This window comes from Pyrus communis, chromosome 10 (genome assembly GCF_041283825.1).
Source record: "Pyrus communis isolate YQ-2024b chromosome 10, ASM4128382v1, whole genome shotgun sequence".
Classification (NCBI taxonomy): Eukaryota; Viridiplantae; Streptophyta; class Magnoliopsida; order Rosales; family Rosaceae; genus Pyrus; species Pyrus communis.
In genome coordinates this window covers 4,332,632-4,400,101 of record NC_142574.1, presented here as the reverse complement: position 1 = coordinate 4,400,101, position 67,470 = coordinate 4,332,632, and the positions used below count along the sequence as shown (strand labels likewise).

The following is a 67,470-nucleotide window of genomic DNA, read 5'->3' as shown; positions in this document are numbered from 1 at the left end:
GAAAGGGTTGCTGCGGTGGGTGTTGTCGTCCTCACCAGTCATTTTCCCATTCCCCTCATATGATATTTTCTATCTCTAATGTCCTAGGAAAAGAGGTCCTAAAACCCCACATTAGATGTTCAATCTATTCGAAGATTCTTCAAACCTCTCCATTTCAGCAGCAAAACCACAAAACCCCATCGCTCAAGCACTCACTGTGAAGTCAAAATTCACAAAACTACAAACCCTTGTAAAACAATTCCTTCTCTAATGGTTTCATAGCATATGCACCGGGAGGCATCTTTGGCTTTCCATTGACAAATTTTCTGTGCAACTCTGGTTTCATGCCCATCAATTCTAGGTCCAACCTTGCATTCAAGTTATCCTTGTTTTTCCCAACAATACCCAACAGAGTTGCAACCAAACTTTCAGTGAGATTTTTTTCAATGTGCATGACATCAAGGCAGTGTCGAAGGACAAGATGTTCCCAATACGGCAACTTGAAGAAAATACTATGTTTCTTCCATGCCCAACTGTTGGTCTAAGTGGTGGTCTTTTTTCTCCAACCTCTTTCCGTGGGGTCTTACCATTTTTGAACCGTAAAATGGACAACCTCCGACGACATTCACATCCGGTCAAGGGGGAAGGTGCTTGCTCTCTTTCATCAGAAAGATTAAAGGTTTTCCTCTATCGACGAAAAACATGTGACATGGGCAAGAAACAACGGTGACCCATATAACAATATTTCCTACCCTTTTTTAGATATGTCGACTTAGTCTTGTAGTTGCAATGAGGACATGCTAATTTCCCATGTGTGCTCCAACCAGAGAAGTTCCTATAGGCGGGGAAGTCGCTAATAGTCCACAAAATAGATGCTCGTAAGGTGAAGGTCTCTTGCCTAAACGTATCATAAGTGGGAACCCCTGAGGTCCACAATACCTTTAGCTCGTCTATTAATGGTTCAAGCTATACGTCAATATCATTTCCCGGAGATTCTTTTCCCAGTATTAAAAAAGCCATCAATATGAACGGTGCTTTCGTACACAACTAAGGTGGTAAATTGTATACAACCAACAATAGTGGCCAGGTGCTATAGTTGGTGCTACATTTTCCGAAGGGGTTGAATCCGTCACTTGCCAACCCAAGATGTACATTGCGCATTTCCCCACCAAGTGTTGGAAATTTCAAATCTAATTGCTTCCATGCAAAGGAATCAGTTGGATGTCTTAAGAAGCCATCCTTAGGGCGAAAAAGCCCATGCCAACACATATCTTCACTGGTGTGCCGAGACATTTAAAGCCTTTGTAAGCGAGGTGTAATAGGAAAATATGTTAGCACCTTCCGAGGTATTATCTTTTTACTACTTGGCACTGTCTCATCAACCTCGGTTGTATATTTGGACACACCACATGTATGGAAAACATCTAAACCGCTGTTATGTTTCCAATACAACATAAAATCATTTTCATATGCATGGATCTTTTGGTGAGGCAACATGAAATTTTTCAGCAATCCTTTTGTACTCATCACGTTCTTTGGTAAAGAATGACCATTTGGGAGTATATGTTTCAAAACCTGAAGATTAGCTTGCACTGCACTTTCGCTACACTCATATAAGCACTTGTTTTGAAATACTCGTATTAGGAAGTCCATTTTCTTCATACCACAACTCGGATATAATTCCGTGTTGGCGTCTTACACCATGGCTTCAAACTTACGTGCATATGCAGGTATTGAAGCTTCCTGCCTACTGTGATTATTAATAGGCATGCCACCCATTACATTGGGACCAAAGAAAATATCTTCAAGCAAAGGGCCTAGTTCACAATGAGAATTATTAACAGCATCACTTGGTTGTGCAGCTTGGCTACTTGGAAGAGGGTCACCAAATGTCTCTCCATGCCATACCCATGAGCCTTCCAAGTATGAACGGTTCATACCTTTAACAATTAGATGCGCTTTGACTTCATTGTTACTCAACCAGAACCTATTCAAGCATTTAGCACATGGACATTTGATGTTGCCATCATGAGAAGAAACTTGCAATGAGTTTGAGATAAATTTTGCTAGCCTTGTTCTGTAATCCTCTGTAAACGGATTCAAAGTGGCCCAACTTTTGTCCACCATGACTGAATATAAGCAATAGTTTCCAGAATTGGAACAATAAGGTGCCTAAAAATGAATGAACCCACCATCTCTCTCTCCCCCCTTATAATTGCGCACCTAAACCCTATGGAAAATGCAATAGTCAGAAAAGGAATTGAATGGCAAATCCAACAATGAGATAAGGAATTGTAACCTATATTCATATTAGAGATAAGCATAAATATTGGAAAAGATTTATAAGATCTTCGAAAAGTGTAGAGAAATGAGTATCTATGCATGCATAGCACATTTTATTGAAATGGTTGAAGAACCATTTTAATGAAAACAGAAAGGAATATGCAATTTTTAACACCCCAACCACCATTATCACTTTTATACCTTATTGTGGTTTCATAAGCTTCTCATTTTCTTAGTATGAAGCTCTCTTTGTGGGCCAAAATTATAATAATAATAACAATACTAATTCAAACAGTAATGGAGATTACCAAGGAAATAAGTTTTAGGTTCTGAATGATTTACTGATTCCCATCCATTTGGTGTGAAGACTTTCTTTGTTTCATGTTTGGTGATGCACAAACTTTCACAAATGGTGGTTTGACAACCGACCTTGCTCCTAACAAACTGCAAGAGCAGAAATTACATCATATGAAAATAGTTAAAAATTATTCTTTCATCGTAAGTCATAAGACTCGAAACTTTCTATCAAAATAATTTAGAACCTCAAATAGAGAACAAAACTTCTATATTGACAATAACAACCCCGAACAATGAACGAAGCATCGAACTGAAATCAAATCATGTCATACCTTTTCAAATGATGCCCCTATCAGAACATCAAATAATGTACCTAAGAATGGACTGAAAAGTGGCAATGAGAAGAAAACCAAGCAATAAATAGAAGTAAATACTTCATGATAAAAATTGGGTTCCGATGTACGACAAAAAATTGTAGTGCTTAGACTACTGTCGCAGGTGAGAGTAGCAAAAGGGAGACCCCAACATTCATTGATAAAGAGAATGTGTTTGTGCCAATAAAAGCCTCCTTGAAGTTAGAGAGAGAAATGAAGTACTACTCTACCACTCTTTGATTATTCCTTCTAGATGTTATTAGATCATCTATGTCATCTATGGAGGAATATACCATATCGGTTTGCACCCCCCCCCCCCCGGCGCAACTGGTAAAAAAAAACAATGCAAGCTCAAGCGAAGGATGTCTGCATCTGCTAGACAAATAAGTCAATGCCTACAAGCAGTTAGTAGGCAAACCTGGAATATGAAGACTCAGACTGTCAAACAGAACCATTAAATATGCTTACTTCAACCTTAAGCTGGTTCTTCACATATAAGATGGTAGTAATACCTTTTCATGGAACACGAACACACTGAAAAAAATCTATCCAAAATTAGAGTGTGTTGTTTTTAGCATGTGCTTCTAAAATTTTTCAATATGATTGTCGGACCGCCATGTGATATTATGTTTATATCTCATATAAATAATACATATCTAATTAATGTATATCAACTGTCATTCACTCATAATGCATAACTATGTGACTAAAGAAAAACAGAGCTCTTTAGCAAAGACGTGTCGAGCACCCCATGGGATTATGGAATGTTAATCCATCACTCTTGGAAAGCGGTGGAAAAGCTCTAATGAGGGAAAATCGCATAGTTATATCTATTGACAAGACAAAATGAATGCACGTAGGTAAACAGCAGGGAGTTGTCCAACAAAGGTAATGTCGCTTCCTCGTCCACTAATAATAACATTGTTTTGAAGGTGTAGACCACATAACGAAGCATGAAATCTAGCTTAACTATTAGTTCTCATGCATATCAACTAAAAAGCATACCAAAACTTAAAAACAAACAAAATATCATATGCAAGTTCATTCATAGCCATGTTTCAATAAGCCAGACTTTCTCTACCAAAGTCCTTTTTTGTGTTTATGGTGTTTACAGAACATACACACAAAATGCGATATCCTTATAGCATAAGCTTAACCAATAATGGAGCTTTACATAGATATTTCTACTTATATCCCTTTTCTTTCAGTTTCTACAAGCTATAAGGATAGTAGTTTGTAAAAAAAAAAACGTAGTTGCGATTTGCCTAACTCGTGCTTTTGTTGAAACAGTAAACGAATTCATATATTTATATAACAAGAAATGAACACCTAGCTTATATCTGCAAGAACAATAATAAGCTTAAACCTTGTATGGTTTCCAGTTTGATCCAACTTCTAAAAACTCCAAAGATTTGAAGACTTAATAAACAAATTGAAAAGTTTGATCTTAAAAATGCTGAATATTAAATATAAGAAACACAAAATTACCTGTTTTTACTCCCTAAAAGCAATTCAATGTGTTGCAGCCCCAAGTTGATTGTACGAAACCCAACTAAAAATAAATAATGAACCGAAGAGCTTAATATGATGAGAATTTGAAGCAGATAACCAACATCGTGGGAGTGGAGCTTCCGCTGCCCACGCCCGTCGCCAACTAAACGAGGCCGCTTATAGTCTTAACCGCTACGCCTTGTCCACATCCTGCGAACGCGACTAGTTCGCGGAACCGCCCGACTTCATCACCGATGCAATAATGGCTGAGATATGCGATTAGGGTCCAGGGCTCTATCCTTCTATGGGTTTTGGCCTCTCTGTCTCCCTTTTGTATTTGACTTGCATCTGTAGGTCCTGAGAAGCAATATATATCCCAGCTTTGAAAACAAAAATATTAACCAGCACCACTCAGGCGCCAACAAAATAAATAATGAAATAAAAAAGTAGAAGAAAAGTAATTTTAAGAAATAAAGTTAGGTAACAGACACCAATATTGGTGGCTGATTTTTTAAGACCATTGATATCAGTGGCATCCCACTGCAAAGCCACCAAAAAATATTAAGAGTAGCAACTTTATATCTATGGCCACCAATTGCAAGGGATGGGCAAAAAATGGTGTGTAATGAGCATAATTCTAGTAGTGCAAATATGTTGTCAATAAAGATCATCTTTTTATCAGCAAAACAATTGATTAGAAATCTAAATGATCATGCCTTAGCAGACAGAACAGTCAAAACTCCCAGGTAGAAGAAGCTCTAAACTAGCTAACATAATATCTTCTAAAACATCACTACATAAATCATTGTTATTCTTATCTAGTGTCTCAGTATAGAGAGATTTTACTACATATTCTAACAAAGAATGATGCAAAGAGATTACATTTGATAGACTACATACGTGCCCACCTTCTAATAAAAGACACACACCGATATAAGTAGGTCGAGTGATGTTAGAACATGTCCATCTATTTTAGGAGGTCAAGGGCAAGCGCAGTGAAATTACCCTTACTGTTCTCTCTAAACAATAATTACATTTGTGCAAGTACACTCATTTGAAAAGAGGAAGGGTAAGGGTGATTACTATTCACAAATATATTTTCATTTTGTATGCCTTGTAAGTGTGCACTTAGCAAGTTTGTTTTTTGAAAATAAAACTCCATGTTTAACTCTGATAATTTAATTTTAAATACAAAGCAAAACATAGCATTACAAACAAGCATAATAATTAGGCATAAAAAGTGAAGGAAAAAGATGGTTGAACTTTGGGAGTTTGCTTAAATGTGTTGTTAAACAAAATTTTGTGTTTTTATTTTGCAATTTTTCATAATTCGTTGGATTGTTTTACCTTTAGATTAATCATGGTTGTTGATTTCCAAGATGTGGCACAACCTATAATTTTCAATTTTTTTAATGTTGGAAATAAGATTGTTGGAAATCTAATGGCTAAAGGCGAGGCTTTTGCCTCATTGGATTACGCGTGGTGGATCCATGCTGACATCAGCTTCAATTTCCTACAGGCAAAAGTTTATGCTTTGTAAGACCCCATATTTTAAAAATAAATATTTGTTATTATTATTATATACCACGTGCCTAGCTCCTATCAGTACTAGTCTTAATTATCTTGGAGAGAGAAATGGGTGATTAGTAAGCACTCTAGTGTGCTGATTTTGTAAGGCTATTTACTTGGACGTGTCATCCTTTACACACATACAATTGACACCTTGCATAACTAGTGACTAAGATCTTGATGCTAGATTAGGTGTCGCAAAGAAAGTATCACCTTCATACATACGTAGGAGTTTATGGATAGGACTTCATATATTTCATTGTATATTTTCCTTGGACCTCAAGTCTTGGAGCCGTTCTATTTCCCTATAAATAGGAGCAAAGGCTCCATTCTTTTGAAACCACAGAAGCATGCAATGCATGCATTACGTAGATATGATGTATATAGCATATATCTATGTATATATATGTATGTACGTGTGTGGGTATATATATTATATATGTATAGAGAGAGATAGCGAGCTAGGGTTTGAGGTTTGTGGAGAGGTTAGTTGGGTTGTCTTGCCAAAGCTCAGATTTATTGAGGTGAGTGTTTTATGTAATGTGTTTAAAATATTCTTATTTTCTGATAAATGAAAACCATGAGATATCATGGGTTTTGAGCTATTTTTAAATATCTCTCTATTTCAAGTCAAGCATGTTGGATTTTGTGAAGTACTTTCAGAGTTATTGTATATATCTAATCAGTGAACTGTTTGAGATGTTAATGGAGCATGAGAACTTTGGTGTTGTATTAATCTGAGGGGTAAATGTGAACTACACACGGGGACATTAGGGCAGATGTCCATTAGGGATCACGTGGTGGGTTACAATTTATGAAGGATATAATGAACACGTGAAGGGATGATGTGATATGACTTTATGTATATAATGATTTGATATTATTATCCTATTTTATAGTGTGATTAAAATGGCAAGCTTGACTGGCATATTATATATTCTACTCACTAAGCGACGGTGGTTATTGCTCACCCCTCACCTATTATTTTACAGATGAGTTATTTGGCAAGACAGGTGTTAGAAGAGCTGAGGTTGTGATTGAGGAGAAATTTAAGGATTTTAATTTATTACTTTTGTACACCTTGTAAGCATTTTGGAGTTATTTTTAATAAGAGGAGTTCATTTTCCAACCCGTGTCAATTTTCCTCTTATTTATTTAGCTTTTAACTCACGTTTCGAATTCAGGTTTGAGTTTCTATTACCGACCAGGGTTCGGGGCATGTCATGCTTGAACAGGAAGGTAGCCTAATGGGCTACTGCCCTTGCTCCAATTGTCCGTACGCACAAGGTCAAGCTTGAACAAACTGGGATGTTGCCCTTACTTTAATTGTCTCAATGACTTTGAAACGGTGGAGATCAGAGGCGAACCTACTTAAGGGCAAAGGAGGTCAGCTGATCTTCCAAACTTCGTTGAATCTCCATGGATGACTTAGGTGCTGCCCTTTTGAAGGTTGGAGTTGCCTTCATATATGTCCTCCAACTGCTTCATAAAATGCCTTAGAGAGGAGCTTGGACTACTGGGTTGCAAGGCATGCTTAAATTTGGGCATATCACAGAGGATGTTTTGCGCACAGCAATTATGCTACTTGCCGCACCTTTCAACTCCTATTATTAGTATTTTATACTTCTTTATAATTATAGTTGGTCGAAAGTTTTCGTTTACAGTCTAGTCCTAATATTGTTTGCCTCTGACTTGTTTGTTGGTTGTGATTACAATTGTGGGATGAAAATAAGAATGAAGTAAAAGACTATCCAAAAATGCAAAGTAAATGAAATGGTAATCTCAAAGAATGAACAAAGCATCTCATTCTTGAAAAAACATATTAACGAGATGCAATGATATCAATCAATTTGTTAGTGTGTTCAAGATAAGTGTGTTCCTTAATTAAGCATTTGTATGGGAGCAGTTTTGGAACATGTAGTTACCCATGCAATTGAGGCCTTAACAGGTGTGCAATATGCCTCTGCAAATGACTTCAAGTCTTCTAAGAGTTGATGAAATGGTAATTTGCATGCTATTTTTGTCTAAAAGATTTTGTGCGATGCGTGCTCTCTTTTTACTAAACCCCTTCTCTCGGTTCCCCACCCCCGCTCCGTAAAATTCACCAAAAATAAGTCATCTAACTAAAAAGTATGAAATTTTCTAGATTTAAAGTAGACACCTAAAACAAAGTTATGTTAAAATTTCAAGGATTTTCGAGTTCGAGAAGTATAGGAAAATGGAAATCTAAAACAGGCATGCTGTTGTTTTTTCTTAAAAAAATAAAAAAAATAAAAAAAATAAAAAAATAAAAAAAAATAAAAAAAATAAAAAAATAAAAAAAAACAATTTTAGCAGCACCAAGTCACTTTGAAAATAAAGCTGATTATGTTCCAAAGGGTAAAAATCTGAAATTTTCAAAATGCAACCTAGGTAGTAGATAAACACCCACAATTTTAAACATAACCAAGTTCATAGTGGTTCTCCAAAGGCAATTCATTAAGCCTTTCAGATTATAATGAGTTCATAAAAGACCTTGAAGGCTTCTTACAAGAAAAACATATTCAGGTCATTTGATGAAAATGTACATGAGCATAAATTATACAAGCCAAAAGACAAGTAATTATATATACATGGTTTTCATTGCCCAAGTAGGTAGAGACACTAACCCATTGTGGCCTACGCCTTCTTAGTCTACAATGCAACAAAAAGATCATTTACAGACTAAGACTAACTATACAAATACTTTGGCAGCTCACCCAAAAGATATACATCTGGACTCCCTTCTACTAGTCCAGACTAGAGCTGCAACTCGAAATTCAGCTAGTCAACCCTAAACCGCCTGAAAACACATTTATAGAAAAACGGGTGAGCATAAATTAAAGATCAAATGTGAATGAAGAAGATGGCTAAACTTTATCAGTTTGTTTTAGTATGTTTAATTTTAAGTGTGTTCTAGAAAAAAAAATTGTATCTTTTAGGAATTTTTTGCATTTTTTTTAAATTTTTTGCCTTGAATTAATTATGGCCGTTAGTTTTTAAAAAATTTCTAAATCAAATACACCTCATTATGCAACGTAGCACAACTTATAATTTTTCATTTTTTTTTTTTTTTAACGTGGAAAATCCAGTGGCCTCACATTCGCCTCCTTGGCGGCTGGTGCATGAGGCTGAATGCTATGTGAACATGTAGGGGATGTGTTTTCCCAAGAAGTTCAGTGGCTGTTGATTCTATAGCCGATTTTGATACGATCGTTTTGGCTTATTCTCCTGAGGAGCTTTTCCTAGTCAACTCACATTGTCACACAGACTAATAGGAGTTAAAGTTAAAAGTTAGGATGACGTTCCAACATAGAGAAATGGGTGCAAACGATGTCAGTGGGATTACATTTGTTTATTGCGGGAAATGAAATTTCAAGAATCCAATTAGTTCGTACGCATTCCCATTCAAAAGGCTTTAGGTACATATATGGGAAAATGATTTATCGCTGGATTCTTTTTTAAGGGATTCAAATTATTTTGTTAAGTACTATTTATATTTTATTTTAAATTTTAAATTTTAAATGATTTTTTTACCGCACTACGTACGATAAACAGTCACGATCACAGTATCTTCTAGATCTCTAGGAAAATGATCTGGCAAGGATCCAGTGAGGATCCTTTTCCACATATATGGTTCACCAAACAAAAGAGAGGTTTTATAGAGATAAGGACTGCATTATTTTTGTTAAATTAAGTGTTGATTGTATGCATCACTTGTTACATGTGATGATACAATAAATGTAATATAAAAGTATAGTCTCCTTAGCATTACTCAAACTGAAAACAAATTGGAAAATCATAGTATAGTTGGAATTTAGCGTCTCAAAAACCAAGCAAAACATTGTATTACAAACAAGCATAATTAATTAAAGGTAAAAAATGAATAAAGAATAAGGTTGAACTTTGTCAGTTTGTTTGAGTGTTAATGTGTTACTAAACAAAATTTTGTATTTTTTTTTTTTGTTTTTGACACTTTGTGGAATTTTTACCTTTGGATTAATCTTGGTCGTTGATTTTCAAAAAAATTTAAATTAGATGCACCAGATTGTGCGACGTGGCATAAACTGTAATTTTCAAGTTTTTTATTGTTGAAAATCCAATGGTCTAGATGAGAAGACCATTAGAAATCTAACGGCTGAATTCAAGGGTTTTGCCTCAGTGGATTGCACGTTGCCATTAGAAATCCAACGGTCATCAGCTTAAATTTTTTTTAATAGAGGGATAAAGACAAAAATGAAAGTATGAGAGGAAGCAAGGAAAAGGAAAGAGAACAGAAGAAGAGAAAATTTTACTCTGCTTTTCTATGGTAGGTTCTAACACGGTCATTTTATCTATTTCGCCAGAGAACCTTCTCGAGTAAATTCACATAGAGAGACTTAAAGCTGGAGTTATAGTTTAAAGGGAAGATGACGTCCCTACATAGAGAAATGGGTGCAAATGATGTCACTTTGACTTGTGTGGGGTTACATTCTGGAAGGGATAGGTCCCTTGAACGAAATATAAACTTAGGTTTACATTTAATTTATGCAAAAGTGTATTGCGTGCATTTTGAACTAATTTGAAGTATTTTCGCAAGTGTTCTTCAAACTATGAAAGCCTACTCTCCAGAATATTATTTTAAGGTTTTGTTTTATTCCGAGAAATGAAATTTCAAGCATATTCACATTCAAAAGGTTTTAGCCATATATGTGGTTCACCAAACAAAAGAGAGGTTTCATAGAAATATGGATTGCATCATTCTCGTTCAAGTTCAATGTTTGAAATATTAAGCTTGGGACATGAAGAATCTTTTACCTACTGGTGGGCATCCAGACGGCAGAAACTCCCAAGGCCAAGGGGTAATTTAGATTTGGAATTATAGACGCGCACAGATGCCGATGCATGATTGTGCTTGATTTTTTGGGCCATATTTCGTGTCATATTCTTTTACTTGGCTGTGGTGGGAGGCTTGTTGTGCTGCCTTCAGTGGCTTTGTCTGCCGAGTCAAAGTCTCAAACTGGACGCGATTTTGGATTTCTTTAAACCCCAGGCCAAATGCATTCCTACATTTTTTTTCTAATTTTCTCATCAATTATTCATCCATGCATATACTCTTCCCATCTCTCCTCCACTTGGAAATATAAAACAAAATAAAGAATTTTTTCACTATCACTGTATATTTTATTCAGTATTTTCACCATTTATCGGTTAAAAATGACACCATGTTTTTGGAATGTACTTAGCTTCATAATGGACTAACAATAATGTGGTTCAAATTCGTATTTAGCGAGAATCGAAACTAACACCTCTCACTTATAAGTGAAGATGAATACCACTAGACCGTAGTACTAAGTAGCAGTTGCATATCGTACTATTAGATAATGAATGTATTATATAACATATCCATAGGCAGTCCCCTCAAATTTTGGTTTTCCTATATCTAGTAGTAGTATGATTATTGCATAGAAAAATGTTGGGGAGCTAATTGCAGACATGTAAGTATCTCATTTGTGGCAGAAATTTTTATGCTTACACTAATATTTTAGAGAAAGGGTAATGCTAAAAAGACCACATTTTGTAGATCGAGTAATGCTAACGAGACCATATATATAAACATGATGTGGTTGTCAATGATTATTTTGTTACTAAGTGCTTGATTAATGAACTTATTTCTATTAGTAACATATCACATGATTTAAATGTTCCTCTGACATTTTCCTTTGTAGACGATAATATACCATCTATCGAATAGATATAGGGTCTTCAATACAAGTGTATCTCATCTCTATTAGAGCAATAATTTAAATATGATTTACATAATATGGTCTTCCAAAAATTAATCTGTTGCATATACATGTAGGTTAACAACTAATTAATATATATTTTATTGTTGCAGGATAACAGATTTGACACCTAGGTCAGCGTTGGCCAAACTTATTCAAAAACCACCAGCTTGTGGGGGTAAAGTCATAAGCTATCATGCTCTATAAAATATCAACTCCTTTTTTCATATTTCTCCACAACCCTCAAACAATTAACTTTCCTCTCCCTCACGTCCTTCCTCCAGGATATACAAATCAAAGACCAGAATTCTCAGCTTCTTTCTCTCTCCCTCCACCAATGGCACCTACCGTGACTTCAGTGGATGCATCTGAACCCAAGGTAGCAAGCATCAAAACCTTAGCCGACTCAGATGCTCTCACTTCTGTACCTTCCGAGTACGCCTACATCATGGATCCCAACGATAAGGGAGATGCAAATGACCCTGAGCACTCAATCCCCATCATTGATTTTGCTTTTCTCACCTCTGCCTCCCCAGATGAACGGGCACAAATGATCCAGAAGCTAGGAAAAGCTTGCCAAGAATGGGGCTTCTTTCAGGTATATTCACAATTGTTATTAATTATGTATGCTTGAATATGTATAAAATTAACTAATATTTTATTAGTTTGATAACCATCTCGTTTCAAAATTTTATTTTTAAAAAATAATATAAATTGAAAACCGAAATAGTTATAAGTGTTCAAATTTTAACTTAAAAAATGAAACATGAATTAATATTTTCATGTGCTTGATGCCTTTTAGGTCATCAACCACGGTGTACCAGAGAGCCTGATGAAAGAAATGATCGACGCGTGCCGAAGATTTTTTGAGCTGCCGGAAGAGGAGAAGAAGGAGTTCCATACAAAGAACCTGTTGGACCCAATCAAGTGCGGCACCAGCTTCAACGTCGCAATTGACAAAGTTCGTCTCTGGAGGGATTATCTCAAGGTCATCGCACACCCCAAATTCAACTCACTCTACAAACCTGCTGGGTACAGTGAAGTTTCATTGGAGTTCAGCAAAAGAACCCGTGCAGTGGCAACCGAAATATTGAATGGGATATCGGAGAGTTTGGGACTGGAGGCCGATTACATTACCAAGGTCATGAACTGGGATCGGGGCTGCCAAATTCTTGCAGCGAACTACTACCCGGCTTGTCCACAGCCCGACCTGGCAATCGGTATTCCTCCACATACAGATCATGGACTAGTGACGCTCCTGATTCAGAATGATATGTGTGGACTTGAAGTCAAGCACAATGATCAGTGGGTCTTGGTGAATGCCGCTCCGGGCGCCTTTATTGTTAACGTTGGTGATCAAATGCAAATTCTAACAAACGACAAGTACAAGAGCATATGGCATCGAGCAACTGTGAACAACACAGCTACTAGGATATCGATTGCCGTACCACATGGACCGGCACTCGACACGTCCGCTGTACCGATCCCGAGTTGCTAGAAAAGGAAGGCGAAAAAGCGAAGTACATTGGAATGACGTATGAGAAATTCATGGAACTTCAGGCAAGCCCCGCTGCCTACATGATGCCTTGCTTGGATCACCTGCGGGTCAAGGACAATTGAAGAAAATACATGCATGGCGGCCACTTGCCGGCGTTTCTCTGTTTTCTTTGTGTAGAATAATATATGCTCTTGTAAGAGCTTTGATTCTCTATCAGAGTAGCTTGCAGAGTTGTTGTCCAATGTTTCTTGCTGTACGGGTGTTGACCCTAAAAATTATAAAACCTACGTGGCGCGCAGGCCGAGTAACTAATAAGCTAACTACGTCCTTCGGTCGAATGCGGGGCGTGCCAACTCGTCGGCCGAGCCTGGCCGAGGAGTAAAATTTGTTGATGTAGCTTTGAGCGCGTCGCTGACTTCTTTATCTTGCGATTGCGATCGAGGAAGGAACACTCTCGGTCTCTGGGTTCTACAGCCTGAAGACAAGGCTGCTAATTCTGCGGAGTTCACAAATCGTCCGAGCCCGATTCGGTCACTGTGATTATATTCGTGAGAGTATAAGCACGTCGAATCGAGACCAAACTGTATGGGCACAGGTACTCGAACGTGATGTATGTCTTGATGGTAAACGTAGTTCGGCCGTCGGAATGCCGAACCCTGAAACTCACTTGTGAGTATCCAATCATAAAACCACTCGGCGACCAGTACGCCAAGCAATGTAATTCGTAACACCTAACTATGCCGAGAAGGCTAGCAAGGTGACCTCTGCCAACAAAGGTTCGAAAACCTTTCTCGACCGAGACTTGGATAGATAATCGGTCGACCTCGACGCAGTGCTGTTTATCCAAACTGAAGATGCTTCTCGGTCGGCTGATTCTGCGGCAGCAGTGCTGTTTATCCAAACTGAAGGTGCTCGCCGGGCGCTTCCACAGTGCTGTTTATCCAAACTGAAGGTGTGTCGGCAGGAAAAGAAAAGGAAAAAATCTCAAGGTGTTGAGAGGTTTTGCGCAGGGCAATTGTATGCTGATCTGAAGGTCCTTTTCTGTTGCATGATTTCTTGTATTTATAGTCCCCCATTCCTTGAAAACCAATTCTGATTTGGATTGGGAGTCCTTGCCCCATTTCGCCTCTAACTCGAACAAACCTATTCCTACTGGGATTCTGAATTTTCCTTCTTTTCGAGACTCCATTCCTTGTCGGTCGAGACTCCTGGTCGCACTAGGACTTCCTCGACCTCTCCTATTCATCCGGACCTCTTAGGATAAGATTTGGCCGACCCTGCCAGCTGATCCGGGATTTATTATTCGGCCCATAGTATCTATCATCACCTTGGGCCGAGCACATCCTGCTGCTCGGCCCAGCAATAATATTTTGGGCCTAAACATTGCCCCCTCGCTTCTGAGGTCGCCGACCGTTAACTCTTGGTCGGGCCTCGACCTTGAAGAAGCGAAAACGTTTATTGCTTTTTTGGACTTTACTTCCTTAATGACCGTTATTCTTGTGCATTTATGAGGCATGATTGCACTTTCCTCGTTGCCCCCAACGCGTGGCCACGTGTCGATTCTCCGCCGCTCTTAAAACTTTCAATTGTGGGCCTCGAAACCGTGCACTAACTGGAACGTCTTATCTTCATTAATGCCTTAAAACTGGCGTCGCACGCAATCGTGCATCCTGGATTTTCGACTCCTCGATCCCCTCTTCGCAGGTTCCCAAAATATCCGAAATGATTGAGCCTTTCCCGGTTAAATTTCCCCCCAATTTGAACCAGTACTTTTCGAATCCCATACGTTTGATATTCATCCTGAAAGGCCTATAAATACCCACATTTCTGCCATTCACATCTTACGCTTTCATAAATTCCAAAATCCCAAATTTATCATCCCTGTTCGCTCAATCAAAAATCCTTTCAGTTCTTCCTTCTGCGATTTCCTCTCCAGTTTTCCTCTGCAATCTCTTATTTTTCAAACTATCTCCTACCATCTTTCCAAATGGCCTCCTTTATCTCGAAGCTTTCTGACAAGATCAATAAATGTAAAGATTTCATCGATCGGAGTGCCGTTAAGACGCTGCGATTCGAAAATGATATGGCCACCACCCACCAGAGTCTGGGTCCCCTTTTCAGAGACGCAGTGCCGTCGTCTGTCACTGACCTGCTCAAGGAGCAGTGTTTAACACCCCTGCTGCAGGGGTTCGACTGGTCGAAGTGGACCCTGGCGCGGCCTCAGGGAGCCTAGCCCTCGACCACCACGGCTTGGGCTGCTTGGGTCGACCGAATGAGCACATTCTTCTCCAAGGAGTGGAAGAATCTCGGCATCTACGATGCCATTATTCTGTCAACCATGGAGATTGCCATGGATAAGGAGCTGCTTATGGCGGCCCTGAGCTTATGGTGTTCGGCCACCAACACCATGGTCCTGCCCTTCGGCCCTCTCGGCCCCACCATCCTCGACGTCTCGGCCATCCTTGGGACTTCTCCGACTGGCATTCCTATTGACGCTGCCCTTTCCGGATACCCTTCTGCTCTCGACTTGAAGGCACTATTCGACGAAAGGGCCGTCGAAACGCTAAGCCGGGGCGATCAGGAGCCCTCAAGGGAAGAAGTTCAGAAGCTCCACAAGAACTTCTTCAATTACAACACTCTCATCCTTCATTTCGCCGGCCGAGGCGAGGAAGGCCTTAGGAAGGGAGAGCACGAGGCCTTCCTCTTCTACTGGTACAACAAATTCATTTGTTGTACCAGGTCGAACAAATGCCTGGTGGAGAACATGTCGGTGGCTCAGGCACTGGCTAATGGTCGCTCGCTGGCGCTCAGTCCAGCCATACTCGCCAACCTCTACCGTTGCCTGGCCGAGGCGACCATTGGCAAGATCGACCCGCACCAGAACGGACCCCTCTGGGTGTTTCAACTCTGGTTGCAGGTTTACTTCTCTACTCTTCGACCGGAGGTTCCTGCCTTCCAGCGAACGGCCGCCCTCGGCCTTCCACTGGCTTCTCGACCGGCGCCACCTCACCGAGCCGACGAGGTTTTCAAACACTTTCTCGGCCTCGACGTCCTCTCGGACGACGAGTTCCTGGTATGCCGGCGCCAGGAGTACCCATCCTCGCTCAGGCTCCCTTCGGCAGCATGGGCCGAGTCCGAGGATGCGGGCATCCGTCATTGCTGGGGGTCGTTTGTCCTGGCTCGCGACCTTCCTCTTGGTTGCGATGCCCGCCGAGCTAGCTAGGAGGTCTACCATCCTCATTTCGTCGCCCGGCAGCTCGGCTATCTTCAAGGCTGCCATGTTCCCCTGCTCGCCTGTCGGTCTCTCCTGAGTCGGGGGCGTCTTACCGGTTCCTCCGAAAGGGAATGTAAGACGTCGGACCAGGAGTTCCAGGAGAAGTGCAGGAAATTTCGGCTTCGGCCGACGATTCCTGAATCTCTGGGAACCGATACCTTCGGGGACTGGTGGGAGGAGTATACCGACGACTTCTTTGGCGCCCCGGCCGAAGATCTGGTGAGGAAGATCTTCGGCGACCGTCCCCGGTCAACATCCTCGACTCAACCCAAGGAGTCGGCCCAAGGTAGTCTTTCCGTTTCTTTCCTCTTTTTTGTTTTATTTATTATTTCTGTTATTAATTACTTTGCTCTTCAGGGGGTCGTGGGTCGAGGACGGTCGAAGTGGTCGCCGCGGTGGCAAGGACGAAGAAGCTGGTGCCCAAGAAGAGGACCCTTGTCACCGAGCGGACGGTCCCTTCCAAGCGCCCCCGCTGAGAGGCCGAGCCGGCGGAGGAGGCCCCTCGCCCTTCTAAACGCGTCAAGAAATTGGCGAAGAAGGGCGACCGGGAAATTCATGTCGTCCCAAGTGACACTACTGGGACGCCTGCACCTGCCGGCTCTCTATCTGTGCCGGCTGCCGCGGCATCCCCAACCTCGAATCCTCCAGCCGTCTCCCCGGCCGATCCAATCGTCGCACCCGCTCCAGCTTCGGAGCCGGTCGTGGTACCTGAAGTGGGGAAGTCGGCTGCGCCTGCCGAAGCACCCTCGTCTCCAACAGTCGTTTTGGAGGTATAATTCTGCTTCCACTTGTTTCTTTAGGTTTCTGGTTGTAATGCTAAATGTTCTCTTTTTGTTCAGGATGTCGAGAGCGAGAGTAACGAAGTCCCGCTGCAACGCCGTCGTCGACCAGTCAACTCTCCTCCCGTCCATCCTCCTCCGGTCGTCGAGGCGACCGTTCGACCACGTCCTACTGCGGCGGATCGTGGCAAGAGACCCATGGTCGATCCTGAGGCCACGGCCGAGTCGCCGATCCACCCGCAGGACGAAGACCCTCCCATTCCTCCACAGGAAGTCTCTTCGGCCTTTGTAAGTCTCGCTTTTTGTTGTGTTGATTTTTTGTGCGGCACATGTTTTTTAAAAGACTATTAAATGTCAGGTGCCCGAACATTCATTTCACCGGCAATTTTATGCACCGAGGGGAGTTGTCTATATTTCCTAGCCGCCGTCGTGGCCATCAAATGTAGATGACTTCCATCGGCCGCGTGAATTGCGTAGCGGTCTAAGGCACTGGGCTCGTCCATTGAGTTCCCTGGGTTCGAGCAATGACCCAGAGGGCATGGCCGAAGTCTCCTCTCGGCAGGTTTAAAACAATCCCCTTTTTCTTTATGCGCTATATCACGACGTCTTACTTTTCTTCACAAAGTTCTCTTTTTATGTGCAGCCGTCGTGGGAAGTGGAGCTCGATGCTCTTCTTCAGAGCACGACCGGTGAGGCCGGCTCTTCTGTTGCTCCGGCCGAATCGGCAGGAGCCACGCCCGCCGAAGTCTTCATGAAGCTGCACGAAGTCTTGTCTCTGATTGCCTCCCAAGCTCTCCGATGCAAGGGCCTTGACTCTGTTGGAGAGTGTCTCAATGACCTCGCTAGCGGTGGTTACCTGAGCCCGGAGGGTATCTCGTTCCTCACCGATCTCCTGGAGCGGACTCGGCAACACTTTCTCATCTTCGAGCGAGCCTTACAAGCCGAGGACGATTTGAAGGTGGCCAAGGTCGCGCATGAGGCTGGCCGAGTAGAGATGGAGGCAATCAAGGCGAAGAAAGAAAAGCTAACCGAGTTTGATCATCAGATCTCTAACCTCCAACGTCAAATTTCTGACCTTCAACGGCAAAGGTCGGCTGCTGCTTCCGAGCTGGAGAAAGACTTTGAGGCCAACAAGGCTCGGCTGATGGCCTTTGCTGCCGGCGCACGGCGTATCCAGCAACTGCAGTGCAACAAGAAGACACGGCAGGCTGAGATAATTTTGAGCGAAGCGAAGTGGCTGGAGCTAAAAGCTGCTCTTGAGACTTTCCTCCCCTCGACCCCTTAGGAATTCAATCATTGTATTTGTATTTGTTCTTGTAATGATTTTGTCATTAATACAATGGTCGTTTTGCTATTAATACCATAGTCATCTTGCTATCAATACAATGGTCTTACTCTTGCATTTCCCATGTGATTGGATAGTACTTCTTTAAAAACTTTCCATTAATCGGCAATTTGTGAACTGAACCCGTCCGATCTCTTAGATGATATGCCCCCTTGCCGAGGACTTTGTGAACGATGAATGGCCCTTCCCAATTTGGCGACCACTTACCAAATCTGGGGTCTTTAATCCCAACGGGCAACACAGTTTGCCAAACCAAATCTCCTTCGCCGAACGTTTTTTGTCTTCCACGCTGATTATACGCTCGCTTGGCAATTTTCTTTTGTGCTACTAACAAGTTAACTGCATCGATTCGACTTTCTTCTAAGTCTTCTAACTCTTGTCGCATCGCTTAACTATATTCAATACTGTACAAATCACTCTGCTCGATTACTCGCAACGAACTTATACTCAATTCGACCGGTAACATGGCGTCGTGTCCATAAGTTAACGCGTAAGGAGTGGTTCCAGTGGCCGACCGAGGTGAAGTTCGGTATGCCCATAATGCTTCACTTAACTTCAAATGCCACAAACCAGGTTTCTCTTTTACCATTTTTTCAAGGATGCCGATCAACACTTTGTTGCTTGCCTCGGCCTGTCCGTTTGCCTGTGGGTAGTACGGCGTAGATTGCTCGAGTCGGATATTCAAACTTGCCGCGTATTCCCTAAACCTATCGGCCGTAAATATAGTGCCATTATCAGTTATGATCGTTTCTGGCACGCCGAATCTGGTCACAATATTCTCCTCTACGAAGTTGCATACCTCTTTAGCCGTTAATTCGGCGTATGACCTTGCCTCGACCCACTTAGTGAAATAGTCAGTTGCTACAATTATCCATGCGTGTTTCGCTGCCCCCGATGATGGCGTGATTTTGCCAATTACATCCATTGCCCAACCCCTGAACGGCCACGGTTTAGTAACCGAGTGTAGCAATTCGGCCGGGGCTCTCTACACGGGTCCATGAATCTGGCATGATACGCATCTCCGCGTATATTCGATGCAATCCTTTAATATATTGGGCCAAAAATAACCGTGTCGTCGGAGCAACCAGCGCATCTTTCGTCCAGATTGGTGTGCTCCGCAAATTCCTTCATGTACCTCGGCCATTACTTGGGCAGCCTCGTGTAGGCCGAGGCACAATAGTAGTAAACCATCTTCGCCCTTGCGATATAATTCATTTTGATACGACACGTAATTCGTCGCGAGCACCTTCGTTCTTCGGTCGTGTTTCCAATTGGGGTTATTGAGGTACCGTAACATCGTCTTTCTCCAATCATCCGGTTCTACTTCGACGGCACATACTTCTATGGGATCTCCTCGTTCTAATAGGGATGGGAGCGACATCACCCTTGTACGTATTACGTGCGCGCGTTGGAGAGTTTGCTGATTAATCAAAACGGGGTACGAGCGTTGACCCGTGTTCGCAATTCCCACAATTCAACTTAGTTTGCCCCCCATGAGTTATGCTCCGGAGACGATCTGGGCGAGTTCGTCGGCATCAGTATTGTGGATACGTGAAATGTGTTCAAATGTGATTTGGTCGAACGACTCGGCCAGGTAAGTGGCGACCATGTGATAGGGAGCTAAAGTACAACTCATGCAACGAAACACGCCGTTCAGTTGGTTAATCACAAGTTCGGAATCACCAAGGACGAGAACGCGGGGGGCCCGCAGATCGTGTAAAACATGGAGGCCGATAATGAGGGCTTCATACTCGGCCTGATTATTGGTGCAGCTGAAATCTAACTTGAGAGAAAAATACCATCGGCAGTGGTCAGGCGACTGAATTGCGATACCGACACCTGCCGAGGTCGAAGTAGTGGAACCATCAAAATGCATAGTCCAATGGTTATCGCGTGTGGTGACGAAACCGATGTCGACGTCGCCTCCCTCAAAACCATAAGGGGATGGGTGTTGTGCCAGGAAGTCGGCGAGGGCTTGCCCCTTGACGGCCTTTTGGGGTACATACTGAAGGCTGAACTCGGATAAGGCGAGTGTCCATTTCCCGATTCGGCCTTTGACAATAGGCCGAGTCAGCATGTAATGAATTACGTCGGTTTGGGCGATGACCTGCGTAATTGTGAGGAGCATGTAATGCCGAAGCTTGGATGCAGCAAAAAACAACGCTAAGCAAAGTTTTTCGACAGGGGAATAGTTAAGCTCTGGTGAATTCAGGTTTCGGCTAAGGTAAAAGATAGCTTGTTCGCGTCCGACGTTATTATCTTGTGCAAGAAGGCATCCAATGGATTCAGCAGCTGCCGAAATGTACAATTTAAGGGGTTTGTTGCGACAAGGTGGAACGAGCACCGGTGGGGTGGAAAGGGCCACCTTGATTTGCGTAAATGCAGCTTGATGCTCTTCGCGCCATTCAAATCGGTCGGTCTCCTTCAGTTTAAGGAGTGTAGAGAATGCTTTCATCTTACCGGCCGAATTGGCGATGAAACGATGGAGGAAATTTATCTGCCCGAGTAACAACTGGAGCTGTTTCTTTGTCGTCGGAGGTGGGGCGCTAATGATGGCGCGGGCTTTATTTTCATCGACCTCGATGCCGCGATGGTGCACCAAAAATCCTAGGAAATTACCGGCCGAAACATCGAAAGCACATTTGGCCGGGTTCATCTTGAGGTTGTTCTTGCGCATGCGAATGACCGCTTGCCTCAGGTCGTCCAGATGTGTTTGACGACGTTTGGATTTTACGACCACATCATCGATATAAACTTCGACGATTGTACCGATTAAGTCGTGGAAGATCATATTCATGGCTCGTTGGTATATGGCGCCGACATTCTTGAGGCCGAAAGGCATGACTACCCATTCGTAAGTACCAAGTGCCCCCGGGCAACGGAAAGCCGTCTTGTGGACGTCAGCTTCGGCGATGAAAATCTGGTTGTAACCCGCATGACCGTCCATAAAAGATAGCAGTTCATGATTAGCTGCGGCATCAATTAATAAATCTGAGATCGGCATCGTATATTCGTCCTTGGGAGTAGCCAGATTTAGATTACGGAAATCGATGCAAATGCGAAGTGCACCGTTTTTCTTTAACACGGGGACGATATTGGCCAACCATTCGACATACCGTGCGGTCCTAATAAATCCGGCTTTTAGAAGCCGAACTAATTCTTCCTTAATGCCAAGTTGTACTTCGTTCGAAAATCGGCGAGGAGGCTGTCGAAAAGGCCGACACCCCTCCTTGATGCGTAGTTTATGCTCTACAAGGTTTCGGTCAAGGCCTGGCATTTCATGATAACTCCACGCAAAGCAATCTTTAAATTCGTAGAGTAGCTTACGGAGTTCGACCTTCATGGATGGTGGGAGTAACGCACTAATAAACAATGTGTGAGGATCCTCGGCCGTGCCTACGTTAACTTCCTCTAACGGGTCCTTGACTTGAGGTCGATGGTTTTCGAGTTCGGCCGGCGCAGCCTGAACTTTATCGAAAGATAGAACGGGGCCGTTATCTGCTTCGACCAGAAATTCGATTAAATTGACGCCAGAATGTGGTTGCTTGGTAATGGCGTACCAATGGGCCAGCAGACGTTCCATTGTAGATGAAACCGCGGCCTGACGCCGTTCTTGCGTGGTGTGCTCAATCATCGGCATTGATGACCAAGTTCGCCAAGCCAAGTCTCGCCGAATCCTGTTGGACAGTCTCGGCGCCGACCTCAATCACTTTTTGTACTGAAATTCTCGTCGGCCGTCCATCCTCGTTAAGGCCTTGGAGGGTGATGTAGCCCACGTGATCATCATAATAGCGAGCCTGAATCATGTTGGTTTCAAATGGTTGGTTATCGGTTGGGTGAACTACGACCGATTTGCCATCCCAAAAGATGAGGACTTGGTATAATGATGAAGGAATGCAACTGGTTTGGTGGATCCAGTCGCAGCCAAGTAATGCGTTATAATCCGTCTTGGAATCAATGACAAAGAATGTCGTCATGTCTTGACGACCGACAATGCTAACTTCCAACGGGAGCACCCCTTTGGTCTGAGATTTGTCACCAACAAAGCTGCTCATAGTGATCCCTGACGGAATGAGTTCATTATCAGAACGGCGTAAAGCTTTCATGACGGATATTGGCATAATGTTGACTGTGGCTCCACAGTCGACAAATACTTTAGAAATGGGAAATCCTTCGATGTGAGCCGTGACGTACAACGGCTTCAGGTGTTGGAGATTAACCGAGGAGGAGCGGGGAAATAACTCGGCCAAAGCTGCCTTGAGGTTATCTCCGCTTTGGTTTTCTCGGTCGTCGTCGTTTGCGACGAAGTCTACTTGTGTGGCTTCCTCGGCAACTACGTCCCCGTCCAAGAAACTTGACTAGTGGGTACTCGGTTGGAATTCAGCTGGTAGAACGTGTACCATACTAATCTCCATATGTTCGAGGACCGAGGGGCCCATTGGGTCATGGTCGCTGTCTTCCGGAGAACTATCCTCTGTAGCAGTCGTCAGAAAATCCTCGATCAAACTTTTGAGTTCCTCGGTAAGAGCCGGTATCCGAGACGTGGGAACCAAATCGAGTGCGGGTGAGCCATTTCCTTCGACGATGTGGACTGCCAAAGATTTACGTTGGTCCTTTGTTACACGGGCTCGTTCTTCATATGCAATACGGGCGTTCCTCGTCTCTAGATAGGTATCCAATCGTGCTATCCGTTTTTCCTCGTCGGCTGTGAGGCCAAAGAGCGATACAGCCGAGAAGACTTCGAAATGATAGCGTAAATGCTGAAGGTCTTCGAGCGAAAAGGGTAATTCGGCGGTGTCGATATCTGTATAAGGATCGACCTCAAAACCAAGGACCCGAGCCTCCCGTATATGTTGAAACCTAGCTTTAATGGCTGGATCAGAAGTTTTCTGGATAATTTGCTCGGCATCAGGACAAGTTAGCGCTAAGTCGAGGGCTTCCTGACATGCCTTGGGGAGTCCGTACAAGTCATTTGCGGAGTATTTCTTATGAAATTCTCGCATGTATTCCATGGATGCACCGAGGAATGAAGGGTGTAAGTTGCGCCGTATTTTGATAAACGGCTCGCGCGGTGGTAACGGAGAAAGTTTCCTTTCGGCCTCTTGTGTAAAGTACTCTAGACGAGCTCTCATTTCCCCAGGCCGGAGAATGATCTTAACACGTTTCTCAGCCTCCTCAATGGTGGTTTCGAAATCAGCATCCGCTACTTTCTTCCCTTCGGCTAACTCGGTTATGATAGTCGGGGTTGGCCGTTCGCTAATATCTTCCACGGCCTTTTTTGGTTGCCATTGGTTGGCCGGGCTAGCCTGCGCTTCTCGTCGCCGAGCCATGCAATCTATCTGTTGGCGGCGACGTTTTTGAGATTTAGATAGCGCTGTATATAAACCAGTTGGAGAGTTGTAACTGTACCAGCGTTGATCCGATGTCCTGGGTGGCTTGAAAGTTTTGCGATCAGCTGGTGAGCCCGAACTGTTGGTATTGCGCGAATAATAATCCTCATTATAGAATGGTGCGTCGAAGTCAAGACGCCGCCTGACCGAGGTCTGTTCTTTCGGCTTTACTTGTGGGCCGAGTCGATCGAACACTTGACGTAGTGGACCTAATCCCTTTGATGACGCCGTAGGGGCCGTTGGTGGTGTTGAAGATTTCTTCCCAGGTTCAACTGATGTTTTACAATGGTCACATAAAACCTTCGATCCACAAATTTCGTCGGAATTTGACCTCGTCATCAGCTCATCGGCGGGTCGCACCGATTGTTCCGTTGGTGGTGCATTTGAAAATATATCAAGCTTTAGTCTTGTTCGACCATTCCGTTGACGGATATGCTGCACCGGGACATATTCGGCCTTCCCTTTGTTTCTGGGAAGGTGAGCATCCACCATACCAATCGTTGTTGAAGGGAAAGGATTAACATCGACCGCCATCTTTTCCGGAAATTTCAACTTTCCTTTTTCGATCCAACTTTGAATTGTGTCCCGGAACACAACACAATTATTGGTTGCATGCTTATTAGAATTATGATACTTGCAGTATATCTTTCCTTTTAATTCATCGGCCTTAGGGATAGTATGTCCCGACCGAAGCTTGATGATTTTTGCTGCCAATAATTGATCGAAAATTGCATCAGCTTTAGTGATATCAAAAGTGTATACTTTTGATGACTTACTCGTTTCCTCGGCGGCCAAACGGGTTTTGGCGTCTTTGGTATTTACTTGCGCCAAAGCCTTGCAAACATAGGGTTTGTCTATTACTATCTCGGCCGCATCCACACTAGCATACTGAGGTTCTTCACTTTCGGCCGATGCATAGCTAACCGTGGGGTTCTTATACAACGTCCCTCGGGATGGTGATTTTGATATCTTTTCTTCTCGGAGCAGATAATCATATTGTTCGACGTGTTGAGCAAGTTCGTACATATCTCGAATATTTGCCCCCAGGAACTTCTTTTTGTACTCCATGTCTAATCCGTTGAGGGCGATCTTAACGAATTCCACTTTGGGGAGTGGCACTCGGCACCAATTCCTGACCGATTTAAACCTTGTTAGGTATTCCATTGGAGATTCGTCAGATGCTTAAGCCATCCTGGCCAACGATGATATGGACATCTCCATCCCTGGCCGATAGAATTGTTCATGGAACTTTTCGACCAACTCTTCCCAACTCTGCACGGAGTTGGGTGGAAGATTAATGTACCAGGCGAAAGCTGAGCCTGTCAGTGAAAAGTTAAACAGCCGTAGTTTGTAGAAATCGCTATTGACGTCCCCACACTGCGTTGTGAACCGAGCCACATGTTCTAGTGAGGATAAAGATGATTCCCCGGCGAAGAGGCTGAAATCGGGGATCTTAAATCCTCGTGGGTATTCAATCCTTTCCACATAAGCCGGGTATGGGTGAATGAATTTTGGAAACTTCGGCCCTTTTTTTAGGGCCGAATCAATCATTCTCTGGACTTCGGTCACGTTTATGGAAGCGATTTCTTCTCCCTGGCTTGGTCCCTCGGCTCTATTTCCTGGTCCTCTTATTTCTAAGGGGACTGGTTGCGGCCGAGCGGACCCTCTCTCGGCTGGTATAGGCACATTCGTCGGGAGCTGCCGAGGTTAGCCGACCTGGCCATCTTCGAAGGCTTTACTAACCAGTAGTTCAAGCATTCTGGTCTGTGTATCGCTGTTACTACGTATTGCGTCTAGCAAATCATTCATCTTCTGACCAATCGACTGCTCGACCTGACGATATTGTTCATCCAGTCGTCTCCGAAGGAATGTCCTTGTTGGCGGATCGGAACCTTCCCCACCATCGTCATCACAATCTTCCACAATCCCTTCCATGAACATTCCAGCTGTTTGATTCGGGACTGCGGGGTTGTAAGGTTGCCCGCCGAGACAGACTTCATTCTCTCGGCGTGTTACACTTATGGCCTCGGGCGGCGCAATTATGATCGGATTTTTTGTAGAGTGCAAATCCTGCCCAAGGCCTTGCACTGGCAAGTCAGTCGTTGACTTTCCCATGGTTGTTTTCTACTTCGTAGACCGTGTCTCAATGGTCATGAACTCCGAAGGTTTAGCACAAATGGTCCCACTGGGCGTGCCAAAATGTTGACCCTAAAAATTACAAAACCTACGTGGCGCGCAGGCCGAGTAACTAATAAGCTAACTACGTCCTTCGGTCGAATGCGGGGCGTGCCAACTCGTCGGCCGAGCCTGGCCGAGGAGTAAAATTTGTTGATGTAGCTTTGAGCGCGTCGCTGACTTCTTTATCTTGCGATTGCGACCGAGGAAGGAACACTCTCGGTCTCTGGGTTCTACAGCCTGAAGACAAGGCTGCTAATTCTGCGGAGTTCACAAATCGTCCGAGCCCGATTCGGTCACTGTGATTATATTCGTGAGAGTATAAGCACGTCGAATCGAGACCAAACTGTATGGGCACAGGTACTCGAACGTGATGTATGTCTTGATGGTAAACGTAGTTCGGCCGTCGGAATGCCGAACCCTGAAACTCACTTGTGGGTATCCAATCATAAAACCACTCGGCGACCAGTACGCCGAGCAATGTAATTCGTAACACCTAACTATGCCGAGAAGGCTAGCAAGGTGACCTCTGCCAACAAAGGTTCGAAAACCTTTCTCGACCGAGACTTGGATAGATAATCGGTCGACCTCGACGCAGTGCTGTTTATCCAAACTGAAGATGCTTCTCGGTCGGCTGATTCTGCGGCAGCAGTGCTGTTTATCCAAACTGAAGGTGCTCGCCGGGCGCTTCCACAGTGCTGTTTATCCAAACTGAAGGTGTGTCGGCAGGAAAAGAAAAGGAAAAAATCTCAAGGTGTTGAGAGGTTTTGCGCAGGGCAATTGTATGTTGATCTGAAGGTCCTTTTCTGTTGCATGATTTCTTGTATTTATAGTCCCCCATTCCTTGAAAACCAATTCTGATTTGGATTGGGAGTCCTTGCCCCATTTCGCCTCTAACTCGAACAAACCTATTCCTACTGGGATTCTGAATTTTCCTTCTTTTCGAGACTCCATTCCTTGCCGGTCGAGACTCCTGGTCGCACTAGGACTTCCTCGACCTCTCCTATTCATCCGGACCTCTTAGGATAGGATTTGGCCGACCCTGCCAGCTGATCCGGGATTTATTATTCGGCCCATAGTATCTATCATCACCTTGGGCCGAGCACATCCTGCTGCTCGGCCCAGCAATAATATTTTGGGCCTAAACAACGGGTCTTTGTCTTGTGTAAATTAGTGGGACCTTCTCATATCATCACAGTAATATTAATGTGAAAAACAGTGGGACCTTTTCAACAATCACCGGACTAGTTGAGAGAGGCTTAGAGAATGATAATGTTAGAGATATCAAATTTTTAAATCAAATTTGTAAACTAAATGATGTGTCATTAATAAGAAACAAGCACGTCATTCGACACTTAATTAATAATCCAATCATCTACAACCACATCATTTGATTTAAAAAATTTGATCTCCCTAACATTACATCTGTGAAAAAGAAGAGAGACTCGATGACAGAGAATGAGAGAAAGTGGGTAGACCCGGGCACGGTTCAGTGCGGTTTTGCCCTCAAAACGGAACTGGAACCAGGAAATATCAACAATTTGATTTAGTGCAGTTCTACTTAAATTTATTACTAAAATCATATGGTTTGATCCACACCAATTTCGGTTTGGTCCATGCTGGTTTACTGTGCCGAATACTAAGTCATTTGATTACCAAATCAAAATGGTAATCAAAGTCTACTTTTTTTATTCTCTTGTTTTTTGCATGCTTGCATTCAAATACCACTTCTAAAATGGTTAAACAAAGTTACAAACAAAACATATCATTTCACATACAAAATCAAAATGCAAATATTGCTGACACTAAGCAAAAAAAAAAAAAAAAAAAAAAAAAAAAAAAAAAAAAAAAAGCCACAATTGAAATGTCATATAACATTCATAATACAAATGTACATCCACTATGCAGTAAAAATGTTAGCATGAATACAATATTTAAGCCCAAGAGGGACTTATCAAGAGATTAAAAAAAGTCCTAGGAAAAGGGAAAGAAAAAAATGGGATGTAACTGAACACCTTAAGATCACTCTATCAAAAAATTAAATAAATAAATAAATAATGAAATCGAAACCTGAATGTCATCTAGGTAGGAAATTGACATCTTTTTTTAAAATATGTGCATTATCTCAATAGGTGAACCGTGTAAGTGGAAGACCTAATTGAGAAATGATCTCATGCAGTCCTATTAGGTAAAACCAGTTTGGCTTTCACCACTCATTTAGTAACACCCGTATACAACTATTAAATTAATTAATTATTTGTATTCACGATCTGGTTCGGTTCTAAGCAATTCTACCAACATGAAAACCGGAATTGGTATGAACGGCTTGGTTTGGTTCTTGAACCTACGTTAACTTTTTTTTTGTCAACACGGGTTTTTACGGTTTATTTTGTCGTGGTTCCACAGTTTTTATGCCCATCCCTAAAAGTGGAAGACAAAAAAAAATTGACAATAGAGAGGGGGCGACTAAAGTGAGACAGAAATGAGAGTGAAATCAGGAGATAAAAGAGGGATGTGCGTCTGAAGTGGCACATGCAACAAGGCAAAGTAAAACAAAATAAATATGTCCACCAAGCGTATAATTATCAAATTGTTCTTGACTTTTTGCGTCTCATAAACTCTTCGTTGTAGTTTCGAATTCTGTTCAGGTTACGCTTACACATTTGTAACGACAAGTGCTACACAAATATGCTAAAGAACGGGCCATAAGTGCCACGACACAATAATCAACAAAAGTCAACCTTCTCACTTTTAAGAATATTTTGGCCATTTTATGCTTCTTTGCTTCCCATTCTTTTTTTTTTTCTTTTTTTTTTTTTTCCGGTTCCGTAGTTATACAAACAATGGTGTATCAAGAATTCTAACATAGTTGAGTAGCAAGCTGGGACCTAGGGCATAGCGGCTATGCGCCTAGACGGGGCCTAGGTGGATTAAGTAGATATATTATCACATATAAATAAGTACTTACTTATATTTAAAACAACAATACTTGTATTGAGAAGTTGGATTTATACATTATTTTAAGTGAATTTATTATTTAACATATACAATAACAACAACAAAAACGCCTTATCCCACTAAGTGGGGTCGGCTATATCAATCCTAGAACACCAATGCGCTTGTTTTTGTGTCATGTCTTCCGTTAAATCCAAGTAGTTCAAGTCTTTTCCTAAAGTCTATTTTCAAGTCTTCCTAGGTCTTCCTCTATCCCTTTGGCCCTGAGCCTTTGTCTCGTAATCACATCTTCTAATCGGAGCGTTTGTAGGTCTTCGTTTGACATGTTCAAACCACCTTTAGCCAATTTTCTCTTATCTTATCTTCAATTTCTGCTACTCTTAATTTACCTCGGATATCCTAATTCCTAATCTTGTTCTTTCTCATATGCCTACACATCGAACGACGAATATGCCCACACATCCAACGAAGCATTCTCATCTCTGCAACACTCATTTTGTATACATGTTGATGCTTCACCACCCAACATTTCATGCCATAAAGCATTGATGGCTTATTTCCGTCCTATAAAATTTTCCAGTGAGCTTTACTGGTATACGACAATCACACAATACATCTAATGCACTCTTCCCCTTCATCCATCTAGCTTGTATTCAATGATTGAGGTCTCCGTCCAATTCTTTGTTCTTTTGCAAGATAGATCCAAGATAGCGAAACGTTCGCTCTTTGGTACTTTTTGATCTCCAATACTCACCCCTAACTCATTTGAACCTCCGTTCTCATTGAACTTGCACTCTATATACTCTGTCTTTGACCTACTTAGGCAAAGACCTTTAGATTCCAGCACTTCCACCATAGGTTAAGCTTCACATTTACTCCCTCCTGAGTTTCATCTATCAACACTATATCGTCTGCAAAAAGTATACACCAAGGAATATCATCTTGGATATATCTCGTCAACTCATCCATTAGCAATGCAAAAAGGTAAGGACTTAAAAATGAGCCTTGATGTAACCACACAGTTATGGGAAAAATTTCGGTTTGCCCTTCATGAGTTCTTACGGCAGTCCTTACTCCATCATACATATCCTTTATAGCTTAGATACATGATACTCATACTTCTTTCTTCTCTAAAATCCTCGAAAGAATATCTATTGAGACCCTATCATAAGCTTATTCTAAATCTATAAAGATCATGTGCAAATCCATCGTTCTTCGTAAGAGACAAATTGCATCCATGGTTGAGCGCCTTGGCATGAACTCGATTACTTTTTCCCAGAGCTTCATTGTAATTAACTTAGTACCCCTATAGTTCCCGCAATTTTGTATGTCTCCCTTGTTCTTGTAGATAGGCGCCAAAGTATTTTTTGCTACTCATTTGGCATCTTCTTCATTATTTAACATATAACAAAGAAAAAAAATTCAGAATTTATGCTTTAGTATTTTAGTAAATTTGATGATATGTGATGAATACTCAAGTAATTACAAGTTCGAGTACTTTACAAAATATTTTCCAGAAGTCGTATGAATTTATATTAAATTTTTGCAATCGAATATATGGTATAAAAAGCACGTTGAGTTATACACCATCCTTTTCTGCGTTCCTCTTCATCTACTGGATCATTCAACTTGTCTAAAATAATCAGCCATTCTGACTGCGCGACTAGCTACACCACCTTAATTTTCTTAAAGAACTAGGAGGTGTTTTAGGCCAATCCGTGCATCAGGAATGGCGAATACCATGTCTTGTAGATGTTAACATACCTTCAAGCTCTGCAATTCCACTTGGTAAAGAAAAAATTCAACAGTGGATAATAAAATTTGATGCATGGTTCGAAGGTGCAAAATTCACTAATAAAATTTCTTCAAATTATCACCAATGTTAGCAAATGACATATTTGATGTAAACATGAACGGTCGGGGTTAGAGTTGCTCTATGTTCCTAAGTTCCTGGCATCTGTATTACATATATCGTACCGGAGAGAAAAAATATAACAGGGTAGCATTACGATGACTATTGGCAAATGTCATAGTGCTTTTGCAAACTCTTGAGCATGGTCGCTTCTGTAAACGGTGAACTGGAACCGGATGTCGCTCGCTGCAAGGATCCGAATTTACAGATATTGTTCTCAGCAATCAATCCATCCGTAACACCAGCAGAGCTAGAAAAACCGCACTTCCCAAGGCAACTGCTTTGAGTATCATTCCATCTTTAAACGTTTCGAATGTGTTTCCTTCATCCACTCAAGGCATTCTTCTGCAGTTCCTGAAGGGTGAGCAAACTGCCATGCAAATATTTTTTGTTGCTGCCAAGTAAAGGATACATTAGCATTTGGAGTTCAATAATAGCTCTTTTCGGTGCTGGAATCAGAACTTATAGCTTACCCATTCTCGCACAAGTGGTCCTCCAGATTTAAGCTGCAAAACATTCATGATCTCCTTCCCGTTCAGTAGTGGTTTTGCATCCCAAACTTTATCAAGACCTAATGCACCGGAACAAATATCAGAAATGACATCCAAGCTGTCTCCCAAAGCCTGAGAAAATCTTAAGGGCAATCTGCCACGGACTAAAAAAACAGGTTGGGCATCGAACTCCAGGACAAGATCTAAACTAGATATCCTACAAAATATCATACACACACACACACGCATACTCAAGCACATACATATACCATGTTTGAGGCCACCTTAGATGCCATTTAAGTTTCTCCAATGCTTGGAGACTTATTTTTACAGTGAGATATATCCTATGTAAGAAAAGAATAGAGACGATAAAAGTTCATCATGTTGAATTTACTCTCACAATGACAGCACATGCTGACATGGAAAACATACAGATAATATTCAACAGTTAATGACACCGATAGATTTCTAGTCACAAAGCATTGTTTTCACCCTTACCAATGGTTGACATCAAAACTAAGAAACATATCAAAACTACAAAAGATTGGAAAGTTGGGAGTTTCCAAATTACTATCAAAACTAATAAACATATTCATATCAAAACTAGATGTTTGTCTAAAAGAGATGATACCTAGTTTAAGTATGGCATCTTCAGCTGCTATAAATAAGGCTCTTCGTCTTTCCAGTTCAAAGTTCTTACTTAGAAGATCTTCGGTACAATCATTGTTGGGGGGATATAACAATGTAGCCATCAGCAAGGCAACTCTCCAAAAATCTTTAATTTCTTGTAGAAGAAATCCTGGATGGTTGACAATTCAAAATGAAATAAGAACATTAAGGACAAACGTATCAAGCAGATTACATTCTTAGGATTTAGGAGGATAGAAAGATGGATGTTAGACCATAATCAAAGCAAGAAGTACCACATAAACGAAATACATATGTGGTCAAGCATGGATTAATAATTTAATATGATTAAAAAGCTTCAAATTGACATTTATATTCATAAGGTCTGAGACACATAAGTTTATCTCCCGTATAATTTCCCAAAGAATTAATCAAACTATGGAAATTGCAGTGTCAGCCACATATGTGATCCCTCTATTAGTATTAAGCACACACCAACTTTTCAGAGAGTTTTTTTTTTATCAAAAAGCACAAAGGAAACATACACCAGCATTTCTAAGAAAGACAGCAAGGACACAAACCTCATACCTGTCAATACCCGGGGCTTTGAAGTAAGAGGTACATCAACAGATTCTCTTGCCCAATTAACTTCAGAAATGAGTACGTCCTCATTTGATGCAAAATAAGGAATCAAAGACAAAAACTTCTCCAACGCATGGTGTACATTTATAACCTGTAACAATTAAAATTGGCAAACAATTTATATAAAAATGCAGATTCAGGAAGTCTTGATATAACTACCAGCTTAGTGTTTCCACGTAATGTGTAAAAAGTACTGTTTCTGCATCACTGGCTTTTCGCTTAAGGGAGTCTCGGAAAATGTAGTTCACCACAGGAATCTGAAATTCAAAAACAAAGATTTAGAACTGATTCCAGTTTGAAAATCATGTGATGTTGAACTGCTGCATTATAAAAACTATCTACATGTTTCAAGAATAGGTTATGAAATAATCAACTCCAAGCATCTTCCAGTCCTAATTAACTAAACAAACCAGTAATGTTACACTTTCGTACAAATTTATATTGAGACGATTGATTCCAATTTTTTTTTTTTTCTATTGCAAACACCAATTATAATCAACTCTATTTTTTTGTGACAAACATCTAATCAAATAATCACGTTATTATCTAGTAATACTGTTGTTGTCTCTAGGTGTGGGTAGGGGTCAATTAACCAGATTGAGTGACCGGAACCACCCACCAAACCACAACTGTCAGTAAGGACTGAGGTTTAACCGTCCTAACCTTCCACCAACTGTGGTTAGTTCACCAAGGAACCGAAACAGCAAAATCCATGAGATCCAGCAAAATCCGAGTAGTGCGACAAAATGAGCTCTGCCAGAATTTGGTGGAGAGAGAGAGAGAGAGAGAGAGAGAGAGAGAGAGAGAGAGCTTATATATACAAGTCAACAGAAATGTAGCGAATGGAGAAGTCAAATTTAACGGGAACCAAGTATGTTCAACAGTTCGGTCAGTTTTTTCACCAAAATTCAAAAATAAAAAATCACACCAAATGACCGTCCGGTTTGATAAGTTTTTCGGTCTAAAATTATCAGCCCTAGTTGCTTCTATGGAAATATCTCCAATAACATTCCTGGTTTGCACATTTTGCTACAAACTAGCATGCTGTCTTGCACAAGGTTGTGCAAATCCAATGCAAAAGGCTCAATGCCAGTATGCTTACAGCCTCATACACAAAACAAGGAATATTACATTAGGAAACAGCAAACACATGACAGCAAAACAAGGGAACCATACCTTTTTTCCTTTGTTATCTTTATATATGGTTTTCCTAAGTGGGAGGAACATAGCAGCATACAGAGAGCGCCTTCTTTGTTCATCCTAAATTCACATGTTAGAGGAAACGCTATTCAAAACAATACACATGGAAATATAATACACACAAGCAGAATTTGAAATAAAACAATGATCAGTGCATAAAAAAATGAAGGTATACAGGAGAAAGCAAGAAGATTACGTATTTCAGGTCCTTATACTCACAGTAAAGGTAGACGGGCCAATTAATTGAATAAGGTTCCATGTAGCCTCCAAGTAAGAAACACAAAGCCTGCATTCGGTGAGAAAAATAATGAATTACCATTGAAATATTTATGTGTCATTCGACCTACCCGCCCATGCATGATGTTATAGAGATGGACATGCTTCGAAACTCCTTTTTTCCTTAAGCAACCCCATACCTGTCACATCCTTCTGATACTGCAGGCTCATGCTTTGTATGAAGACTGAAGACGACCCAAAATAACTTCAAATCACTAATGTAGGCCACAGCTTGGACAGGTTGATTTCCAGAGATCATAAGGTCAATCTGAACCAAGGAGAAACAAGGAAAAAATAAAGAGATAATTCCACTGTACCCGGGGACCCAGGATATGTTTTCCCATTAAACAAGCTAGAACAGTCATCATAAATCAAATAATAATCAGACAATCACCACTTGAGGTATGTAAAACAGGAATTTACTTCAGTGCCAATACGCTCTCTGCTAATTTTAGCCGAAAGAGCAGCTTTCACTTCATCGCAGGCAGCTGCTTCCTTTAGTTCTTCATCTAATATGAATCCAAACCTTGCACCTGAGCACATGACCAGATATTTCAATTTTGGAGATGTTTCCAACTGATCAGTTCTGTGAAAGGACCCTTGGTTTACTCCGAAAAGTTCATGCAGAACGTTGATGCTAGCAAACAATGTCATTTAAGAAACCACGCCAACATGAACTTCAAGAAGGCAGAATAGAGCAAATACATACTTACGAATACTAGCATTCAGCAGTTAACAGAAACCTTGGATGAGAGACTAGTAAAATTTAAGATGTTTTTCTTCCCAGTAAGAAACAAATACTTTTTAAGAAAAATAAGAAATAATATTTTCACTAAAACATTCTAATGTTACAAATAGAGTAGACAAAATGCAATAACAACACCCTATGAATGTAGGGGAGCTTTTTGAGTTCGGTTTTTATACCATACTGTTTATATAGGTGGTTGAACCCTGACATACTTCAAATTGTTGACCATAGGATGTTGAACACTCAATTACAGGCCAATAATGAGATAGATAACTAGAGAAAAAAATTGAAACAGAAAAATCAAGAAGAGAAAGTCAAACCAATTGGGCACGAAGCATATATGGCTCTGTTATGACTAGTGAACCGTGAGTGACCAAGTACCAAAGACTAGACAAGGTTAGTGCAAAAGACCAATGAGCTATGAAAAATTAGAATAATCAGCCATGGAGAGCTGAGTGTGCATAAAATTTAGAAAAGATAAAGAAATAAGTACCAAAACGGATAGCTCGAAGAACTCGTAGTGGATCATCCATAAATGTGGCCTTTGGTGGTAAGGGAGTCACTATTATACCAGATTTCAGATCTTCAATTCCTGCAAAATACAAATGAAAGACAAATGAAACATCAAAACAAAAAGTAATAACTTCGATAGTGGTAAATAGGACAAATTGGTAGAGAACACGCCAAATGCAGAAAACAGACCTCTTTTGGTATAATCTTCAATTGAGCTGGTATTTATATTGTAGAACAAGCTGTCCAACGAAAATAAATCCCATTAAGAACACAAGTTCTAACAAAGCAATATAGTTCTCATTTACCGACCATGACATTATTTCAGTTCTAGAAGATTCTTAGGGAAGAAATTCACCTGTTAATAGTTAAATCCCTCCTATACGCATCCTCTTCGGGTGTGCCATATTTTTGCTGTAAAAACAAAAGTAAACTTTAAATTACAAATTTAATAAGAACAGACTTCAAATTTGATTCAACATGATTCACTAACTGTTTCTTCAACTAATAAGGGAAAAACTGCCTCAAACTTAGCGTAAATTGAAAACTAAAAAGACAATAAAGTTATTCTTGACGGTAGATGTCTAACATTTTTGTCTAAAAGAATCACTCTCGCACTAAGAACATTTGGAGCTGAATTAAACATCAATCATAATGTCCTAAAACGAAAGGGTATGAAGAGACTAGCAAACGCTTATCGAGCAACAGTATTTACCACGGTAGGAATGCGGCTATTCTCACAATACTCTTCACATCTTAAGTTGACAAAATCAATCCATGTATCACATATGCGCATCCTCGCGGTTTCCAAATGTTTTGATTGATCAGGATTGCTATATAAAAAAATTAAGCATTAAAACACACACGCAAAACACACACACACACTCTAAAATGGAGTCTACTTAGATAAGAAATTGCAGAGCCAGAGCCGCATACCATGGAATTACAGCAATTCCCTGAGCCTCTTCCCCAACGTGCAGTAAGTAGTCTTGAACCTTGTCTACAAATTCGCTGCCTAACATGTTGTCCAAGGCAATATCAATGTCATAGCATTCCTTTCCCAGAAGCTGCAAAACCCCCATTCCAAACATGATTTTCAAACCTAAATTCTATGAATACATACGTGTATATATTATATATTTGCCGGGATTCCATGAATAGGCACGCACGCACGCACCTTATCGCGGACCCATCCGCCAGCAACGCGAAGCTGATTCTGTAGGCCGAAATGGCGAAGCGTCCCGAGCAGCCGGTCAAAGATTTTCTTCTCGGTTTCATTGAGTTGGATGTTGTCCCTGACTTGTACGGGCGGGGGAGACGGCACCGCCATGATTGCTTTGCAAGGGTAGAACCCTAGCCCTAGCCCTAGCCCTAGGGTTTTGGTGGGAAGATTGCGGGTCTGGAACGTCCGACGGAGCGTGGGAAGAAAGAGAGGGTTGCAGCAGCTTAGTGAAGCGGTTTTGAAAGCTAGTCTCATGCTTTGAAGGACTTTGGAGCTAATTTAAAGGGTCAGGAGGCGGGTGGGTTAATTTCTTAGCTTTTCGTTTCAACTCCACTGCGCAAACCCGGAGAGGCAGAGGACTTTGAAATCTGCTGTGGACAATTATCTGCTCCAACCCTGTTACCAGTGTCTAATTGGTTGACATCTGTCCTACACTTTTTCATGCTCAAACTCATACCAAACCAATCAAAATAGGTTGGATCGGTTTGTTTGATGCCCATTCATTTTTTTTTTTTTTTTTAAATAGGAATAATTGATGGCAAATTACCATTATTCATTCTTTTTGAGAGCACAAAAACTTTTCAACATCCCTTTTATCACAAGTTTTACTTCCACATCAATAACGAGTTTGTTTGATGCCCATCCTATTTGGATTCAGACTTTTTTTTTTTCATTTTAAATTTATATATAAGAAAAAGGCATGTAATAAAAAATAGAAAGAAAAAAAAAACATAATTCTATTGAATGCCCTCCTCACACATCACCGTCACCGTCACCGTCACCGTCACCTTTCTCTCTGTCTGCGCCTCTTTCTCTCCCGTCCGGGAGCTCCGCCCTTCTCCCATAAAAGACCAAAACCTCTCCTCTCTCTCTCTCTCTCTCTTTCTCTCTCTCTCAAATTCCAATTCTCTCTCTAACAAGTTAGCAACAATGGAGAGCTTCGCCCTCCACTCTCTCTCCACCTCCTCCTTCTCTCTCTCTTCCCGCGCTTCCTTATTTCGCCGCTCAAAACCCGTCATCAAATCCCCACCGTCCATCCACCACAACCTTAAACCATCTCCCTCACTCCCCACCCTCCGATCACCATCCCTCTTGGCCTCAAAACCCTTCATTTCCTCGTCTCATTCCTCAAAACCCGGAAAAACCCACTTCCCAATCCAAGCCTCTAAATACGAAGAACCCGGAACCACTCTCACACCACCGCCGCCGCTTCAAGGTGCCAAACCCATCCCCTTCATCATCTCCATCGCCGTGGGCATCGTGGTCCGCTTTTTCGTCCCCAAACCAGTCGAAGTCACCCCACAAGCCTGGCAGTTGCTCGCCATTTTCCTATCCACCATTGCCGGCCTGATTCTGAACCCGTTACCCGTTGGTGCTTGGGCCTTTCTAGGCCTCACCGCCTCCATTGTGACCGGAACTCTGTCTTTCCCGACGGCCTTCGGTGCTTTTACGAATGAGGTGATCTGGTTGATTGTCATTTCCTTCTTTTTCGCTCGCGGGTTCGTGAAGACGGGCTTGGGGGATCGGATTGCCACCTACTTTGTCAAGTGGTTGGGGAAGAGCACACTGGGTTTGTCCTATGGCTTGACAATAAGCGAGGCACTAATTGCTCCAGCAATGCCGAGTACCACGGCCAGGGCTGGCGGTGTTTTCTTGCCAATTATCCAGTCATTGTCCCTCTCCGGCGGGAGTAAACCCGGTGACCCCTCCAAACGAAAGCTCGGTTCTTATCTGGTTATGTCTCAGTTTCAGGTTGTTGCTCTTTCAGTCCCTCCCTTGTATTTGAAGATATATGAATTCTATATTCTTAGCTAGTGGATTTTCTTCAGTATTTCATATTTAGGGTACGGACTCGATAACATCTTTCGTTGATTGCCTCTTTAGATACCTGTAATATTGTGAATGATATGACTTTGATAAACTCAGTTTGGAGGAGTTTTCTTTTGCACTTTTACTTAATATGCTCATTGAATATCCTTAATTCAGTTGTTATATTAATTTAAACCAAAAACTGTACTGAAAATGCGGAAATCAAAATGCTCTTGACCATTCAAGAAGAAGAAAACTAGAGCTCTACAAGTGGGAGGAGGGGGTGGCGGGTTATTGTGTCAACTCTTCTTTGCACTTTGCCTTCAGTTTCTGCTGAATTAGATAGGAAGAGAACCTTTTCTTTTTCGTACAAACAAACAACTGCCCTTCACTCTATGTTGTTGAATTAACCAAGAGGAGAACTTTCTTTCGTTGTTCTGCCTTTCGCCTCAACAACCAGCGCCTCTTTTACTCTAGTTGTTGCTGAATCATACACAAGAGGATTTTTTTTTCCCCTCTTCGTTGATGTACTGTGCTTTATAATTTTAATTTTTTTTTGCCTTATCCTGTGTGTTTGTTTGAAGACAAAAAGCTTATGTTCTCCGGTAGTCAGTCAAAGTACAAAGAAGAGCATAAAACTCTTTGTAGTTCTCTTGTGTCCCACATCAGTGGATTCTATTAAATTTTAAGTAGATATCCTTGAATTAATCAAACTTATTATCCGTACAATTGTTTGTTGAAAGAAAGTGTTGGAACTCTCATGTGTTAATTAAGAGATCTAGTGTACGTAAACTACACTTTTTAATTTTTTTCCTAGTGAATTAATCCAGCATTAACTATTACTGTGTTATATATTCTTTCCTTGCTGACTCTAGTAGCATATGTTATTTGTGTCATCTTGTGACTTATGCATCTGTGTTGTGTGATGGGTGACAGTCATCTGGTAACTCTAGTGCTCTTTTCTTAACGGCTGCAGCTCAAAATTTGCTGTGCCTCAAATTGGCTGAGGAAATTGGGGTGATTATTCCAAGCCCTTGGGTTTCTTGGTTCATGGCTGCTAGTTTACCAGCATTTGTCTGCCTTCTAGCTACTCCGCTAGTCTTATACAAGCTATTTCCTCCAGAAACCAAAGACACACCTGATGCCCCTGCCATGGCTACAAAGAAATTGGAGAATATGGGTCCCGTCACAAAGAATGAATTCATTATGGTTGGTACAATGCTTCTTGCTGTCTCTTTGTGGGTCTTTGGGTAAGTAGTTTATCTTGCTTTGGACTATTTACTATTAATTTTACGTGTCCAGTAGATCATAATTGCATATCCTTCTTTTTGGTAATCAGATATATTTTTCACCAAGAATAAGACTTTGCTTGGGATAATGGGATGTTTCCATCGACTACAGTTTTACAATATATTCTTATAGTGATGGTTGACAGTAGCAAACCCGTCATGTGTGTGTGTATAAGTTCAGTTCATGATTTCCCTGAGAATGCATTTTGTTCTACTAGGGTTCTAAATCTTCTGATTCACCAATTCGTTCTTTGTTTGCTTGCAGAGACGCTTTTGGTATAGCAAGTGTTGTAACTGCAATGATTGGCTTATCTATACTCCTTTTGTTAGGAGTCCTTGATTGGGATGACTGTTTAAGTGAAAAATCAGCATGGGATACATTGGCTTGGTTCTCTGTTCTTGTTGGTATGGCTGGCCAGTTGACAAATCTTGGTATTGTAAATTGGATGTCTGGTTGTGTAGCCACTACGCTTCAGTCTTACTCTTTGAGCTGGCCAGTTGCATTTGGTGTTCTTCAGGCAGCTTACTTCTTCATCCATTACCTCTTTGCAAGTCAAACCGGTCATGTGGGTGCTTTATACTCTGCATTTCTTGCCATGAACTTGGCAGCTGGGGTACCTGGTGTGTTAGCAGCGTTGGCTTTAGCTTACAATACAAGTCTGTTTGGGGCTTTAACGCATTATAGCAGTGGTCAGGCTGCTGTATACTATGGAGGTATGCTCCGTTCCAATACCCCTTTCATAAGTTTGGAATTTTTTTTTTTTTCCCCTTAAACAGTTACATTTCTGTAGTGTTCATTTCCTTTTCAATAACAGTTGCTTCATTTTATTATTTTATGGTCTTTAAAATTAGGGAAAATTTTCGAGATGTCACTTGAAGTTTGTACAAATTTCATTGTCACCTCAGAAAAAGAAATTTAAGAAATATGTCACGTAAATTTTTCAAAACCCATGACAACCTCACTCTGTCAAGTTCTCCATTCAAAACATGGCATGTGCGTCACTCTGACCCACTTTCAGTGGACATTTTTTACTTTTTGAGGCAAGTTTTTAGGATTTTTCATTGGTGTAAAGACTGGGTTTCTTTTTCTGGACGGAAAGTTTGAAGGTGTTAGCATGATGTTTCAAAATGAATTTGGTGTGCTGTGTAAGTTGGTGACATTGAAATTTTTCTCTTACAATTTGATAGCCTCAAATATTTTTATTTACCTCTCTCTCTCTCCCTCTCTCTCTCTACCCAGCTACCTTCTTTATTTTTTTCACTGAAGCGCTCAGCAGTCAAGAACATGAAAGAAAGTGGATTGTCTTTATCAGTATCTGTTTTGTGTGGTGACTGATAAGATGTTTGTTGTTTCCAACAGCTGGTTACATTGATCTTCCTGATGTATTCAAAGTTGGCTTTGTAATGGCTCTTGTTAATGCTGTCATCTGGGCAATAGTAGGATCCTTCTGGTGGAAATTTTTGGGCCTCTACTGATGTTCATCGGTTTCCTGTAAGTAGATTATTTGGTCTTCCCTGTTGTATTATTATTTTCTGGGCAGAATGGAACTATCGTTTTGGCCGAAGCCGATAATAAATTGCAAAACCATAGGTTTACTTAGCCACAGTTCAGGTAATTCCGTAGCCGTAGGACCTCTCTTCTGTTCTTTAACATGAAGCAAGTATTCTCTCTTTTGAATCACTCTTATTTGTCCACCCCAAGCACGCCTCACTACACGTGTGTTATACTTTAGTCTTGTTTCGGATTTAACCATGTCGGAAAAGAAACTTTTTTTCGTTTGAGAATCATATCCTGCTACTCTCGGGGTAGAATTTCAAATTAGAGGACTCGTTCATGCATGTTGCTGTTTTATGACCTGACTTTTCATTCATGGTTCATGCTTTTTTCCAGATCATAGGTTACCCTTTCTCATCTTGATGTTGTTATTAGCTTAGCGTACTCGTTCATGGATGTTGTTATTCGAGTTTCTCACTCTCTGTAAACAAATTCCGGTGAAATATTTGCGGCGGTTAATGAGATTCCGGGCATCGTTCCCGGACTTAGAAAGGGGCTAGCATCGCTACAAAATTATTTTCATGCCTTACTAAAGATTCAGAATCATGAGTGTTTCTCTCCTGCGCATGACCCGAATTCAATGCAAGGAGCGACTTGAACGAAGCGAAGGACGATATTGGCATATTGCGAATGAGCATTTTGGAAACATAAGGGAGGGATTTGTAAATGACTACTTGAAAAGTAGTCATTTACAAAATTACTCCTTAAGATGATGATGATGGGGGAGTCCCTTGTAATTTGAAAGTATCTCATTGAAACATACCCATCATCAGCAAGGAATTTGCTGATGATGAGACTAGAGGCCCAGAGGGTGAAGGAATTTGTTAAATTACATGTTAGATTAGTCACTGACGGATTTGAACCTATGCCATCATGCAAGGGCTTAATACCTTTCCACTGCGGTAGGTGATAAGATTTAAATTGTTGGGATTTAGAAATTACTAAATTTGCTATCCTAGGACTAATACAAATTAACAAAAGTTGAATTCATTAGCAAATTACTATTGCGGCAAAATATTTTTATAATAATACGTATGTTGTAAAACCTCTATCTAGCCAACGAAAAAAATTTCGAAATTGAATTGTCGTGCGGGTTAGGAAATTTGTTTTCAACCTACAGCTCTTGGGTTCAGACCCTCCCATTTCCTCTCAGGTAGTGTCATTAACAACCCCAAGGGGCTAGTCTAGTAAAACTATAAAAAGAAATAAAGATTCTGGAATCCTCAACCTGAGTTTGAATTCTCATGAATACATTATTTAAGATACTGACTTTGTTTTGATATATCGCTTAGCTATGATGCTAAAAGCACGTTGTCACCTCATGTGGTGCTGAGGCTGCATGGAGAGTATGGTTAGTCAATCACTAATCTATGTTTGGATACCTCTCGTATTAAAATAATTATTATTATCATTAATTGGATAAAAGTATTTGATAATTAACTTAAAAGAAAACGTTCGAATAATCTTTTTATTTGAAATAAATAATTTGGGCCGGTCCAGAGTGATATGGCCCAACCCCGCGGACGCATCTTGAAGCAGGGGTATTTTAGTCATTTGAAGACGGAGCATGAAAAGCCCTAGACCGACATGCTTAAACCCTAAAGGCATTTCACTCATTCATTGTATTGGAGGCCGAAACCAACACTCTCAGAGCTCCTCTTCCTCGTTCCTTAAGCACCCAAACATCATGCGACCTCCCAGAGGCGGCGGAAGTTTCAGAGGCTCCCGCGGTCGCAGTGGTGGTGGTGGTGGTGGTGGCCGCGGCTTTAATAGGGGTGGTGGTCGCGGCTTTAATAGTGGTGGTCGCGGTTTCTTTCGCGATGAGGGCCCTCCTTCCGAAGTCGTAGGTCTGTTCATTTTTCTTTCCGAACTCATTTTTGTTAATCATTTTGGTAGTTCTTCTATTTAATGGGGACTTTGGTTTTTCCGTGGAGTTTTCGAAACCCTATTCTTTTAGTTTTTTGTCTTGTAAATGTCATGAAACAATGTGTTCAGCAGCTGTGGAATTAAGAAGTTAATTAGAAATCTGGGGTGGTGAAATATGTCTCAGTTTCTGCAAAAGGCGACGACAACAACAACCAAGCCTTATCCCACTAAGTGGGGTCGGCTGTAAAAATCTTAGAACGTTGCTGCACTCGGTTTTGTAGATTTTGAATTCTGTTACTTTTTCTCGTTGGATGGTTTATTGATTTTTTTTGTTGTTTTTCAGAGGTTTCGACATTTGTTCATGCATGTGAGGGTGAGGCAGTGACAAAGCTCACAAATCCGAAGATACCCCATTTTAATGCCGCAATCTATCTGCAGAACAAGACTCAGATTGGGAAAGTTGATGAAATATTTGGTCCAATCAACGAATCCGTGAGTCCTCCTGTGCACTGTTTATGATGCCAACTCTTTGTAGCTTGCTTTTTAGTTTTGGATGTTTAATTTGGTTTCTTGTGATGCAATTGCAGTACTTTTCGGTCAAAGTTATGGAAGGAATTGTGGCCACTTCGTATTCACAGGGTGATAAGTTTTATATTGACCCAATGAAGCTTCTTCCTCTTGAAAGATTTCTTCCGCAGCCAAAGTATGATTTTCGTACTTTTGCATTATTTAGGTTGCATTTCATGTTTGAGTTGAAATAATGATAAGGTTCATTCCACATTCCGTACTTTAATTAAACAACACATGCTTTCCAATGAACAACTGCAAAGAGTCTATATCATTCCGTGTTACTTCATGACCTCTTTTTTCTTGGAAGGGGGTTATTGTAAAGACGTCAGTGTCCCAAGTTATTTTTTAGTGTGGCAGCATAAACTCTTAAGTGTTACTAGGATGACAAGCTCAGTCTTCTATACTGTAAACTTGATGTCAAGCTTTGTTTCCAAGCTAGGACAAGCGAAAATCTGATCAGTCTAGCTTAATTTTGGTCACGTTGCCAAACCAAATTCTACTTATTATAGATAATAGATATCCCATTGGTTTCTCGGGGAGCCTCTCGATCGCTCTTTATTCTTTGGCTTATCTTCAACTGTTATGTTTGATAAGAACAGGAGTTGGCTGATGGAACTTTTTTATTCGAACACTTGAACTTTCAAGATCATTGTATGATCGTTCACAAGGCTTATTTTGAACTCTGTTATTTTTATTTGACAAAAAGCAATGTCGGAAAGTTCTCTTGGAAATGGTCTCGTCAATGGGCTTAACTATGTCATTCAGTTAACACATGAGCTAATTTTATGGCTGATCCTTGGCTCTGATAATTTTTTGGTAACTGTTAGTCATATTCATTCGTTCCTTTCTTGTACTGTGTTGAGTGACAATTCCTTTGCTTCATTGTTATTTTGAGTTGTATATGTATAGCTTTTTTTTTTTTTTTTTTTGGGTCTGCCAGTGAGCATGGTTTTGTGTGGTAATCTGTTTTTAGTAGTGTTAGAAAGGTCTTCGATTGTTCATCCGAAGTAATTGTCATATTATTCTCGTTGTCAATTCTTGCGAGTGACACATGTATGGATGGTTTTCCTGCAGGGGACAGAAGCCAGCGTTTTCTCGAGGTGGAGGCCGTGGAAGGGGTGCTCCGAGGGGAAGGGGTTTTCCAAGGGGAGGGGGTTTTACGAGGGGAAGGGGTCCTCCGAGGGGTGGTAACCGTGGTGGCTTCAGGGGCAGAGGGAGATTTTAGAATAGCATTTTGTAATAGTTCTAGTGCCCTCCCCACTTTGTGTCATCATTTCTGGATGCTTAGGGCTCACAAGAATCACAACTTCATGCTGATTTTGGTGTTGACATGCGGTTGATGGACTATTTATTTTCCTGAGTAACGTAGTTTTATAATCCTAGCTGCAATTTGAACTTGAGTCGAGTTAAACGTTGACGTTTATTTTGAATTTAAGAAATCTGCTGTGGAAATGAGCCTTGTCTAAGTGGTTAGAGTTTTTGCAGCACCGTATTTGGTAGACCCAAATACATCATTATTTTATACTTTTTTGTATGTGTGGCGCAACCGAATCTGTGTTGGGCCATCTTGGTACCCAAGACCTTGCTTGTGAAGTAAATCATCGCACCTACGGTCCAACTAATTGAAAGATATTCAATTGATTTTTTTTTTTTTTTATCGATTCTTAAGTATGAAAGTTCTCACTTGGTAAGTTTTCCGGACGCCATGTGGTGATATAAGTTTATGTAAGATTTTGAGCTTTTATGCAAGCTTTTGAGCTTTACGATATAGTGGTGTTTTTGTTCACTTGTAAGGGAGAGGTTTTTTGCTTAAATCTTGTAAATAGTGAGTTCGGTACTAATTTATTCACCCACCCTTTGGTGTAAATATATCATGGTGTAAAAAAACAAGGGGTGAAGAAAGTTGAGTTCTACCATAAAACAATTGGCAATATGGTTTCCCATCAATGTGGGGTTCATTATTACCACGCCAACTCATGTGGCGAATTTTTAAGCCAAACATGTGAACAATCAAATAAGGTAGTGTGGAGCATGTGTGGCCGTTAAGCTTCATAGATGTGACAAATTGCTTTAATACTATGAATAAAATTGAGATTCTACCTCAAAACCAATTGGTAATATGGAGTATCCCAACTACTTATAAACTCATCCAAAGGTCCACTCTCTTGTCAATGTGTGATTTATTCCCCCACATAGTCACGTTGGCCAAAGCATCCTTTTCCCTCCCCACTAAAACGATTGATAATGTCCATCTTTGCAGGGCGATTTGAAAATGGTATATCTTTCTCGTAATGCTTTCGTTCCACTATTCGGCCACTATTCTGATTGAATTAATAATCTCTTCCTAACAACCAACTCATAGTAAGATTAAAAAATGATTCTCCCCTCGTAATTTAGATAAATTTAGTGTAATTATCTGTCGTGAGGAAAAACATGCTTGTTTTCCCAAAGACCATGTTATTCTAGATCTGCCACTCAACAAACTAAGCATATTCGTACGTACACAACAGACTCTGCGATTGCAAAACTTCATGACAATCCAAACGCTGAGGAAAGGCTAAGTTTAGGGAACATTCTCGACATAACGAGTCCAGCAGCCAATGCAGTTCCAAACAAAGAATGCAATCTCACACAGTAGTACTTCGCCATGAATATCTTCTGCTTGTCCTGTAAGAAAAAGAAATTTCTTATAAGCAAAATCCGCAACACTCGGAATAAAATGAGCAGATACTGTCGTTCCTGTCACTACACCAATGTATGGGTGAAGCGACAGGAATGACACTGCACCGAATTTCAGTAGAATCACACATAACAGTTACAACAGAACCAAGAGAATTCTGAAATCGAGGCATCCTGCGTTCCACGCAAGCTGCGTGCGTACTCACACTGTGGTTTTCTTCAACATAGCTAACCACCAGTCTTGCAATTGGTAAGGTCAAGCAACAGAGAAACTGAAAGAAGCCTCGATCAAACTCAGACTGATAAATGTGGGATAGACCCTTGCTACTAGGCACATGTATACTTCACCAATTAGATATAACTTACGAGACAAGTAAAAGGAAGAGCGCTGCTCAAACCGAAAGTGAAAGTAAGAACATATAGTCCTGTTACTGCCCATTTCACTACCCCTGATCCTCTTTCGGTGCCAAGCCTAACCTATATACCGATAGACATACAAATAAAAAGATCAACGGCAAGTGGTTCTCGTTAAGGTTTCAAGTTTAAACATATAAGAGCTCAGTTTAAGTGTATATACCAGAGGGGATATTTTTCCTACAGCCCAGTCTCCTTCGATCTGAGTTGCATGACATTCGTGTGAGTTTTAACACTGTCATGCTATAAACCAACTGGAGAGCTCAAAATTTCTCAATATAAAAAACAATAACTACCTGATGAAAGTGACTACAGAAGAGGATCAAGGCCGTTGTAATGCCAACAAGGAGTGAAGCGGAGAGAATTGAACCGGTGAAAGGAAGATGGATCACTTCCCTGTCAAGACAAGCAATATTAACTAGGGTATCAAAGACTACAAAAAATTAAATCAACATCCAGGACATATCGAAGTTAGTTAACCTTGTGCTGCCCTGCAATAAATAAAACCCGGTGGTAGCGAATGGACCAAATGCTGCAAAACACAACGGCTCTCCCAATCCCTTGTAACTTAACCGAAATGGTGGACACTGCAACCCAGCAGTAGAGCAGATATAAAAACATGTTGCTTCCCATGCACAGACATCAAACATGCTTAGAAAATTCACATCAGAAACATGCTTCGAAAATTCAGCTCATTCTTACCCCCATTTATAAAATTGTTAATTTCAAAAGATGTGACTCGAATTTTCATTTGCTAAAGAAGATCATCAAGGATACAGATTTGTTGTTCAGATTAATTTACTTGGTCTCATATGCAGCATTCTACTTACCTGATATATATAACCACAAATGACTGCACAACCGAGTAATAATATTGCACGCATACTTCCTGCCTTAACAGATACCCAAGCAAGCCCCCAGAAGCCAAGAGCAAGTAGCAAGTATGCAGAAACAAGAGTGCCTGTACGGCTTGCCAAGCACATTACAAAACAAAATCGGAAATTAATATTGGACATAACAACGACACAAGATTGCAGGAAAGCGCAGACACACTAAATTCATTAACATACAACAAAGAAGAAGAATAAACTTTACCTGCCCACCAGATTTACAACTGATTCTTTCTTATTTATGTCTGCTCCTGTATCGAAATCGTATACATCGTTGCTGCAAATTGATGAACGAATATGAATTTTAACGGTGCAGAAGTGAAGAAAGGAGTTAAAACATATCTAAAAGCCAAACGCATGCATTCCGGAAATTATTATGATGTATACCTTAAGTTGAGCCATGTGATGATAAGAACCGAGGAAATCAAAAGAATAGAATAACGCTGAGCTGAGAACATGCCTGTCTGCAAATAAGCAGCTGCGCTACCTACCTGCTTAAGAAAGCAAGACATGGTGAAGCGAGCTAGTTAGAGGCGGGGAAGTGTATATCATTTCAAGCATAGTGATGAGAGACAATGGTGTAATAGAAATGACTGCATTGTATTAAAAGCAGAGAGTATGTCGGTAACTAATTTAAGAGAGGAAGAGATATGCTAGAAGCACTCTGCGTAGTGTACTACTTCAAAATCCAAAGGAGGATATAAATTACAGAGAAGACAACTGGAACATATACAATTTAAACCTGTCAAAATTGTAACCTGAACAAAATTCTACAGAATCTCATGTGCGTGCCCTCACTGAATGTCTGTGTCATATAAAAATAGTAGTTACATAAACACGAGTTCTCAAGTACAATGTAGGAGCTCTGTGGAGTTTTCGGAATTCACATATCCAAAGTTATTTTAGTTATGTACTCTTATGTTTTATAAATGCAACGCTTCCCCCAAAACACCGCTACTCATACATTCAACATGTTTATGTTTCTTCCGCTGTGTGTATAGTCCAAATCCATTATACTGCACACACAGAACGGAAGCTGGATTTCCAACAGTTGCGGACTTGACAACCATATATGTACAAATACATAGAAAATTGAAACCTTAATATGATGTTAGGAGAAACGGAGAGATGTATGCATCGCCTGAAAAACTCACCGTGAGAGGAATCAAAGCAACGGAGTATATTGGTAACTTGATCGCCCTCCATGTCAAGGTTGCTTTAGAAATATCCGCTTCTTCCTTATCCTCTTCTTGGTGGATGGTGGTGTTAGAATAATAGTCTGACTTATTGTTGACAAAAGCCTGTCCACAATGTTGCCACTGCCGCCTGGCCTCTACCTCTCTTCTAAGGAAAACTTTTTGAGCATTACAGGAGAAACAAGACAATGTTGCAAAGCCTCGATAAGGTCTGAGATATGAGAAATGTCAGTACAATTATACAGAGATTCTCGGGAAGTTTCATCTATTTACGATGATTTGATTTTATTCTAGCGATATTAGATCTAATCTAAAACAAAGAGGAAAATAATTCAGTCACAACTTAGCAATGGAAAATAAGGCCGGGAACTCGCCTTTTGGAGACACGGTAGTCTTTCAGTTTTGTGAGACCAGAACCCGTGGGAAGATTACAGAATGTTGTTGCCATGACCCTGTCCAAGGGAGATGCTTAGGGATTAGGGGTAAGCCAACAGCAGTGAACAAACTAATTTAGTCATCAAATTAGTATTAATCTACAAATACACATCCAAGAACCAACCAACCTGATCATACAAAGACACTCATCACAGAAAGCCCATTGAATGATTGAAGCTTTTTCACTTGTGTGCGCGTAGCAGTACAGCTGAAGTGGAAGATCATTCACCCATTTACAACGAAAAAATGCAGTCAAATATTTTCTAAGCAAATAGTTTACAACAAATATAGCAGAAGAATCTCCGAAAGTCAGAAGAAAAACCAAAAAACGAGAGACCGACCTCTCTAATCTGCCGGTTCCGGTTCCGGTTGCGGTTGCGGTGGGAGTTAAGGCTTCAGCAACTTCATATATCATCTGAATTGATCGAGTCCTTTTCTGGTCAAGGAGAGTGAGTTCAGAGTCCTGAGGTTTTAGACTCCCCAACAAAATCTAGCATGCATGAGATAAGATAACGTTAGTCTGATTCTGTTTGTCCCTTTGCCACGTCTACTTTCTCTTTTTGACTACTACTTTCAAATCCCTTAAGTTTTAAGCAATTGTCAAGTTGGTCCTAAACTTTTCAATATTTTCCAATTCATGTATCAACTTCAATGAAACACTTGCATGTAAATCCCTAGTCAATAGTGAGAGATTTTTCCATATACCACATGATTGTTTCATGTACACGGAATACAAACCGTTATACCACACATCATAGTAAAATTGAGGAGAGAATATTTTTCAATGCTCATTTACTTGTACTATGACAAACTGTGTACCAACTTGTGTTATGGGTACACTGAAAAATCTCTATTCAAGAAGGCTATGAAATCTAGTTTATTTGTACCCATTACCCACCAACCAAGATGTAGTAGCATCCCTATACTTATCGTTACTATTTTTCTGTAGATCTGACGAAATTGCTTGTGGACCCAAAAATAATCAAGAAACTTATGGAGGTGACACGTGGACTTTTGGGTGAAAATGACAAAATTACCCGCGAGACACACCGAGATTCCCACACGTATGCAACAAACAATAACGGCTCAATCAATGAAGAGTCAAGGTGATCAAAATGGTATTTATTCAAATCTCTATCATCACTTCCCTTTAAATAGCCATGTTATCCCACTAGAAAGCTAAGCCATTTGCTACCCACAAACTTCTAAACACATTATTTTTAGAATTCTAACTTTGGTATTGAAGATTCTTTGGCCAAAACGCACCCCCCCCCCCCCCAAAAAAAAATTCATCATGTATGCGTGAGGCTCTTGGTCTTAATCTTAGGTGCTATTATTTTGTAGGCGCATTTTCGTCAAATGAGAAGACGACAAAAATTTGCATCCACAAATTGGTGCTTTCATTGAGAGCCTTGATTCACACGCTCAAAGAAGACTCTTGTATTCAAAGTTTCTCATTTTTCGTTCATTCGTAGATTTTTCGTACATTCTTATTCCAAGAATTTTTTTTATAAAGTTATTTGAATAAACGTAAAAGAAAAGTACAATGACTAGAAATTAGGAAACCACAACGAATAGAACTTCCTACGTTTGAGGATTTGGACCAAGTGATGGAGATCAAGGCATAACCTCACCACGACGATCCACAAGGCTCAATGCGACGACGAATGAAGCAGCACCACCCCCATGGGGCACCACTATGGCTATGCCAACGGCAACCACCACGACAACAGCTACCATGGCAACTCATGGTGAGACCCAAGCCCACGGTGAAGGCATCACCTTGCAATCGCAAGCCCAAGCCCATGCCACCTTACAGTAGTAAGCCTAGGCTCACTCCACAAGGGAGCCTATCAAAGCCCAGCTCAAGCAGGCCCAAGCTACAGCTGCAGCTGCCAAGGTAGCGGCCCAAGTCGCACAAATGGGAACCCAGCACCAACGTGCTCCAGCAGCCTAGCCTGAGCCCACGGTCCGACCCATGTCGACAACCCGACTCGCTCCCTCGGTCTAACTTGAGGTCCAACCTACTTCCATGGCCTTCCTAGCAGCCCATACCAATCCAAGATAGGTTCAACTGTCTTGATTTCATATTTCTGGACTGTCGATTGAATCGAGGGTATTTTCACCTCATTTCTTCACAGATTTGACATATCCCAACTCAACTCTCGCCCCCCGAGTCCATTACACTTACCCTACTCAAGAAGACGCATATCGTCTAAGCTCTCTCAACCTAAATGGCGAACAACACTTGTCTCAACAAGTCATAGAGTTGACAAGTGCCCTTGCACAGTAGACGACCTTGGTGAATCAGCTCTTGCAGCGTACTGATATGCAGCGTGCCCCAGACGAGGTGTCTCAAAGTAGGATAAGGGCAGACGACAGCAGTGTCTCAGAAAGCAGCCCATCGACTAGCTACGAACAGGGGTTTAGGCAGTGTACACTTCTGATTAAGCCCCGGAGATAGCGCATACTTTCGTTTTAATGTGCGGATGAGCGTACATTCTCGGTTAGGCTCCTGAACGAGCATACACTCACGATTAGGGCCACACTCCGATAATCAACATAAGCAACCTTCTAGGCAAAGTGTTCATTCGCTGCTAGGCATGCAAGAAGCATTTTCCACCTCACATCAAAGTAGGTAGCACGACGAACGAAGAGAAATAGTCACTCAATCCGACTCAAGTTCAACCAACAGCTTGTGAGAAACTCGCTCGTCTGCTAAGAACATACCACATGCACCGCAACCACAGCATAGATAAGCTTAACACATGGACGAGCAGCCTAGATCAGCAGGTCACGATTGGGGGCAACCGAAAGCTCCGCTACCCCAAACAAGGCAAATTCAGGAAGAAGTAAAGAGGCTCTTGATCAAGCGATTGCGTGATTTCCAATACAACGAGGTCACTAACGAGGCACTATGATGGGGCATGACCAACATAATTATGTCACCTTTCACGGATGAGATCGAGCAGGTAGAACCTCCACACAAGTTCAACATACCACATTTCATATCCTTCAAAAGAGATGGAGACCCGGAGAAACACCTAAAGCATTACCGAAGCGCAATGATCCTCTATCGAAACAACAACGCTCTTATATGCAAGATATTCACCATCACTCTACAAGGTGAAATGCAAGATTGGTTCCACACCTTGCTGCCACAATCCATCAGGAGTTTCAATAAACTTTCTTTGGTTTTCACCAAAGAATATTCATCATATCACTCGATCAAGAAAAAGTCTGACCACTTGTTCAACGTCAAGAAGAACCCAAAGAAATTGTTTCACGACTATATGAAGAGGTTCAAAGTAGAGACGGCAAAGATAATATGATGCAACAACTCAATCGCTAGTGCAACCTTCTAAAAAAGACTTCCAGTAGACCATCCGCTATTTAGAGAATTGATCATGAAAGAATACCTAAGTCTGGCATACTCATTCGTTATGGCAAAGAAGCATGCACTTTGGGACGAGGCTCGACGAGCAGCCTCGCAAAGAATCGGCGGTAATTCAAAAGAATGAGGACAAGAAGTAGTACAACAACAAAAGCAGGCAGGAGGCCAAGCGCAAGGACCAATCCCCAGCTAAAAGAGTTATGACACCCAAGAACTACGCTAAGTTCTTGATCCCGATCCACCAAATCCTCCGCAACATCAAGAACGAACCATGGTTCAAGCTGCTGAAGCAATCAAAATGAGATACCTCTAAGTTGGACCACACCAAGTATTGTGCATTTCATCGAGGTCCCGGTCACATAACTGACGACTGCTACACTTAGAGGAACTACCTAGAAAAGCTGGTGAAAGAAGGCAAGGTCGATAGGTACCTAGACAAGCCAGCTGTGCATCCTAAAAGAAACACAAACATCGACGAAAAATGGTTGACCAAGATAATCTAGATCAATGGCAAGAAGAGGAAGATCCAACAGGCTCTATTAATCCTCAGGTCCAGGCAGTCAACACCCAACTTGGACCTATCGTTGGCTTCACCAAGGAAGATGCCGAAGGTGTTGACTTCTCGCACGACGACGCACCAGTGGTATCTGTCCAACTAGCCCACGCTATAGTCAACAGAATGATGGTTAACAATGGAAGTGCGGTAAACCTACTTCAGCTCTCAGTAATTCAGAAGATGGGCCTTAAAATCACAATCATACGCTGAGCAAAGATACTCACCGGATTCAATGGACACACCTCGACTACCATCGACAACATTACACTTGACATGAGAACACTGCTAATTGTCTCAAAACAGATGTTTACGATAGTAAGTGACCCGTCTTCCTACAATGGGATTCTAGAGCGACCTTGGCTGATAAAGCTGGATGTCATAACCTCCGTCAAGTATCAAAAAATTGGATTCCGCATCCCGAAAGGAAAAGTCAAAGAAATTAATTTTGACCAAGCCGCATCTCGACGATGCACTGTGCAAGTACTGGAGGAGTAAAAAATGAGACTTTTACCCCCGTAGAGGCTACCAAGTTCCAAAAGGACGACAAAGCAAAAATTAACTAAGACAAAATTTTCACCTTTAAGTTGCTAGCCATAGAAAACATTAAAAATCAGAACATCTTTTCAAAAGTTCCAACTAATCCCACTATAGAGTCTAAGTCATTCAAAATCAATTAGAAAACAATTCAGGAACTTCCTTTGGTGCAACATAGTTAAAGAGACTCGACTAACTTAATATATATTTTCTTCTTCTTCTTTTTTTTCTCTTTTTTTTCTTTTTTTTTCATATTTTCTTTAGGAAGAGCGATGGTCGTGCAATGTACTTAAGCTTTCGATCCAACTGACCACCCAACCTCATGCCAAGACTCTACCGTTTGATGCGAGAATGACTATTGATTATGCAGGACTAGCCTGGTTACTAAACAAAGTCTCAGGTGGAATAATTATTCCTTTATTGATAACAACAATTAACTTTACTTTACTTAGAACAAATTTTTTTTTAAATTACTTAGACGAAAAATAAGTTCTCCAATCTCACTCCCCACAAACCATGTTGGTGTGAATGTGCAAATTTTCAAAGTGTAACTCATGAATTAGTGTCTAAGCAACGATAAATAGAAAAGACTTTACTATGGGATTAACCTTCACTATGTCATCAATTTGCTCCAACGTTTAAAATAAACTATGGATATTAACTTATAAAGAGTGAAATTTTTTTTTTTAATTGACTCAAAAATTAAAAACCTAAAAATTCTTATTTTCCACCCCCAAACTTAAATCACACATTGTCCTCAAGGTGGGAACATAATACAAAATAAGAAACAAAACAAAAACTAAATAAAAAATAAAGGGAATGGACACATTGGGGTGGAAGACAAGACCTGGAGCTGGGAAAAGGCGCTAAACAAAACAAAAAAATAACTCATCTATGCACAGGAAAACTCGAGTGACAGAGAACTGAAGCATCGATTTGTGGTTCTGATCTCCACGATTTTCAGATCCAAAAGGAAGGTAAATAGCCGACAGCCCCCAAACTTGTATGTAAAACAATTATTTTATTAAATTGTGAGAGAGAATGAGAGAAAGAGGGTCCAGCGGTATAAAGGTCAGAATTCAGACTCCAGTTCACATTCCTTTTTAATTTCTGCACTTTAATGTTCAACTTGAATGCAAAAGCTATGATGAATGGATAGTTGAATGCGTTCTGAGGTGAGTGGATGAATGCTGCTGAATGCATGATTCAGCCGATTCCCGTATTTGATTCAAATTCAACCTGCATAAAATAACAAAATTAAAATTGTACTAGAATAAATTCCAAATAAAATACTTATTAACTAAAAACAAATTCTGTTTTTTTGTTTTTCAATTTTCTGAATTTTTTTAAATCTTTTAAAAAAAGAACATAAGGAAGAAAATAAAATAAACGCAAATCAGAAGAAAAGAGTTTGAAAAATTGGGTTGGCATACATTTCACATGTCTCAGTTCTCAGTCTCATAATATTATAGCATACATACTATTCTTCTTCTTGTTTGTCTAAGAATTTCACATCAGCAACATCTTCCTATAACCAGCCTAACCTAGGAGCTTGGTTTTGATTTCCAACGGTAATTGGACGATTCCTCCAACGCCTACCATCAAGGTTAGTCTGAAACGATTCCTACCTTATTGACCTATTACATCTCAAAATCTGTTTTAAATTTGTGATTTAATATAAATGGGCTTTAGAAAAAAATTCTTGATTTTGTCTAATCCAATTTAACAAATAGATTCTTTATAATTTGAATTTAGAAAATTATTGTCATTCAAATTTGTTTTACATCTGATTCAATTTGATTTGGGGGTTGTGTTTTAGTGTTTCCTGGCTTGAGTTGTATATAATGAAAAAAGAGTGATTTTTTGTGTCCTAAAGAGTACATCATGGTCATAGACACGAGTCTGATATTATCAAGTAAGATGTCGAGTCCTCTTGCATTCATATAATTACATTTGTGAGTTGCTTTTATGGGTTTTTGTTGATTTGTTTGCTAACTTTTATATACAAGAAGAGATGACGACACCGTCATGAACATTATCAATTTATGCATGAAAACGTAACACTGGGGCCAATCTAACCATTTATTTTGAGCACATCACATCAACGAAAAAATAAAACATATGACAGTGGGGTTTTTCCAAGTCAATTTTTGTTGGCATGTTGTTGTTCATGTATGTGTTGATTTGATAAATGCAAGTGCTTTTGGTATTTTATGACAAAGAAGAAGAAGAAGAAGAAGAAGAAGAAGAATAGTATGTATGCTATAACATTATGAGTCTGAGAACTGAGACATGTGAATTGTACAGAGGTAAACAATAGTTATGTGAGACATGTGAATTGTATTGAGGTAAGCAATAATTATGTGACTTTTTTTTGTTAAGAAGATTGTGTAACTTTTTTATATATTGTTCATTATGAAGAAAGTATAATATATGATCTCTAATTATTTGACTTTGTTGCAAGCAATATTTAAAAATATTTAAAATTCATTTTGAGGAGGTTCTCGTTTTCAGGTGAAATCTGAATCCGATCAGGTCCGTCAGAAAATCATCCCTTACGCAACGGAGTGGATGCAAGTTTTTTGAATGCGCCTTTGATTGAGGCCCACTATCCTTGTTTGAACAACTTCACATTCACAGTGCCTGACTCACCAATCGAAAATTTCAGCTCAGCCGTTGCCTTCTTTTTCACGGCAATGGAATTCGTTGCTGAACAAGGCAAACACGCCCACGGTGGCTCTTCCAGCAAGCAAAAAAGGTTTCGTGACTTTAGTCGAAGACTGGTTTTATCCCTGCGAGGACAAATCCATGCAGGAAGCAGTAGCCTCAAAAGAAAGTGCTTGTTTTCAAAAAGCTTAGCACGTGGCACCTCAAAGATGAACAAGCTATTATCAAATGTTGGGCCAAAGTTAAATTCAAAGTTGGAGACAAAGGACAAAAAGAAAAAGAGATTAAAACTCAAAAGGAAGAGAAGAAGAGTTCCAGCCAAAAAAAAAATACAAAAGAAACTTTTGTCACATCAAAAAGTAAAATTTTAAAATGTTGACGTGGTCTTCTTTCCTCGACAGCTGGAATGTCACCCACGTGGCAATCTAAAGAAAGCTATAACTCCCCATCCAAATTTATATGGGCTCTGTAAATGACTGACCCTATGAATTTGAATTTGGACCAAGTATTGAACGGCGAGGGGATGGTGCGTATTAAAACGAAAAGAAACATAAAGACAATGTCAACATTATGAAGACAGTGTCGGCATCAAATTAGTGGACAGGCGTCACTTTAAATACCGTGATGCGAACCATCTCAAAACACAAAGTTCGATGGGTTTATCATCTAGTGAACTTATTCCACATCAAAATTCCAAACGGCATGAAGCCGCGGTAAGTTTCAAAAGGCACAAAGCTGCATCAAGTTTAAATGGCATAAAGCTGCATCAAGTTTCAAAGGGCACGAAGTCGTATCAAATCTCAAATGGCACAAAGTTGAAGAAAAATCTCAAATGGCATGAAGCCGTATCAAATATCAAATGGCACAAAGCCGCAACAAGTCTCAAAAATCACGAAGCTACGTTAAACGCTCCAATGGCTCAAAGTTCTTGCTTGCATGAGCTAAAACTGCACAAGACATCAAATCTAAACAAGTACCAAATACCAAGGAACTACGAGTGACTTGAGGCTCCACCTAGATGCAGTCACAAAATTAAATAAACACTCAAATCCACAAGTTATGATTTACTCATATTAGAATCAAAGGGTATTCCTTTCCTAAGAGAAGGGTTGTAATTAATAGGCGCATAGCCTAGAGTGGGTCGAACTCAAATTAATAAAACCCTGTTCAGAAAAATGAACAAGGATGAAATTATGTCGAGTGAATTATTTATTTACATATTATGTACAATTTTTGCTCAATAGCTTATACCCAACCAAAAAAACTTTAATGAAAATAATTTGAGCTAAGTTTATTTTAACCAAAAACCAATATATAACTTTATTTAAAGAAAAAGACTTAAATTTTAATAAAAATAACTTAATTTTTAATGAAAATGACGAAAGTTTAATATAATAAAAAATAAAATAGAAAAAAAAAAGTAATAAAAAACCAACGTTGCGTGTCAATCACACCACACACTATCTCTGAAACTAAATGGTACTACACTATTTTTGAAATTGAACAATACTACACTGTTTTTTAAACTGAACAGTACTACATTATTTCTGAAACTTAATACTATTTTTGAAATTGAACACAAATTTATGTGCATTGACTATTCCTGAAACCGAACATGGTTGGCATATAATGGAATTATCTTCAAAGTGTCAAGCATTGCATCAATTAATCGCAAGAATTATCTTCAAACTCATGATTTTTTTTTTTTTTTTAAGTCCAAAGGTAACATTTCATTACCACAACAAAAAACATTTACAAACTGGGATTCAATTACAAATAAAACCCAATACTAGCATTTGAATCCCACAACAGGCCCAACCAAACGGATGAGCCAGAGCAAAACAAAACAAAAGCCGAAACCCTAAGTACACAACCGCCGTCAACACCATCGACCATGAACCACCGCCTCTTGCAGGCACTGGAATCCACCCAAACGAAGCCTCCAAATCGAAAATCAATAAGGTTCCACCTGCCTCCATCATGCTATACCACTCAAATCCGCAACCATCCAGAGAATGAAACTTGCAGGAAAAACCTCCCACAAGTAATCGTGCCAAGGAAGGCACACAGATGGGAGGTGGTGGTGTGACCACCCGAGTAAGAGCTCTACACACCTTCTAAGATAGCCGCGAAATGCGGTTAGAGAAAATGGTTGCAATTTGAGAAGTAGTAGGATTGAGAAGGGCCAAAACCATTGGGGGTAGGTAGAGAAACGGTTGAAATGTGACATGGATGTTAGATAGCCGCAGGAGAAGAGAAAGAGGATGGTCGAGATGAAGGAATTTCCGACGAAGGCCAAAGTTCCGCTAGATCCGAGGCAAGAAAAGGAAGAAGGAAAGGCCGGAAACATCAGCAAGCAAGGAAAAAGGAAGAAAAAGAAGAGAAAAAAAAAAAAAGAAAAAGGAAGGACTGTCACCGACCCAGGCCTTGCTAGAGCCGGCGGCTGAGCGGAGAAGAAAGTTCCGGTCACTCACACAAGGATGAGAAACACTCTCAGTCTGAGAGAGAGAGACTCTCGCCGGAAGGGAGAGAGAGTAAAACGATAACCTTTTACTCATGATAAATTTGTTACAATTCGTCCTTATTGATGAATTATCCACGTCCTTTATCGATAACTTGCGGTATAAATTGATTTAATAGGATAATAGATTTCAAGTTCATACTGAAAAAAAATTGATGTGATGCATGACAGTTTGAGAAATTCTAACCGTGTAATCTCAATGTATATATTCAATGATATTAAAGCATACACGAACGTTGGAAACGAGGAGATGAAGATTTTTATATTATTATATGTATACGATGAGGAGAAAAAGGAGAAAACAAGTTCTATTTGTTTTTCGTTTTCTGTAGACACCAGAAAACCTCCAGAAAATCAGAGAAGTAGATATCATATATCCAAAGAGAGGAATTGGTCGGCAAGTGGGTGATAGAGATTCTACTATACACGCAAACGGACTAAAAATTCCTATAATACTTATAAAAATGACAAGATTATTATAGTATAAACAGATATCACAAGGTCGTTCTCCACATGAATTATTAAATAATTTGAAACAAATCAAATTCTAATTAATTATTGTAAAATATAAATTTGAGATGATTGATTTGTATGACCTAATTAAATTAAAACGAAATTGATTAATAAAAGTAAATTAATCTGCAATATTAAAGATGAAGAAAAAGGAAACAGTTTTGGAGAAATCAAATTAAAAAAACACTAGGGATTCACCGTCACCTTAACAATTCTATATAGTTGTCTCAATTACTTATGACATTTACATGCATATTTTGAAGATTAGGTTTTTCTAATATATGCCTACTTGGACCCTCAACATAGAGCGTATATCAAACATGCAATCCATCTGTGCTATTCAGATCAAATCTAAACATGCATGACTCATTAAGTTCTGTGAAACCTTTTGAAAAACCATGTAACTCTTAAGACGTGATATTCATTCTAAATGAACTTGCACATATTAATTACAAGAAGCCTTCATCGATTTCAGGGACCGACCTCCGACCAAAATTGTATCAAATTACTTTTCTAAACATCCTAATGGCGATTAAGCATCAAGACAATTAGATAGTTTAAATCAGTCATCAATAATTCCAAAATCTGCATGCATATAATCAGAAACAAATTGAAGAGAAACTACATATTCTTACTAAGACTCGTGGCTTCACCCTAGCAAAAAGAGAATTAATTATGCATATTCATAATAGGATTCACAAAGTTCTTTATTGAATAATAAAAGATTGAAAACACCATGAATGAAAAAGTCTGAAAATTTCGACGCTTGGCCAATTTCCTCTCTTCAAGAAAGCACGGAGAAGAAGTTAACGTTAGGAATAGGGCAGCCAAGCTTATTTAACCTAGAAATAAAATCCTCCTAATAAAAGGTCTTCCAATCGAACTAGGAAAATAAAATAGGAAACATAATCCTAAATTAAATGGTAAAATTCGCCTAAAATCTGAACAGCCACGTTTTGGACCCCTAAACTGCTCCAAAACCGGCCCAATTAGCTGGATTTAAGGTTTGAAATATTTTGAACACTTCTCCAGAAGGCCATGAACCCATCAGAGGTCATTTAGGGCTCTAAAAATGCAATTTAAGCCCAGAAATGTCATTTTCCAGCACTGCTCCTTTATTCCATCTCCAGAAAATAACCGCTTAGTAGAAAAATCCCAAATTTTGACACGAATACACCAAGAGATGCACGACCGTCCTCCAATTTGAATCACTCCAAAATTCGTCCGTTTGATCATGTTTTACTTACATATGCTTTTGTTAGGTGATTGTTTTTTTTTTTTTTTACCTTTTTTTTTTTTTTTTTTTTTTTTGTGAAAAAGGCAATAAGATTAAAGAAAATAACCACGAGTACATTCGGTTTGCATACAATCTAATAGAAGGGCTCTATGAGCAACACTAGGAATAGATTTATCCCACACATGAAGGTTGCAATAACTAAAACCCACATCCCTTTTCACATCTGCTAAAAAGTTGGCCTCCTTACAGATGTGGCTCCAAGAGATGTTCTCGAACTAGTTAGCCAAAATCTTGATATCTTGAATGATGAAACGAAGTCTCTAAGGAATCGAGCATCACCCAAGAATGGAGTCAATCATAAGCTTAGATTCACCCTCAATCTGGATTTTCCTAAAGCCTTAAGATCTAGTCATCCAAAGGGCATCTCTCAAAGCAACACATTCAGCAACATTGATTGTGTTTTCCCCTAAGCTCCTAGCTCCAGCGAGAATAGGCCTGCCAATTTCATCCCTTACAACAAAGCCAGCAACAATATGATTGTTAATCACAGAACCATCAAAGTTTATTTTAAGGTTCCCACTTGACGGGGGAGTCCATTTGCATTTAAATACTTTTCACCAAGCTTGGTGGCAAGAAGAATTTTGCTTGGGTTGATTGTACCATTTTGAAAAACAACGTTGTTTCTTTCCTTTCAAATTTGCAGCAAATAAGGAGGGCTAGACTAAAGCCTGAGATTATCATTATCTTTTGCAGCATCAAGGGAGCTCAGCCAATCTAATAAGTAGATGTTATTGTTATTCCTAGTGGGTTAAAGAAGTTAATGATGGACTAGACTTGCTTAGCCATATTACAATTTATGAATTAAATGATGGGTAAATTACATTTTACCCCCTCAGGTTTGGGGTCGGGTCGATTTCAATTCCTTACAATATCTTTAAAACATTTCACTTTCATATTTCACGTACTATTTTATTTCAATATAATACATCTGTTACATTTTCTATCTATTGGTCTGTTAAGAGCTGACGTGGCTACCACATTTGTGTTGATGTGGCTGCCAAGTGGCAAAAAAAAAAAATTTTTATACATTAAAATATTATAATATTAACCCTATTTGAACAAAATAAAAAAAAATAAAAAACCCCTGAAAAACCCCTGAAAAACCCAAACACAGAGTTCATTCCTTCCCCCTCACCTTTCTACAACTCCCATTTACAAAATCCAAATCCACCTCTCAGCCTGCGGTTCATCCCCATTGAAGCACTTCCATACCTAATTCTATCCACCAACCAACCCATTTACAAAATCCCCACTCCGAAACCATAATAACCTAACCCCCAAACCCATAGAGAGTCATGCCCAGGCCGTCAAAAAAGTGAGTTGACGAAGAGGCTCCAGAGGTGAGCAGTAGTGGCAGTGGAGCTGAAGGAAACGGTGGGCTTGGGGGTCAAGGAGAAGGGGTTAGGTGGTTGGCCCACCGAGGAGTTGTCGGACTCGAGAAACATGGCAGGAGGTTGAGGGAGGCGAGGCAGGAAAGGCTTGTTGAAGTTGGGTAATTGAGTGATTAAGCAAAACATGGGGTTGATTAAGAACTTGTTGAGGAGGGTAATTGGGAGTGTAGAGCCTTGTAATGTGACGCCGTGTCTTGTAAAACATCGTGTGAGTTGCTTCGTCCATGGCGTAATGATTCGGCGTCGTTTTTCCACCCTTCAAGATCTCAAACACTAGACCTCAAAAACCACACCCGCATCTCAAATTCCACATTTTACAAAGGAGAGAAAAAGAGGGAGGTAGAGAGAGAGAGGTCGAAGTGGGACATGTGCTGAGGGGTGCTTAGGTGGAGGGGATAGAGGGGTAGAGGGGATGGACAAACGGGAAGGAAGAGATGGGTAGGGGTAAAGGTGGGGGTGGGGGTGGGATATAGGGTTGCGAGGAAGGATTTCTGGGTTTAGGTTTTTCTGGTTTTTTTTTTTTTTTTTTTTTTTTAATTTTAAATAAGGTTAATATTATAATATTTTTAATGTATAAAAAAATTATTATTTTTTCCACGTGGTAGCCACATCAATACAAATGTGGCAGCCACGTCAGCTCTTAACGGACCAATGGATGGAAAATGTAACAGATGTATTATATTGAAATAAAATAATACGTGAGGAGTGAAAGTGAAATGTTTTAAAAATATTGTAAGAAATTAAAATTAATCACAAACCTGAGGGCGTAAAATGTAATTTATCCGTAAATGATTGATACCTTTGAGTTTGTCTCTAGTTTGTGCTCTCCCAAGAATTAGCAGCCAACTAAACAACTTAACTTTATTAGGAATGTTGAGATTCCACATTTTTTTCAACAGCTCAGAGTTTAGACCATGAGTAATGTTACTATTTCGAATCCAAGTTGCAGATTTAAAAGTGAATTTACCGTTGGCATTAAGAACCCAAAACAAGGAGTCTTCTTGTTGAGCAATGGGCAGCGGAATACTACAGATTTAATTGGCTGTATCATGATCAAGCAAATTAGAGAAAGCTACTTTATCCCAGCAGTTGTTATTAATGAAATTACTAACTTTCATACGCAAATCCAAGCTATTAATTTTGGTCATCCTGTAAAAGATTAATGAGAGGGAAAGGAAAAACCCAATTACGAGTCCAGAAGAGAATACTCTTGCCATCTCCCACTAACCACCTACAACCTTTTTCAATAACGTGTCTAGCATTAAGAATCCATTTACAAGCTTGAGAGTGATTTGTCTGATTTTACAATTAAGGAAAGTAGCATTCTTTAAGAATCCGTTTAAAAGCACTATCATACTCAACAGTATTAAATATACATAAGTATTAGAATCAATGTACACATTCGGATTGGAGGGAATTTAGATGGAAAGTTGGATTCGAACAATATGTTACCCTTTTTTTTGGAAAAATTAGTATCCGGTCATTAGTTATTAATGTTCATTGACTGAAACCTTATTAGTTTTCAGATTTTGATCCAAGTCCCGAACATTAATGTAATAATGAATTTACATGTCAGTTACATACTTTTTTTAAGTAAAAATTAATAATTGATTTAGAATTTTAATACTCACACCTTTATTAAACTCCTAACTAATTTTCAATTCAAAACATTACCAAAATAAATTAAAAAAAAATTGAATAAGTTTGTACCCATTATGTAACGTCCCACATCGCCCAGGGGAGTGGATCCTGTAAGCCTTATATGTATATTCACATCTCTATCTAGCACGAAGCTTTTTGGGAGCTCACTGGCTTCGGGTTCCATAGGAACTCCGAAGTTAAGCGAGTAGCGCGCGAGAGCAATCCTATGATGGATGACCTACTGGGAAGTTCTCGTATGAGTTCCCAGAAACAAAATCGTGAGGGCGTGATCGGGGGCCAAAGCGGACAAATATCGTGCTACGATGGAGTCGAGCCGAGGTTGTGGTGGGGACCCAAGCGGGGATGTGACACATTAGCTTTTTTGAAAAAATGTTTAAAATTTTTTAATCTTATATGTACACATTCATGTATTTTTTTTTTCAAATTTTTAATCTTAAAATGTACTCATTCTTAAATATACCAATTTGTTATATGTAAAATGTACCCTTTTTTTTTATATATATAAAATGTGACAACTCATCCCTAAAAATTATGGTTTTTATAATTTTAATACGTAATTACGGAATTGCCCTATGGGCAAAGCGTGATTTTTCGAGGACGTATGTGATTCTTGTATATTTTGTCATGTTTCTTGACATAGTCGGATAGAGCTTGATCTTACAGACACGTAGGCACAAGTAAAAGTGAATCTGGAGTTATGGTTAAAGTTTTATTGAGTTACGAACCCAAAAGTATTTGGAATGAATCACTATTTTAATTATCTTACACTATATTTTTATTATTACTAAAGGATTTATATGCCATTGGTGAGGGTGGCTGGGAAAAAGGAGGAAAACAGAAAAGAAAGAAAACAGGGGAAGAAGAAGAGGGAACAGGAGAAAAAAGAAAAAGGAGGGAATTGGATGAATAGGGAGAGGAGAGAGGGTAGGATGGTCCAATCAGAAATGGAAGAAAGGAGGGGAAAGGAGAGAAGAAGAAGAAGGGGGGAGACATGGGTTGGTCCGTGCAAACCTTCGGATCCGGCCTGTTCCACCAATTTTTCGGCCATTTTCTGCCATTCTTCCGGTGAACCACGTCACCTAACCACTGGGAAAACATTCCCCATTGTTCCCTCTACCTATTACACCCAAAATTGAAGATGTTTGGCTTTGATTTCGTAGAATCCAAATCGTAGGGGGCGACGACATCGTGACTCCAATCCACCAAACCTGAAAGGTTTTCATACAATTAACACCACCAATAGACTTCCCTTGAGGCCTAGAACAATGCCCAATCCTTGGTTGGAGCGTCGGAGTTGAATTGAGGACGAATCAAGAACACCTATTTCTAGGGTTTCCGGTGGATTCAAGGCAAATTGGAGCCCTTCTAGGTCAAATTGGATTTAGCCACAGGTATAAGGTTTGCTCTACTCTTTGAGATCTTCATTTCTGTAAGTTTTGAGAATTTTTAGAAATAGTTGAGTTTTCCGGCAAGCCAAGGCGCCCAACCGCCACCTGCAACAGCTAGTGTGGCGGCGCACGGCTAGGAAGCCGACATTGTGTTTTTTTGCGAACTTGTTATTCTAATTATGCTTTTGAGACCTAATTGTTGTGGTTTGAATTTTAATACGATTGTAGTATATGTTGGATTAAATGAATATATTCGGATTTGGTTTAAATTCTGGATATGTGAACTACGAATGGCTTGATCCCTGTTTAGGGTACGTAGGCAGTCTAACGAGATGTTAGATGCAACCATACAATATTTGAGACAAAAGCCTTGTTTGGGAAATTAAGCAATATGAAGGAATTGGTGAAAATGTGAGTTTTAACTTTATGATTTGTTGGTTAAATGTAGTCATAAAACAGTGTGTGAGGATTAGAGAAATTGAAGTAAGGAATTGTAAGTATTGATAGTTAGTTAAGCTAGTGTTTAGTTGGGTTTGTCACCGATAATTATTCCCGAAAATAAATAGTTCGGGAGTAAGGCGTTACAGATTGTGCATTTTACACCACATTATATGTACATATATATATATATATATATATTTGAAAGCACTACGATATGGTTAAGTTTTGATCGCATCATGGCATATCCATAGGTATATTACTGCGCATAATTATTGTGAGTGCTTTGAAGTACGAAGGTGAACGCAGGACGCACATGTAAGTTCAGGTGAGCATATGTTGTGAAATGTGAGATGCATGGTTATGATTACATTTTATTTGTAACGATTGAGTTATGGCATGACTACATTTATGTTTTAAGCAACTCCGACACTGTCGTACAGGTTACAATGATAGGCAACTCCGACATTGTCTTACAGGTTGCTTGTGAGTCATACAGGTCACTATAGGTGACTCCGACTTACGTGCTAGCAATGATTAATGAGATATGGGTGAGTCGTACATGTCACTATAGGTGACTCCGACTTACGTGCTAGTAGGTCACTATAGGTGACTTCGACTTACGTGCTAGCATTGATTGATGAGACAGGTCACTATAGGTGACTCCGACTTACATGTTAGCATTGATTAATGAGATATAGGTGAGTCGTACAAATCACTATAGGTGACTCCGACTTACGTGCTAGCATTGATTGATGAGATATGGGTGAGTCGTACAGGTCACTATAGATGACTCTGACTTACATGCTAGCATGGATTATTAAGTATCTGATAGTTTATATTGCTGATGAGATGTTGTATCACGGTATACTTTTGGATTTACTGATAGTATACAATTGATTTCATACTTATACATAGTATGATGTTTTGGGAAATTATACAGGTGTTACAGCGAGAGGTTATAACGTTTAGAAGATCTTTATTAAAACCTTGTTTTTTGGCCGCAATAGGTGGATCCGGCTGACATATTATTTTTCGTGGATTTACTTCACCTGGTTCACTTATTTCATTATGTTGAGTTTTTGAGCATGGCATACATATGGATGTTACTATTCCGAGATATGTATTATATTTTCTGGGAAATTATACATGTTTATGGCGAGGGGTTATTACTTTTGATAAGTGAATGGTTTTTGAAAAGCTTTGTTTTCGCCCACTCACATTTTCTATTTTGCACCCCTCCAGGTTCTAGTAGTAAAGTTTCCGTATCGATGAGGATTCATGGCACTTCCCAATACAGGTGGCTTCTTGTGATGGTTTAATCGTTATCTTACCTTACTGTACTCTACTTATGGTCTATATCACGTGTGTATGGGTCTACACCCGCTCACCGCGCACTCATGTATTTAGGCACTTCTAGGTTTAAATTTATTCATAGTTTACACATTATCACACTTTATGGTTTCGTCACATTCCAGGTGTCAGCCAGCAAAGCTTGATTCGGAGTCCTAGTGGACATTCCGGGTTGGAATGTGTCATAAAATTTTTTCAATTTTTTTCTAACCCATTTTTAAACTTATATGGGT

The 67,470-nt window shown here is 40.2% G+C and overlaps 4 protein-coding genes and 1 pseudogene across 7 annotated transcripts; 3 read left to right on the top strand and 2 right to left on the bottom strand.

Annotated features, from left to right (window-relative positions):
- Positions 1–11,885: 11,885 nt before the first annotated feature.
- On the top strand, positions 11,886–13,559 carry LOC137729994 (2-oxoglutarate-dependent dioxygenase 19-like; annotated as a pseudogene). Its single transcript, XR_015951963.1, has 2 exons — positions 11,886–12,374; positions 12,579–13,559. The product of XR_015951963.1 is annotated as a 2-oxoglutarate-dependent dioxygenase 19-like (transcript).
- Positions 13,560–31,039: 17,480 nt separating this feature from the next.
- On the bottom strand, positions 31,040–37,190 carry LOC137728151 (Polynucleotide adenylyltransferase family protein). The gene is made up of 15 exons (XM_068467027.2): positions 36,776–37,190; positions 36,535–36,665; positions 36,314–36,431; positions 35,957–36,012; positions 35,791–35,840; positions 35,582–35,680; positions 34,764–34,873; positions 34,481–34,608; positions 34,284–34,350; positions 34,041–34,124; positions 33,059–33,121; positions 32,811–32,955; positions 32,227–32,394; positions 31,578–31,675; positions 31,040–31,498 (listed from the first exon to the last, which is right to left on the bottom strand). The coding sequence occupies exons 1-15, from the start codon at positions 37,073–37,075 to the stop codon at positions 31,394–31,396; spliced, it is 1,722 nt and encodes a 573-aa protein (XP_068323128.2). The 5' UTR covers positions 37,076–37,190; the 3' UTR covers positions 31,040–31,393.
- A 302-nt stretch (positions 37,191–37,492) lies between these two features.
- LOC137729270 (dicarboxylate transporter 2.1, chloroplastic) lies at positions 37,493–41,599 on the top strand. Its single transcript, XM_068468143.2, has 4 exons — positions 37,493–38,572; positions 39,566–39,879; positions 40,184–40,632; positions 41,279–41,599. Exons 1-4 carry the CDS (start codon positions 37,565–37,567, stop codon positions 41,392–41,394), a joined length of 1,887 nt encoding a protein of 628 aa, XP_068324244.2. The 5' UTR covers positions 37,493–37,564; the 3' UTR covers positions 41,395–41,599.
- Positions 41,600–43,069: 1,470 nt separating this feature from the next.
- On the top strand, positions 43,070–45,361 carry LOC137729394 (putative H/ACA ribonucleoprotein complex subunit 1-like protein 1). The gene is made up of 4 exons (XM_068468338.2): positions 43,070–43,320; positions 43,683–43,831; positions 43,927–44,042; positions 44,984–45,361. The coding sequence occupies exons 1-4, from the start codon at positions 43,161–43,163 to the stop codon at positions 45,132–45,134; spliced, it is 576 nt and encodes a 191-aa protein (XP_068324439.2). The 5' UTR covers positions 43,070–43,160; the 3' UTR covers positions 45,135–45,361.
- A 915-nt stretch (positions 45,362–46,276) lies between these two features.
- Positions 46,277–50,060, bottom strand: ABC4 (UbiA prenyltransferase family protein). Of its 3 annotated transcripts, none has more exons than XM_088678550.1 (13): positions 49,865–50,060; positions 49,652–49,731; positions 49,463–49,540; positions 49,047–49,299; positions 48,280–48,386; positions 48,098–48,169; positions 47,833–47,971; positions 47,483–47,589; positions 47,299–47,398; positions 47,166–47,204; positions 46,955–47,065; positions 46,795–46,860; positions 46,277–46,576 (listed from the first exon to the last, which is right to left on the bottom strand). In XM_088678550.1, exons 2-13 carry the CDS (start codon positions 49,657–49,659, stop codon positions 46,439–46,441), a joined length of 1,218 nt encoding a protein of 405 aa, XP_088534676.1. In that variant the 5' UTR covers positions 49,660–49,731; positions 49,865–50,060; the 3' UTR covers positions 46,277–46,438. The 3 variants fall into 3 exon arrangements, with proteins under 3 accessions (XP_088534676.1, XP_068323699.2, XP_088534677.1); XM_068467598.2 differs by having other exon boundaries at positions 48,280–48,383; positions 49,865–50,055; XM_088678551.1 differs by lacking the exon at positions 49,652–49,731 and having other exon boundaries at positions 48,280–48,383; positions 49,865–50,037.
- Between the last annotated feature and the right edge of the window lie 17,410 nt (positions 50,061–67,470).

Bases quoted from the DNA above. Each gene is read 5' to 3' on its own strand.
- LOC137729270 (XM_068468143.2), top strand. From the start codon at position 37,565: ATGCCCTCCTCACACATCACCGTCACCGTCACCGTCACCGTCACCTTT. The intron at 39,880-40,183 runs GTAAGTAGTTTA...GTTTGCTTGCAG, and splicing joins GTCTCTTTGTGGGTCTTTGG to AGACGCTTTTGGTATAGCAA. The intron at 40,633-41,278 runs GTATGCTCCGTT...TGTTTCCAACAG, and splicing joins GGCTGCTGTATACTATGGAG to CTGGTTACATTGATCTTCCT.
- LOC137728151 (XM_068467027.2), bottom strand. From the start codon at position 37,075: ATGAGACTAGCTTTCAAAACCGCTTCACTAAGCTGCTGCAACCCTCTC. The intron at 32,956-33,058 runs GTACTTTTTACA...TAATTGTTACAG, and splicing joins AAGCCAGTGATGCAGAAACA to GTTATAAATGTACACCATGC. The intron at 31,676-32,226 runs GTATCATCTCTT...CCGGTGCATTAG, and splicing joins AGATGCCATACTTAAACTAG to GTCTTGATAAAGTTTGGGAT.
- LOC137729394 (XM_068468338.2), top strand. From the start codon at position 43,161: ATGCGACCTCCCAGAGGCGGCGGAAGTTTCAGAGGCTCCCGCGGTCGC. The intron at 43,832-43,926 runs GTGAGTCCTCCT...ATGCAATTGCAG, and splicing joins TTGGTCCAATCAACGAATCC to TACTTTTCGGTCAAAGTTAT. The intron at 44,043-44,983 runs GTATGATTTTCG...GTTTTCCTGCAG, and splicing joins AGATTTCTTCCGCAGCCAAA to GGGACAGAAGCCAGCGTTTT.
- ABC4 (XM_088678551.1), bottom strand. From the start codon at position 49,938: ATGATATATGAAGTTGCTGAAGCCTTAACTCCCACCGCAACCGCAACC. The intron at 49,300-49,462 runs GCGAGTTCCCGG...CTCATATCTCAG, and splicing joins GACTACCGTGTCTCCAAAAG to ACCTTATCGAGGCTTTGCAA. The intron at 47,590-47,832 runs GTAAGTAGAATG...GCTGGGTTGCAG, and splicing joins TTTGTGGTTATATATATCAG to TGTCCACCATTTCGGTTAAG.